Below are 71,895 nucleotides of genomic sequence, written 5' to 3'. Positions count from 1 at the left end.
ATACTGTCACAAACCTCATATGGACACAATTTATTAAGTTTCATTGATGATGTTGGAGATGACACTTCCAGAGGTCTTTCTCAGCTCTTACTGGCCCCTTTCAGCTCCAGTAGGCATGTCTCCTTTCTTCCAGTCACTGTGTGCTGTTCCTTGTGGTCATTTTGGCTTAGCCTGCAGGTATGAGAGGTAGACCTGGAAAGATGGAAAGTGACAAATCAGGACGGGAATAGCCATCTTTGTAAACAAACTGCAGGTGGAAGGTCTGCAAGCAATCCATTCCCCCCTTCCCGTTCCCTCCCTCAAAAAAATAAAACATAAACCCAGAATAAGAGACACAGGATATGAAACTTAGGGAACACATATAAATGCAATCAGATTCGTACTTGTTAAAAGCTTCTATTAAATTTTCTGCAATTTAATTTAATTTATTGAATTTATATACCGCCCTTTCCCGTAGGACTCAGGGCGGTTTACAGGGTATATAAAACATCAATACAAAAATTAAGAACAATTAAAAAAGATTAAATTAAATCCCTGAAAAAATATAAAACCCCAATTAAAACCCCAATTAAAACTCAGCCTGGGCCGGAAAGCTCGAAGAGCCAGGTCTTCAGATCTCGGCAAAATGATCGAAGGTTGGGGGCAGTCCTAAGCTCCACGGGGAGCTGGTTCCAAAGGGCAGGTGCCCCCACAGAGAAGGCCCTCCCCCTGGGTGTTATCCGCCGACATTATTTTACCGGCGGCACCCTGAGAAGGCCCTCCCTGTGGGAGCGCACAGGACGAAGGGAACTTGATGCCGGCAGCAGGTGTTCCCTCAGATATCCTGGACCCAAGCCAAATAAATAAATAAAATAAATAAATTTAGGGCTTTATAGGTAATCACCAGCACCTTGAATCTCACCCGGAGGGCAACTGGAAGCCAATGCAGTTCGCGGAGCAGAGGTGTTACATGGGAGTAACGGGAAACCCCCATCACAACTCGCACGGCTGCATTTTGCACCAGCTGAAGCCTCCGAGTGGTCCTCAAGGGCAGCCCCATGTAGAGAGCGTTGCAGTAGTCTAAACGGGAGGTCACGAGCGCATGAGTGACTGTGCGTAGGGCATCTCGGTCCAGATAGGGTCGCAACTGGCGCACCAGGCGAACCTGGGCAAAAGCCCCCCTGGTCACGGCTCCTATGTGATCTTCAAAGCTGAGCCATGAATCCAGGAGGACACCCAAGTTGCGAACCCTATCAATGGGGGGTAACACCTCACCCCCCATCATTAAAGATGGAATAGTCTGGTTAACCCGAGATGCCGGTATGCACAGCCACTCAGTCTTGGCAGGATTGAGACGAAGCCTGTTTCTCCCCATCCAGACCCGGACCGCCTCCAGGCAGCGGGACATCACGGCGAGGGCATCACTGGGTTGGTTCGGGGTCGAGAAAAAAAGTTGGGTATCATCAGCGTACTAATGATACCCCACCCCAAAACCATGAATGATCTCGCCCAGCGGCTTCATATAGATGTTGAACAGGAGGGGAGAGAGAACCGACCCCTGAGGAACTCCACAAACGAGAGGCCTTGGGGTGGATCTCTACCCTCCCGTCAACACCGACTGCGAGCGGCCCAGGAGATAGGAGGAGAACCACTGTAAAATGGTGCCTCCCACTCCCAACCCCCTGAGACGCCACAGTAGGATACCATGGTCGATGGTATCAAAAGCCGCTGAGAGATCTAATAGGACTAGGACAGAGGAACAACCCCTGTCCCGAGCCCGCCAGAGATCATTCACCAGCGTGACCAATGCCGTCTCCGTGCTGTGTCCGGGCCTGAAACCCGATTGGTACGGGTCCAGATAATCAGTTTCCTCCAGGAACAGGGGAAGCTGATGCGCCACCACACTCTCAACAACCTTCGCCAGAAAGCGAAGGTTGGAGACCGGACGATAGTTGTTTAAAACAGCCGGGTCCAGGACAGGCTTCTTGAGGAGGGATCTCACCACTGCCTCCTTCAAGGCGGCGGGGAAGATACCCTCCTTCAAGGAAGCAGTTATTACTGCCTGGAACCAGCCTCGTGTCTCCTCCCGGGCCGCAAAAACCAGCCAGGAGAGGCACAGGTCCAATAAACAGGTGGTGGAGCTCAGCCTCCCCATAATCCTGTCCACATCATCAGGGGAAACAGGATCGAACTCAGTCCAGATAACATGCTCAAGACTGTCCGATTCCTCCATGTCAGAATCTGCCCAGTCCGAGTCCAAATCGGTCCAGATCTGAGCGATTTTGTCCATCAGATGATGACTAAACTCCTCGGCCCGACCCTGTAAGAGATCCTCCCTCACCTCCTGGTTAAGAAGGGAGTGAGTCACCCTAAACAGGGCGGCCGGGCAATTATCTGCGGACGCGATGAGGGCAGCGAAATAATTTATTGCATGATTCTGCAATAAATACCTTGTCTAAGCTACCTCTCCGTTGAGACTCATTGCCTATAGGGGAGCTGAGTTCCAAAACAAGGATTATATTCAAGGGCCAACTATCTGAAAGCAGGAGAGATTGAATGTCAGGCATTCAGAAAAGGATCTACCTGAGTCGTGCTTCAGAAATTAGTGGTCAGGCAATGTGCAGGTTCTTTATATACATGTTTGTAGCCCCCTCCCTTTTTTTTGAAGAACATTAGAAATGTGTCTAGAAAACAGGACTAGATCTCTTGGGAGATCTTTAGACTTGTATTACATAGACCTGTATTATATAGGAGATGTGGTTAAACCAGTAAAGAGTTGCATTCTGTTATCTGTGTGCTGCTGATTTGGTACTAAATAAATACAGCTTTCCTGCTTCTGACAAGGAGCCCTGACTGAGCACCCTTACAGCCATTAAGGACTTTTGCCTTGAGCTAGACAAATGACAGGCCTCTGACTGGAATTCAGATATCAGTCGTATGCTTGATGGTTCTTTCTGAACCTAAGTATTCTTTTTTCATTTCATACCCACAAACACACACACACACACACTGTTTTAGTGTTGTATGCTGCCCATAGTAACTGTGGAGCTAGGTAACATTATAAATTTGATCTATACTGTAGCTTACTATACTGTACTGTACTATACTGGTAGTCCTCGACTTACAACTACAGTTGAGCCCAAAATTTCTGTTGCTAAGCAAAGCAGATGTTAAGTGAATTTTGCCCCATTTTACGACCTTTCTTGCTTGTTAAGTGAATCACTGCAGTTGATAAGTTAATAACATTGTTGTTAAGTGAATCTGGTTTTCCCATTGACTTTGCTTGTCAGAAGGTGGCAAAAAGTGACCGTATGATCCCAGGACACTGCAACCGTCATAAATATGAGTCAGTTGCCAAGCATCTGACTTTTGATCACATGACCATGGGGATGCTGCAACGGTCATAAGTGTGAAAAATGGTCATAAGTCACTTTGTTCAGTGCTGTTGTAAGTTCGAATGGTCACAATTGTAAGTTGAGCACCATCTGTGTACTGTGCTGTGCTGTGCTATGCTATGCTATGCTATGCTATGCTATGCTATGCTATGCTATGCTATGCTATGCTATGCTATGCTATGCTATGCTATGCTATGCTATACTATACTATACTATACTATACTATACTATACTATACTATACTATACTATACTATACTATACTATACTATACTATAAGAGCCTTGGTGGAGCAGTGGGCTAATGCCTTCTGCCTTGGTGGAGCAGTGGGCTAATGCCTTCTTAAGTAACACCAGCTGCCGGCAATTAGTGCAGGTTCGAGTCCCACCAGGCTCAAGGTTGACTCAGCCTTCCATCCTTCCAAGGTAGGTAAAATGAGGACCCAGATTGTTGGGGGCAATAAGCTGACTTTGTAATAATGCTGCTTGGGGGCCCCCCGAAAGCCCTAATAAGCAGGCATATACATAGAATGAAGGCTATTGGTAAGCACATTGATTTGTGCTTAGATTGTAAGCCGCCCTGAGTCTTCGGACAAACGCTGGCTCTTCGGCTTTGAAACGGAGATGAGCACCGGCCCCTAGAGTCGGAAACGACTAGCACGCATGTGCGGGGGAACCTTTACCATATATATATATATGTGTGTGTGTGTGTGTGTGTGTGTGTGTGTGTGTGTATACACACACACACACACACACACACACACACACACATACACACACACACACACACACACACACACACACATATATATATATATATATATATACACACACACACATATACACACACACACACACACACACATATATATATATATATATATAATACTATACTATACTATACTATTCTATACTATACTATACTATTCTATACTATACTATACTATACTATACTATACTATACTATACTATACTATACTATACTATACTATACTATACTATACTATACTATACTATACTATAGAAATAATAGAAATAATTTTCCTTATGCTATCCCCATAAATTTAGGCTCCAGATGAGACAGGTTTTGGACCTGATCTAGGTAGCTTTTTTTTTTCTTATGATGGAGTACCCTGAGGAGAATTACCTATTTTCTTCTCATTTTTCTTGAAAATTAACCCGTTTTCTCAGAAAACTGATCTTAGATTCTGTTTTCAACAGAGCCAGGCATGATAAAGTTGCTTTAACAGGGGAGAAGGAAAGACTGCCATTTTTTTAAAAGACTGGCAAAGATGGGTGGGGAGCTAAGTGGAACTTTCCACTCTGCTGTCCCTTCGGAAGGTTAAATACCATGAAGGCATGAGAGATTGGGGCTCTTAGCCAGAGCCAAGCATTCTCAGGAGCTTAGCACTAACAGCAGTTGCCAACCAGAAGTTCAGATTACCACTCATAGTTGTTTGCGGATACTAATATTTTTGCCATATATATGCCTATGAAACACACACACACACGCCTACATATAATTTGCTCTGGTACCTAAAATTCAAAGGTGGCTATCTATATATTGATCCCTGGCATGAAGCCTAATTAACTATTCATCATGGCACAGCAATGGAGTTCTGGTTTATGATCTGGAACAACTTTTGTTAAAAGGTTTCCATAGCCACAGAGCTAAGTCACAGAGCAAGCCGTTCTGTTGAACAAAACAGTTCCAACCAACACACATCCTTCTTCACAGGATGATTGCAAGAATTTGAACACCTACCTTTGTTGACCCTCAGCAGAGAATAGGTGTGGCATTAATTTACCAATGAAGAATCTAATATTAAAATAGATATCCAAAGAGCCCGAGTACAACTTCTCTTTGGTCAGGTATTTCTAACTTGCACTTCAGGTAGCAGGCCCCATAATACCTGAGATGCTTCCAGAGATAATATGTATTTAATCAACTTGATTCATGTCTGTGCTCTATGCAAGATACCAATCCCCATGCTGCTCAGATGAATAGCTGGTGCAAGAGACTCATCAATGACACTAAATCCCTGTGCTAACTGGCATCTCTTTCATGACAAATTTCATCCCTCATATGCCCAATGAGAGCCACAAACATATCAATGGAAATGGGCAACAGTGAGCAGCCTGGAAGCGTGATGAACCATGCTTTAAAATTCAGCTCTGGATTATGCAATTAATTAGAAAAGGTTAAGCAAATGAGAATAGGTGAGTTGAAAGAGGCGGTGGGAGAGCCTTTGGTCCAAAGACAAGAACTGGATGCCAAGAAGGGAAGGCTTCCAGCCTAACAGTGAGGACAATTAACCGGTGGAACAGCTTGCCTTCAGAAATCGTGGGCACTCCATCACTGGAGATTTTTAAGAAAAGAGTGGACAGTCATTTGTATGAAATGGTATAGGTTCTCCTGCTTGAGCAGGGGGCTGGACTAGAAGACCTCCAAGGTCCCTTCCAGCTCTATTCTATTCTATTCTATTCTATTCTATTCTATTCTATTCTATTCTATTCTATTCTATTCTATTCTATTCTATTCTATTCTATTCTATTCTATTCTATTCTATTCTATTCTGTGGTGTGATTCTGAGAAACCATGTAACCTCAGTTTCCTCTCTTTTTGTTAATCTCTGTTATGGACTTGTCTCTCTCCTAAGATATTCTTCCCTTTAAAAAGCTGTAGTGCAACAACTCTGAGGCTTATGTCAGTTCTGTCTTTCAGATCACTCCCTTGTGAAAATCTGGTAGCAGAAGAATTGAAGTACGTTTCTATCTGTGGAGACCACTCAACAAGAGACAAGAAGGCTGAGACATTCCCAGGTTGCTTGTTATCCAGCATTCCTTAGAAGATAGGACAGCCAGAACATTGTCTTCGAAGCTGAAGTTGAACCATATTTTGATAACAAACCAAACATGTTCTCAGATTTAAACAATGTTTGTCATGGATGGCAAATAGTTTCTGGATCTTTATGATGGGCCAGACAACATGGCAAATCTCGAGGTTGAAGAACCAGGTGTGTTGATTGTAGCAGTTGATTGTGAAAGCGAAATGTCTCTGTGTTAGTAATTTGACAACCACATTCTTTTTCCAGTAACTGTCATCCAGGGCTACCCCTTGCTACAGCAGCTGGCTGGCACAGAGGGTGGGATGGGGGGGAGGGAGGAGCTATATTTTAACTCATACAGTACAGGAAAAGACATCATGTTGGACCTCTCTGGGGGAAGCGAGCAGAAGAGACAAGAGTTATGTCTGGTTTGAATTTAGGAGTTAGGAGACAGTGTATGGGAAGAGTTCTCACAAATGCAAAAATGGACTACTCACAAAGTTTGCAAACCAATCAAAATAATAATTCAAAAGAAAATGCCAGTTTTATTGTGGCTTCCAGTAAACTGACTCAGCTCATAAAGTAAGCACATCATGAGTTTCGTCAGACTAGATCATATTCTGAAGAAATGCAAAACACGGATGTGGAAGTGCTGTGAACACTGTATTTCATTTTACTTCCTAAAACTATGGGATCTGTGATTGCAAACCACGACTTCCAGTCATTGCAAAGAAAGATTGAGTTCATCCACATTTTCTCTTCAAACATCTCACTGCTCACCTGGGTTATCTGAGCGTTCTGCTCCAGTTCCCATTTAAATCCTGTTTCTACCTTTTAGTTCAGGGGTAATAGCTTAAATCCCAAACTGTTACCCTTTGGGGCCAAATGTGACTATTCATCCTTGCCAGTGAATCTTCTTGTTTCTTTTTTTTTTTTTTAAAATGGACAATTGTGGCAGGATATGAATCATGATCTATCAACTGATAACAAATGGTTTTGTTATTTGATATAATACAATTTGGAAAAGCAGTTTTGGCTGTGGGATATACCCATTCAATAAATCTCCAGCGTGGGCCCCCGCCCCCAGAAAAAATGGCACCCCATTTTTGAAGGATTCAGACTTGAGGACTACCAAGCTGGTTTCTGTTGGGTCAAAGTATGAAAGATGGAAAGCAAAGGGAACTGAATCCTAAACACAGCAGTTCTAAACCAAAGGTACACAGTCCAGCTTTCCTGCCTCTCAGCATGTCAAAGTCCCACGTAGAACTTTCAATCTCCCAGACAGCTTTATCGATGGGCTGTAATGCAAGTGGCTGTGGCTGTGGCCTGACTTCACCTCTGCAGGCCGAAAAGATAAGCCTTCCCTTTTCCTTTGCAACCGACGATGTGCACCTGACAAAGCAGGTTTTTTTTTATCTTCTTCTTCTTCCCAGGCTGTGAAGCAAACAGGCCCTTGGTACAGCATTAAAATGAGCCTTACAGGGAATGAATAGTCTTGCCTTTCTTTGCTCTCTTGCAGTACATACAGTATGGAAACTGTGAGATAAGGCTGTGTGGAAATATGGGGTGGAACTGAGATAAGCCTGCATCATGCAGGGTTGGGGGAATAAAATTGGGGTGGCTAGGTCTTTTCAGTTACACCATCAAACCTAAAAATATTTGGTCCCAAATATGAGCTTAGAGGGGGAGTGGAGTTGAATGAATGTCAGAAACGCATAGCCTTCAACAGAATGATCAACTTGCAGTCTAAGACATCATGAATACAAGAAGTTGGAGAAGGGTGAATTGCCTGCCCAATTTTGTAATATTCAAAGCTTTCTCCTATTTTGGAACTGTTTACAAATCTGCTTTGTTGCAGACAGATCCTTGGAGTGGAATTTTCCCATTCTGTCTCCAAAGTTGCCTTCAGGCTGCTGACAGTTGATACTCATTTGCTTGGAACTCAGTGTCTCATGAATTATCAACCAGCAGCTAGGAATCTAACCTGCCATTTATAGTGACATGTAGCACAGAGGCTGGTGCTGGGAATAGGATTAGAGACCTGTCATCCAGAAAGATGCCAGGCCTAGAATACGGATATGGGTTTTGATTATATATTCCTCTGACATTCTCCCTCTAGCTCCACGTATTCTCTTGGCACAAGGTATGGGCAATGATGTGGTTGCAGCTACATGAGCTGAAATGAGCTCCCTCCCGAATATGCAATAGGAATTATTGGTGCCAAAAATGCCTGAAGAGAGAGATGGTAGCCCTTCATCCATTCTGCTGAGATATTGAATAATGGAACTAAACAGTAATAAGTGCTTGTGCTGTTTTAGCCATTCCTACCATCTTTAGCCAAACACTCATTAATGCTGAAGTGCTTCGTGAAATCATAAAGCAAACGAAATTCAAAAGCATTCTCTTCTCCTTCCCACTTCCCAGTTTCAGAAACTCTGGAGGGCACGGTCCTTTTCAGCTCCAGAATTGTTTCCCAAAGTACACAGCAATTATCCTACAGGAGCTGTTCCCAGTCAGAACCCAGGATAACCATCCCTGGTGCTGGTACTGGTAGGATGCTGGTTCCATGATTCATGCTCCGTCCCTCCTTTCTAACAGCTTGTGTCAGTCTTAGAGACAATTTGTGCCACCTGGATTCTTTTGTGATAAAAGCTAGACTTTATTTAAGCAATCACATTCTGTACTCCCACCCACAGACTCATGGTGCTTGATTCTGAAAACTAAGATGCAGTTGTTATATAATTGGCATTCTGAATACATAGGAACTGAGAGAAAAAAACCAACCTCAGGACAAGAAACAAAAAAGAACAGCAATCTTGTATTTGCAAGAATCCTCCATGATGTCATTTGCCAATCCTACTTGGATGGAAATGAATTTGACTCTCCACTCATCCCTTCTGTTTTGATATATACACTGCTGTACTTTATATAGTTTCAAAAAAGATACTGAATTACATCCTGAAGGTATAGAATTCCATCAAACCTGCTGTTTTCTGACATCCTTCCTTGTGGGCAGCACTTTTTGACAAACTGCATTGATTAAAAGAAGACAAGAGCTGGGGGCTGTGCATCATCCAGAGGCCCAGCAGTCTCCACCACTCCCATCTGGAAGCCACTGAACTGACATGCAACGTCCAATTTTCATGACAAGCATCAAAAAAGAGTTGGTGACTTCCAGCCTTTGGACACTGTATTTGGGGAACTCTGACATGAAGAACTGAGTTAATTATGAGGAAGAAATCAGGGCCTAGACTTTCAGATGAAAGATATTTCAAAATGGCATCTGAGTGGACTTGAGTTAGTCCCTTGCCTCGAGCAAAACTCACATCACCCACCAGTTCCAAATGAAGAGGAAAGGTTAGTTGTGCAAATGTAAAAAAAAACCTAAAAGAGGATGCACTTTGTGGAAAAATACATCTATTTTGCACAGATAGATTTTACAGGCGTAACACAGAATAGACTGGCTGTAAAGACATGTAATTTTAAATGTGGCTATTGCTACATTAAGGCTATTTCCCAAATAACTCTGGGAAACTCTCCCATACTCCATTGCAGAATTTATTCAACTGGGTCCAGGCTAAAATAATTGCACTTGGTGCTAATGAAATCTGTGGGACTTAACAAACTTTAGCAAATCAATATTCCATTAACCTGGAGTAAAATTAAATGAACGGTTTCCATTGATGAAACTGTTTCTCATCATTGGAATTGGGAGTGGATTAATTATTTGCATTGTGGCTCTCCCACCCACCAGCAAAAATATGAAGGAAGAAAACCTTATTCATGAACGGTTTCACTTGTACACCCTAAGTTTGCACAGAATGAGAACCAGCAGAGGCAAATACATACAAGATGTTCAGAATGACATATTTGGGGAATGGGGGGTGTTCCTCCACTGGTATTTTTTTAAAAAAGCCAATTTGATAGTAATGAATGGAACATTTGAAAACCTTAATATATCAATTAACAGAAAACTAGTCACACAATATCCTTTGCAGCAAGCTGATTTTCATTTAGATCCTATTATTTACAGCAGAGTTTCCCAATCTTTCCAGCTTTGCAGATCAGTGGGGGGGGGGAGGGAAGAGGGGATTGTTCTGGGCGAGTGGGCAGCAAGTGTGCACGCATGTGCAGGTCCATTTGTGTGAGCGGTGTGCACGCACACCTGCCACTCATACAAATGGAGCACATGTGCACTTCCGTGGCCCAGTTGCAAACAGCTCATGCCCCATTAGTGGGCCATGGCCCGGGGATTGGGGACACCTGATTTAGAGTCTCAACACTGTAAGGTATTTTTTGCCTGTATGAGATTGCCTGATTTATCTCACCTAAAATCCAGCCCTTTTCATTGAAACCAATTCCATCCATACAGAGTCATAACATTTTGAGCAACAAAGTGTTGGGATTGCAATCAAATGACAGCAATGGATGTATGAAATGGTTTGCCTAATCTGAATTTGCATGATTTTCATGGCTAATGCAAGCCCAAGTGGGAAAGTTTTATGAAAATAGAGGGAAATAATGAGGCAAAATAATATCTTGTTCTGAGGTGTCACCAGGCTGTTTTGTATTTGTCATCCACTCTGCCTAATCTTACTTGATTTTATAGATACTGCTAGAGAACAGGTAAGAATTCCCCTTCCATCCACATCAGAAGCTAATATTGCATAATTAATTAAGCCATTACAGATAATGGCAGTGGAATGTATGGGCCCACCCACAAACCTATGGCTAAATTCTATTCAGTATTTTTTTCATGTGGCATTTATTGAAAATATGTATTTCTCTCCCCTAATGACCTCTTTTTAATAAAAGATTTCATAAGGTAGCTAACAAAAAACCCTCAATAACTGAAACTATATTCAATGTCTTAAATGTTAACACATCTTTCCACCAAATTATTTCTATTAAATTATTATAAAGTGATATTACCAATAAACAAGAAACATGAAAAAAAATGTAAATAATAGTATAATTCCGGCTGTATGGGAGGGATTTTTTCAGAGATGTTTTTCTCTGCAATTCCGATTTTGATATGGCACATTTTCAAACTCACCCTTTCTTTTACCAGTTTCTCCCTGCAGATCAAATTTGGTTCCAGAGTCCCAAAACACTTTGCACAATTGCTTTTTAACATTTCATTGCACTGAACAGGAAAAGAGCCGTAATTATACCTGATAGATTTTCACTGTTCACAGCAGAATCACAGCTATTGACCTATATTGTTTCTCACAATAGGCAAGCAGTAGTTAAAACTAGAAAATGCAGAGTACCAGTTACAGCCATTCCCTACGACAGTGATGGCGAACCTTTTAGAGACTGAGTGCCCAAACTGCAACGCAAAACCCACTTATCGCTGGATGCCAGGTGGGCGTAGCCTACTAGGTGGGTGGGGCTGTGGCGGTCATGGAAGATTGGGTGGGTGTGGTCACCTCAATGTCGCTTGTGGGGAGGGACACCTGTGGGGGGTGGCTGGTTGAAGAGAGACAGTTGCCACCTTCAAGGCATGGCACAGGTGTCCACAGGGAGGGCTCTGAGTGCCACCTCTGGCACCCGTGCCATAGGTTCGCCACCACTACCCTACGAGATAGCCTCCAGAGCATTGAAGGCAATGGGAGTTACAATCCACCGCATCAAGAAAAAAAAGTGAACTCAGCTTCTATTTGTATTTTATATTTCAAACAATATAAATGGTTTATATAGTTTTTAAATATAGTTTTTAAACCATATGAACCATACTTATAATGGTTCAAAAATATTTTTTAGTCAGTAAGAGATTGGACAGCCTCTACATGGTTGCCCATCTTCCAAGACTGGCAAGCTGAGGATGCTGCTTTACCATGATTTCAGTTTTGATCTGTCGAGGCACTTTTAAAAGGGGTGATGTGTACCCAGTGAATGGAATTCTATGGAGTGGTTGCAAAATTTTCACTTTTAAAAATCAATATGGATGATTTCGTTCAGAAAATTCATCGTACCCTTAATTTTTCACCAAATAATAAAGCAACAGTACCTTGAGCTTATGGATGCCATTATGGGCAATTTCGTAGACCGAATTCAGATGAGACAGGATGACTAGTTTTGGGGAATTGCATGGTGAGGAGAGTAAGTTTCCTATACATGCAGAAGTCCTTTGCAAGGAGGTAGTGTTAAGTTTCCAACAGACCTAAGTAGTGTCACTTAGCTGAGCAAAGCAAACCTCCAAAATATTAACCAAGAAGGAAAAGCATGAAACAGAATTATTAGCAAGATGAAAGACTGTGGACATAGGCAGAAAGATCAAGACTATGGGCCTAGGCAGAAACACTGATGAAAGTGACACCAGGTTCTAACATCTACCTGCATCATACAAAGCTCCAATGCTCGGATTTTAACAAGGATGTGAGACATCCCACATATCACATCCCACTTGCTGGTGAGGTGGGAAAAAAGTGTCAAATTTGTTTTACTGTATTTTTTGTGACCGTGTAGACCATGTACTAAGAATACATTAGCACTGTGTTTCGAAAATAACTTATTTTATGAGGACCTCAATTTAAACTTAAAGTGTGTGTAACGTAATAGTAACATCCAGGATATTTTAATAAATGACCAACAGATTAGAAAGAGGACATCATCATTTGCAATGAACAAAAATATTTTATTGATACATATACACACAGGAATAACGGAGGTATCTGGATAATCAAATATGGAATGTTTACGAGAGTTAAAATAAATAATAAAGATACCCAGATGTGTCAGTGCTAAATCTAGCACCACTAAATGGAAATGCCCTCTTTTGAACAGCTCTGACTCTGATGGGGCTATCCCAACACAGATTGCACAGGCTGCTACCACAAGAAAGTGGTCAGTATTTCTGGAATACAAAGAGTCATTATAGTGCTTTCTACAGTTTTGCATTCTAAATGTTTATCCGCTACTTTCGTCCCTTATTTCTTTAATAATAAGTATTAAGTTTTGAAGTCCAAAAACATAACCCGTATCTTGGCCCTCGTGCACCACGCTATCTTCTCCGTAATACCGGCATGTAGTGTGGGCAAAGTCTATCATTCGAACATCAACGGAACAAACTGTAGGCTTGTAGGCATATGCACGTGCTGATTCATCTGATGATTCTTCTGAAAGACCTTCAATGTCTTCTGGGTCCGAGTCCACCACAACATCTTGTAATTCCTTCCCATCGTAAATAATCAGCAAAGAGCTGGAGTAAAAGCGGTAGGATTCCTGCTTCTCTAAGACTGATTTTAATTCAGTTAGTTTCTTTAGAACAGGTTCAAAGAGTTCTCGTCGCAAATATATGCCATTATGAAAAAACTGGTAAAGTGCTTCTTTAAATCCTTGAACTGAAAGTTTTCTCCCATGATATTTATTCATAAACATTAAGTGGCCAGAACTTGGCTGATAAACCTGTAGAAAGAAAAAAGAAGGATCTATTAGCACTAAATACAAAGGTAGCACTGAAATAAAATGGTATTAACTGATTATATGATTATTATTAACTGATTATTAACTGATTAACTGACTATATGCTCTGCAGCCAAAGATGGAGAAGCTCTATACAGTCAGTAAAAACAAGACCAGGAGCTGACTGTGGCTCAGACCATGAGCTTCTTGTTGCAAAGTTTAGGCTTAAATTAAAGAAAGTAGGGAAAAGCGCTAGGCCACTCAGGTATGAATTAAATCATATCCCTGTTGAATATACAGTTGAGGTGACAAATAGATTTAAGGAATTGGATCTGATAGACAGAGTGCCTGAAGAACTATGGACAGAGGTTCGCAACATTGTACAACAGGTAGCAACCAAAACCATCCCAAAGAAAAAGAAATGCAAGAAAGCAAAATGGCTGTCTGAGGAAGCTTTGCAAATAGCTGAGGAAAGGAGGGAAGCAAAAGGCAAGGGAGAAAAAGAAAGATATGCCCAATTAAATGCAGAATTCCAAAGAATAGCTAGAAGAGATAAGAATGCCTTCTTAAATGAACAATGAAGAAATAGAAGAAAACATTAGAATAGGGAGGACCAGAGAGCTTTTCAAGAAAATTGGAGAGATGAAAGGAACGTTTCATGCAAAAATGGGCATGATAAAGGACCAAAATGGCAGGGACCTAACAGAGGCAGAAGAGATTAAGAAGAGGTGGCAAAATTACACAGAACTATACAAGAATGAGCTTAACGTCCCTGATAATCACAATGAGGTGGTCACTGACCTCGAGCCAGACATCCTAGAATGTGAAGTGGGCCTTAGAAAAGCTGAGCAACAACAAAGCTAGTGGAGGTGACAGTATTCCAGCTGAGCTATTCAAAATCTTAAAAGATGATGCAGTAAAATTGCTACACTCAATTTGCCAGCAAATTTGGAAAACTCAACAGTGGCCACAGGATTGAAAAGGTCAGTTTACATTCCAATTCCAAAGAAAGGCAGTGCCAAAGAATGTTCAAACTATCGCACCATTGACTCATTTCTCATGCTAGTAAAGTTATGCTTAAAATTCTACAAGCTAGACTCCAGCAGTATGTGGATTGAGAACTACCAGAAGTACAGGCAGGATTTCGAAGAGGCAGAGGAACTAGAGATCAAATTGCTAACATACGCTGGATCATGGAGAAAGCTAGAGAGTTCCAGAAAAACATCTACTTCTGCTTCATTGACTATGCTAAAGCCTTTGATTTTGTGGATCATAACAAACTCTGGCAAGTCCTTAAAGAGATGGGCATACCAGACCATCTTATTTGTCTCTTGAGAAATCTATATGCGGGCCAAGAAGCAACAGTGAGAACTGGACACGGAACCACTGATTGGTTCAAAATTGGGAAAGGAGTCCGGCAAGACTGTATACTGTCACCTTGCCTATTTAACTTATATGCAGAGCACATCATGAGAAAGGCAGGGCTAGATGAATCAAAAGTTGGAATTAAGATTGCCGGAAGAAACATCAACAACCTAAGATATGCAGATGATACCACTCTAATGGCAGAAAATGAAGAAGAACTAAAGAGCCTCTTGTTGCGGGTGAAGAAGGAGAGTGCAAAACTTGGGTTGAAACTTAACATTAAGAAAACCAAGATCATGGCATCTGGCCCTCTCAATTCCTGGGAAATAGATGGGGAAGAAATGGAAGTAGTGACAGATTTTATTTTCCTGGGCTCCAAGATCACTGCAGATGGGGACTGTAGCCAAGAAAATAAAAGACGCTTGCTCCTGGGGAGGAAAGCCATGGCAAATCTAGACAGCACACTAAAAAGCAGAGACATCACCCAGGCTATGGTCTTCCCAGTTGCAATGTATGGCAGTGAAAGCTGGACCATAAGAAAGGCTGAGCGCCAAAGAATTGAAGCCTTTGAACTATGGTGCTGGAGAAGACTCCTGCGAGTTCCTTGGACTGCAAGGCGATCAAACCGGTCAGTCCTAGAGGAGATCAACCCTGACTGCTCTTTAGAAGGCCAGATCCTGAAGCTAAAACTCAAATACTTTGGCCACCTAATGAGAAGGAAGGACTCACTGGAGAAGAGCCTAATGCTGGGAAAGATTGAGGGCAATAGAAGAAGGGGACGACAGAGAATGAGGTGGCTGGATGGAGTCACTGAAGCAGTAGGCGTGAGCTTAAATGGACTCCAGAAGATGGTGGAGGACAGGAAGGCCTGGAGGAACGTTGTCCATAGGGTCACGAAGGGTCGGACACGACTTCGCAACTAACAACAACTGATTTGCAAGCTACTCTACGACAGCTGAAGCAAAGTGGAGATTATCCCACCTGCTACCAATTCTCCAATGCATTATTTCTTCCCCTGCAAAGTATTTTTTCAGATTTACACTGTTTAAAAATAAGAGATATAACTAAATATTTTAAGTAGGATTATAAATGTTTGCCCACTGTTTTGAAAATCAAGTCCTAACATGCATGTCACTCCATAACTCAGCCCATAAATACAAGTATCAAGCCTGTGCTTGTTAACTGTGTTGGCAAAGTTACTGGCACTTAAGTACTACTGTTTAGCATATTCAGTGGCCTATCCTCGAAGGAGAAAAATAGTATTTAAAATTATAATCACATGGTGGCCCATATCACACCTAAAATAATACACATAACAAATCTGTAGTTTGAAAGAACTGACCAGAATGCAACATTTTCTACTATTTTATTAGTGAATCCAGACTAGCCAGCACTTGTAGATCAAAACATAACTCATATCTTGACCTCATGCATCATACTGTAATCATGCAGTGTAATTTCATACAATATGGACAAAAACTAATGTTCCTCAAACAAAACACGTAGTGAACTAAGGGTGAAGATCCTTGCTGCTGAGTGCTACTCTGATTATTTATCTTGAGTAATGAAATGTCTGCAAAAGAACAACCAAGCTCCGAGAGCACCAAGGACCCCTCATTTCTACCCTGAACTACAAATATTCTCCTGTATTGAACTAAGGGTTTTCACAGTAGTGTAAAATTGAAATGGATTTATTTTTATTTATTTTTCACATTTCAAAACTGCCCATCTCTCTCACAGAACGCTGGGTGGTGCACAAATACAAATAAGTAGATATTGGTTTCATATGTGGTCACTTTTAATTGCAAGCTGATCACACCAAGTATGAATTGTTCCTCCGTTTAAAACTTACCTGCATACCACACACACGAACTCCTATAACTGCTGAAGTACTTTGCTGGCATTTCCGGATCTGATTAGCCTTTTTTTCTTCAGATGCATCATCTCCGTGCTGCCGGGTCCCCATCTTGAGATCCAACACACACGGCACCTCATATCGTGAGGTTAGGTTTTCCAGTAAAATAAATTCTATTTAGTTAAGGAAAAATAATATAAGTAGTAACTTGTTTACACTTGAAATAAAAATAAATCCTGTAAACCAGTATTCTCAACCTGTGGTCCATGGACCCCTGAGGGGCAGCAAAGGGTATTTAAAGCGGGTCCATGGTGAAGAAAAGGTTGAGAACCTCTGCTATAAACAATAACAGGGATTATCAATGAGTGGAATCTAACATGTTTGATGGGACTTTCTCCTCCACTCCTGGCCACTCTTGTTCCCTCAAAATCAGTTTTGGAGGTTTGGGTGACCATCTCTGCCAGGGGACAGATGGGATCGTCTCTCTGGGTAATTTGTCATTAGAACTAACCCACGGGGTTTGACTGAAATGATTTATTGTTGTGCACCACATAGAGTCCAGTCCCTCAGTGAAATGGGCGGCTATCTAAATTTTATTAGTAAATAAACAAACTAAAATATCTGCCTTCAACTGAAGATAAGCATGTTTATTACATTACGTTACAGAACTACCATTTTAAACTGAACTGGCTGCACATAAGCCATTTACAGCCTGGTAAATTTTTAAATTGTACAAAAAAAGTCCAGTGAAATGACAAATATTATGAGAACACAACTGTTCAACAACTGTTCTCAAATATTTGAAAAAACCCGAACAGACACTTCAACCAACCCCCCTCACACACAATCAAGATGTGATCAATTTACACTAAGTGGGGTTTAAGAATGAAATGAGAAGCTGTTTCCCAAAAATATAAAATGGAGTAAACTCGATAGGAAATAGCATTATTTAAGAAATATGTGCTTGTATCTTAAAACTATGCATAAAAAGGCAAATTGATCTTTGTACTGACAAAACCCAAAGCAAAACTGAGGTGAAGTTCTGGGATGACAAGCAGTCAATGCCTCTGCTGGTGCTGAGTCAGTTCATAATCTAGATTTGAACTCTAGCATATTCTTAATTTTAAAATGAACTGATATAAATACAGACAACTGTCTTGGAATGCCTTTTGATCTGATACAGCTCCTTCTTTATTGCAGAAACCCACATAATAATCAGTCCTGTCCTCAAACAAGAGAGGACACAAGCTAATCACAAGAAGCGGCAAAGGCAATTGACTTGCAAGGATATGCTAGGGAATAACTCCTAAGAAATATTATAACAGCCGGAATGCTCAATAGCAGAAATAATCCTTTAACACTGGAGCAATGCATCAGACTTCCAGAGTTTGGAATGTATGTTTGCTTTAAGTAATTTAATATTTCCTAGGTTGGTTTTTTTTCCAGTCTTTGCACAAATAGTATAAGTAGTATAAAAGTATACAAGTAGTATAAAACACACAAAGGATACTATATTGATTTCGATGTTTTGCATTTTCCTTCATTTGCTGGAGTTGCTGCTGATGGCACTTCATACTCCAAGGATTATGGTGCTTAAACTGTGAACTGACATTCCCCTTTTTCTCAACACTATAATACAATACTTCTGATTTCTTAAGCAATTCAAATTCTTCCTCTAATTTGTGACTGAAACATAAAAGCAAACAATGTTTGTGGTCAAATGCAAGTATCAAATACTTTCAAATATAAACTAACTGTGAATTGAATAAGGTGCCAACTTTCACATTTTCTTCATATTTATAAATGAGTGATGACACTCATTGGTATTATTTAAACAATTTGCTCAAACTCTCTCAATCAAGATTTTAGCTTTTTTTTCAAAGAGCACTTGCATCTTATCAAGGATGGTTAAGACACAAAAGTTCACACTGTAAAATATATTTTATAGCTTTTAAATGAGAATATGCTTTTCTGAGCATCAGACTAATGTGATAAAACCCAAATTTAACCCCTTATATAGTCATCTGATTAAGGGACGCGGTGGCTCAGTGGGTTAGGACGCTGAGCTTGTCAATCGGAAGGTCGGCAGTTTGGCGGGTCGAATCCCGAGTGCCGCGTAACAGAGTGAGCGCCTGTTACTCGTCCCAGCTTCTGCCCACCTAGCAGTTCAAAAGCACGTAAAAATGCAAGTAGAAAAATAGGGACCACTCCGGTGGGAAGGTAACAGCGTTCCGTGCGCCTTTGGCGTCTAGTCATGCCGGCCACATGACCACGGAGACGTCCTCGGACAAACGCTGGCTCTTCGGCTATGAAACGGAGATGAGCACCGGCCCCTAGAGTCGGAAACGACTAGCACGCATGTGCGGGGGAACCTTTACCTTTACCTTTTATAGTCATCTGATACTGCAAAAATTGTTAGAGCATTTTGTTACTTCAAAATTTAAAGTATATTTAATGATATAAATTGGCATAAAATTCTACTAATTTCAATGAGCTCATTCCAAGCAAGTACTTAGTATGCTCCGATCCTGCACAAAATTCCTCGATATAAAACATAGGTTTATGCTCCAAATTAAATACAGGTGAAACTGCTGGAGGTCTTTTACAATCAAGAAGGTTTAAGTATATATTTTCAAAAATGAGGAAGCAAAACATTCAGTCAATTACCTTTTCATTTTTTCTTCTTTTCTATGCTGCCTGACCCATTCTTTAGTTAACTTTTCATTTTCTAGCAAAACAGTCTTTTTATTACTCCACCGCAGCAATTTACTTTTTGGTTCACAGTCAGAATTATCTATACTTTCCAAGTTATCATGATCTCCATTTAATGGATAGGCTATTAGACACAAGTTTCCATCTTCATCCTCTTCAAAGCTTACAGATACCACACCTTAAGAAGAAACATGAGATACTCAATTAAGAATGGGAGAAGTAAAAACAAAAACATCACAACACAACATAATTTTGCACTAAGAATATAGCAACTTTGGTTTTTCTCTTACCCCAAATCCTTAGTTTTTTATCTTGCCACAGGCCAAAACTCATCTGTCAACCTAACAAATATCAAAACATCTAGACAAAGTTGACACCTCACAGAGAAGACAGTTTATCATGAAGACAACACATTAATGATACAGGAGGTTCTTCTCTTTCTTGTGAGCACAGTAAGAATCAAATAATAACAGGAGACATTTTCAATTATTGAAAATTTTTATTATGTTTTAAAAATCTGTCTTATCTGACCCTAGGAGAGATGTAAAACATTGCATATTTACATCTTGCAGGGGGATATGCCCTGCAGAGAAACACCAAAGGCTTTAAGTTTTGCTCCATAGCAAATCTAAAAGCATTCATCCAAAACACAGGCTTTTGGGAATATTCTTAATAGATTCCAGAGAAAAGGAAAAGCTTGCAAGAGTAGAGCAAAACAAGAACAACATCACACATTACAACAGACAACTAATTCAAAGGCTTCCACTCAGAATCACCACGTTTAATTTACAATGGTTTATTTTTCCTCTGGGGAATAGATTTTATTGGTTTCAGTTACGTAGCATCTCATAAATGAAATAACAAAATGAAGTACAAAACAAATTTAACTCAAGATACATCAAAACATGGTGAACCTTGAAAGCATTTTTGCCTCCTCATCTCAAAGTCTCTAGAGCACTGTGTTACTTTTGAGAGGACAGTTCTGATAGGAATGCAGCCCCATGCCATATAGAAAAGTTACGGCAGAAGTTGTAACAACTGGCTGAATGGGATATTTTTTCCTCAGTTCTCTCTCTTTATCCTGAAATCAATCAATCTGCACATTCTTGCCGCTCATCACTAGAGTTCGTGGCGAGAGGCTGGCACTTCTGAGCAGGGCAGGCAGCTGTGGGGCCTACAGGAGCAAGGGTAGGGAGTGCAGAAGCTCTGACTGACAGTCCTGCTGCCCATAGGAGAAAGAGCTACAGGAAAGGGGGGAAGCCAGCTAGAAAATGGCCTTTGGCTTTATCCTGGAAAAAACAACAGAAATGGACCAAATAATGCTCCCCCCCCTTAATCCCTCCCGTACATCTCCACAAGAGAAAAACCACACCTGCTAGTACAATTTATTACATTTAATCAATATCATAAAGCACACATTCAACTATTAATTCTGAAAGTTCATAATCATAAACATTCAAATGTTCAGTAAGCATGAATACCATTACAGAAATACAGCTAAAAAGCATTTTATCTTAGTCTTTGTTCCAAATAATGTAGAACAATTGGGGAAAGGGTGGTTTATTAAATGAATAAATAGGATACAGTATCAAAACTTCAGAATTTCAAATTCAAGTTACTGATAATTAAATTTCCGTCTTGGTCAACTAATACAATGGTAAAAAGAACTGGAATATCCACTTCCACATACCATCAACCTTTACGGCCTCATCAACAGTACTTCACCTTTTGCCTACCTATTGGCCACAGTATTTTTTTTCCATTTCCTTAAGGGTAAAAACAAGCTGATTATGTTTAACAGTAATTTTTAGTTACTCTGACAACTTGTTTATATAGCACGATCGTAATGTAAGCATTAGAGATCATTTGAAAATCCTTGTTAAGCTTCCACTAGGCAGCATGCCTTATACAGTTTATTTAATACAAGTTTTTTTAAAAAAAAAAACATATGGTTTAAAAATCAGGAAAGAAAAAAAAATTACTAAAAACACTTACAAGCTGTTATCAATATACTTACCTACCTGTGCCTAAGGGCGATTTATAGGCTATCAGCAGCAGTGTTGTTCTACTCTAATGCTGTTAGTCAGCCCAAAGACCCACTGGCAAGCATCTCCACCCTGCATCTCCACAGCCTGGCTCAGACAACATCAAAATATATGAAAAGAAACCCCCTAAAATCTCTTATGCAAAAGAGATTTTAAGGACAAAAAGAACATTGGACTTTAGTAAGTGGATTAAACCCAGCCCCCTTCTAAAGGTGGCAACATACCTTCATACTGAGGAGTGAATTTACGCATTTCGGCGGGGAGAGTCTCATAGAACTGATGTTCTCTCTGAATAAGGGGCTTACAGATGGTCTCGTCATTAAACCGGAGGACACAGGAGTGACCCCCGACCTGGTGAACAAAAGGCTCCAGGAGGACGCCTTTGGAATAATGCTCCACTTCCATAGCTCCAAATGCCGGACTCATCCTTGTAGGACATTAGACAGACCCAATGGGACGGTGGTGAAGGCAACTCTCACAGAACTGTTCCTCCAGAGAGTATTTTTTCCAGGTTAGTAAGTCTCTAGAAAGAAAAAAGAAAAAAAAATCCCTGTGTCTTTGTTCTATTTTGTCTGGAACACCAAAGCTAAAGATTCTTTCGTTGCATCCAGAAAAGAAGCAGAAGCGAAACTCTCGGCACAAAAGCTGAAACTGAAAACAGACAACCGGATCTGAGCACTTAGACAAACAGGAGTGAGGTCATGCAAAAGTCTGCACACCACGCCCCACATGGTATTTAGCCAATGAGCATCGGCAGAGAAGCACTAGGTGTGTCTCTTGCAAAGCAGGGAGAACGTCAGCAGAAAGAGGGGAGGAAAAGCGTTACTCACACTTCTTTCAGTGGTCATTGTTTGCTTTCAGCCAAGTTTCTTATCGCACAGGGCAAAAGGAGATGCATTACCCTTTTCTACTTTTCCCAGTATCACAATACCGATAATGAGCTAAAAAGCATTGTAGCCTGGAGTTTCCATTTAATTTTTTTCCCTTTATCATCTAATACATGCACACAGACATTCACATACTATTTAAAATAAAATTATTGACTGTAGCCCTTCTAAAGCAACTCTTACCAAAAAACCAAAAATATTGCTTAAATAATAGTTTCCCTTTAATTCCTGGATTTTTTGAAGTGGACATCAGAGAGAAATACAGCACAGAACAAGAAGTAACAGATGGAAACTTATCAAGGAGAGATCCAACCTACAACTAGGAAGAAGTCTCTTGAGTGCAAGAGCAATTCATCTGTGGAATGGCTTCCCTCCAGAAGTCGTGGGTGCTCCATCGTTGGAGATTTTTAAGAAGAGATTGGACAGCTATTTGTCCAGAATAGTACATGGTCTCCTGCTTGGGCTGGGGGTTGGACTGGAAGACCTCCAAGGTCCCTTCCAACTCCGTTATTTTGTTATTCTTGCTAAAAACCTCTTAAGGCTATCAACTTTAAATTCAAAAGTAAGTTGAAAAACTACTTCAACCATTCCAAAGATACTCTATGAAAGCACAGAGATCACATTTAAAAAAAGATTTCCTCATTTTTATGACTTTTGAAAACTTGCCATGTAATTTTACAAATATTTTTATCATTAACAAAAATGTCCCAAAAGCATAAAAATGCTTTTAAGTTTAACCTAGTAAGAATTTATGTACATGTAAGGAAATAATATTTAAAATTTTAAATAGTACAGTTAAAAATTCAAAGACCCACTACATTATTCAACGTATTATCTTTGAAGAAATAAAAAATATTGTTTCTTAGCAGTAAATATAAGGACCTTTATACAAATTAAGCTACTGATTTTATCATTTAATTTCTCTATCTAAAAACAACTTGGTGCTAATTGCAGAGTGCTAAAAAGCATTACATGAATAATAATTCAGTTAATTCTAAGAGACCACAAAGTGTTCTAGGTCACAAACCTATTTTTAGACATACTTAAATATAAGATCACAATGTACAGAGCATATTAAGTCAAAAACAAATCTCACAGAATTAAGTTATGTTTATTTCCCAAGAAGTCCACACAGGATTGCAACTATCCTGTAACTAATGCCAAGACATTACAAAAACCATTCATTATTTTGTTTATCAATAGGTATATTTATAGAAGCATAGGGAGGGTGAGGAAGTGAGGCTTTCAATATTGCATAACAGAATCTGTGTATATCAACTTAGCAGATCATTATGATACCAGCATTAGAAACTCTATTAAGCAAAATATATTATTTAAATTTACTGAAATAAATGAAATGGAAGAATGCCTACTGTAGCATAACATTCATCTAAAAGGTAAGCAGTAAGCATTTTTAATATTTATTCTTCTAGCTTGTTACTAGGGCTAAAAGTTCTCAATTATTGCATCAAGCTCATTTCTGTAACAAAGAGGTGTCCAGAAGGTGGCACTGTTATTATTCTTCTGTCAAGAAAAAGTACTTATTTTTTAAGATGCAAGAGCTATGTGGGAAATCAAACACATCCTTGTAGAAGGTAATGGGAAACCATTTCCATATTAATACCAAGAAAAAAGCAGGGACTTATCCATTAGGTCACTAGAACTGAAGTTTGAAATGAAGACTTGACTTTATTTATGTCTAATCAGCTGGAGCATAAACCTGGTGGGCCTTATTTTCAAATAAGCAAAGATCTGTTGTTGTTTTTAAAAAAACCTGATTTACATTTAAAAGTTACCAAGTTATATTCAAACAATTTTGCTCTAACACCGTAAAACACACTTTGACAGAAAGAGAACATTACACCCAGTAAAAATACCAAAATCGTATCCAGAACTCATGTTCTTCAGAGAAAAGCATACAAGAATAAAAAAGCATACTACTCTCGTCTCACAATCATCCCTTGTGAACTAATTATAACTTGTTTTCTTTCAGCATACCAAACAACGTCCATGGGGAATTTTGATATCTGTGAATTTACAAACCTGAAGCCTCTTATGTATTAGCCAGGGCATGATTCAACAGATCTGCATCTAAACACACATAATCATTAAAGTTCTGTCTTATGCTAGGTAAGCAAAATATTATCCATTTTTGTCAGAACAGTTGAAACAAAATATTTTGTAATACTCTAGTTAAGTTTAAGATAGAACCTTGAAAATGTTACATCTCCTTCATGACTGAAAAATGTTCATAAGGACAATATGACTTAAAGCAGGGGTCCCTAACCCCCAGTCCATGAACCGGTACCGGTCCATGGCATGCCAGCAACTGGTCCGCACAAACAAGCAAAGCCCCATCCATGGGATGCAGGCACCACAAAAAAGCACACCTGCTCCGGTCCATGGAAAATCCTCTCTCCGTGGAACCGGTCCCTGGTGCCCAAAAGGTTGGGGACCTCTTACTTAAAGAACATAAAACAGACTTGCTGGGATGACTCTTCTGAACTGGAATATAGGAACTGGAGGATATAATTTGTTCAAAGCATACAGAAACAATAGGAAGAGAGCTGTTGCACTAATGTTACAATTGTCCATCACTGCTCAAGAATCCAAGTGAATCAATTTGGCAATTTTGCAAAGAACATCTGGGATAAAATAAGTGGAGAGCAAATAAAAATACTATTGTTGAGATCTACTCTCATCTGCCTAATCCAAGAAAATATATGGACTATGTTTCGAAAAAGCAAAATGCACGTCTTTTAAAGAGGCATGAAACATACTTTGGGTGTTGGATATTGATAAGCTCATCCTGTGAGGTGTGATGATGGGGCATTGCAACTGTTCCATTGTTGTGGCTGTTTTGGTTGTTCTTATAAGTTTTATTACGTCTGTTTTTACTGCTATAAACCATTCAGAGTTGCATTTTTGTGAATTTGGCAGTCATGTAAATCCTGTAACTAAATAAGTAACTTTTATATTGTTCTTTCTTTTTTAGAGGTATAACCTTCTCCAGATTTCAAGGGAAACTAGAGCTAAGAATAGTCAAACATGTATTTAAATTTTGTAGGATTTTAATAAATTCAGAACAACTGAACTATTAAAACATCAATACATCTCAATATGACAATAATATATTTTTTATTCCAAATAAGATTTTTTATTTTATCACCAGATTTAACTCTAAGGTGAAATAATTTTAATTCCAATGTCCTTTTTTATATGACATTTCTCCACCCACCCACCTCTCAAGAACTAGAGCAATCAAAGTGATTAAAAGGAAAAGCTCTAAGTCTCTAACATAAGAAGCATCTGTAACTATCCATAGCAAGATCAACTGCTAGAAAACATCTTGTTTATTCTTAACCTCCCAATGGAATAATAGAGAAGCTTTGGCTATAAAGAATTGCCATGATTTAGATCTTGGTTGATTTAGCACGTTTGTCTCTTCCTGATTAGAAAACCCTAGTTCAACGTTTAGCTAAAGAGGCTAAAAGTCCATTTATCAGCATTAGATAGCATATACGAATAGAGACTTTTCAAGATGTTAAATTCCCAGAAGTAAACAACAGGGGAAGAAATAAGCCTGATTTTTAAAAAACTAAATCCAAATAAATCTGTCCAGAATTAACAAGATAAAATGGGTGGCCTGTGAATATATATTAAAAAAACCAGTTACTGCATCCTTCTACAAAATTTTACCGTGGAGATAAATATGCAAATTACTTCAATTTTTTAAAAAAATATTGTTAAACATATATGAAATTAAGTGCCAAGATTTATCAAATAAATTATATGGGAACATGATTATATAAACCTGAAATTAACAAGAAAGCTAGTTTGGTCTAGTGGTTGGTCTACCATTCCAGACTGGTCTCTTAGCAGCCATATTTGTCTTTTTTGTTGTTGTTGTTTGCTTGTGGCCTGCAGCCCACCCAACTATTTAATATATAAGAATGCCTCTACAGGCTAAGTAAAATCCAAACACATTCGATACTTAAGGGTAGGGTTTTGTCTTCATTTTTTGTTTCCATTTTTTATCATTATAAGGATGTCACTAAAATAGGTGATGCAGAAAGTCCCAACTAAAGTGTCAGTGGGTCCTATAGACCAGAGGTCCTCAACCTTTTAGGCACCAGGGACCGGTTCCATGGAGAGACTTTTTCACCGACCGGAGGGGGTGTGGTTTTGTGTGTTGCCTGCATCCTACGGATGGGGCTTTGCTTGTTTCTGCGGCCCAGCTGCTGGCATGCCGCGGCCCAGTACCGGTCCATGGACCGGGGGTTGGGGACTCTTCACTAAGTATTCAGAAATCCCTCATTTAGATTGTTTTAAAATTCTTTCTATGAGTGTTGAAATCTTTACTACACCCATTTACTTCAGGAAAACTGCAATAAATTATGTGATACTACAGTTACAGCAAAACAGATCCAGATGATATATTAGTGCAATGTTTGTCTCTGTGTCAGCTGTGCCCTTTTCTGGATTGTAAGGCCTTGCACTCAAGACACTCATGCCCTGGTCATCTCTCATCAGGATTAGTGCAATGAGCTCTACATGTGAGCTACCTTTGAAGAATATTTGGAAGCTACAATTGGTCCAGAATGGAGAGGCATTGATAGTTCTATCGCTCCCTAGGGTGGCATATGTAACACCACCGTTATATGAGCTGTTATGCCAACAGGTCCAATTCAAGGTGGTGGTTATCACCTTTAAAGCCCTTTATGATACAGTATGAGGAATTATTTTGACCTACAGGACTGGCATGTCCCATTCATTCTGGCCGAAGGAACCTATTGCGGGGCCCCATCACACAAGGAATTTTGGCTGAAGGAGTCTAAAAGAAAAGTGTTTTCTGCCACAGTCTTTAAAACATCTTGCCCTGGAGGCAAGATCCATCCCTATCCTTTCTGGTCTTAAGAAATAGGCTTAAAACCTGGCTCTGCCACTGGATGTGGGGACCCAGTGGAAAAGCTATAAGCTGGAGGTAATTTTATTTTATTTTTTTAATCCCATTTATATCCCACCCTTCTCCGAAGACTCAGGGCGGCTTACAAGCTTAGCAATAGCCTTCATTCTATGTATATGCCTGCTTATTAGGGCTTTCACCCCACCCCCCCAAAGCGGCATTTTACAAAGTCAGCTTATTGCCCCCAACTATCTGGGTCCTCATTTTACCTACCTCGGAAGGATGGAAGGCTGAGTCAACCTTGAGCCTGGTGGGACTCGAACCTGCACTAATTGCAGGCAGCTGGTGTTACTTAAGGAGGCATTAGCCCACTGCTCCACCAAGGCTCTTTTTAATTGGTGCAGTAACAGAAAAGGCACCAACCTGCTCTGCTCTGAGGCCATGATTTTTTTTCTTTGTATTTTATCCTTTGCAATTTTACTTTTTATATTTCTAATTTTTATTACATTGTAAGTCACCCGGTCACTTTGGAAAGTGAGGTGAGCGGCATATAGATTTAATTACATGTAGTATTAGTAGATATACACACAATACTACATAGACAATGTTATCATAGACATATATTAAGTTTAGGTAACAATGATGCCATTGTGTGTAGGCTTTTGTCCTTCTTAAGATAATCATCTCATTAACCACAAGCCTTTTTTATATTTGCAAATCTATGCATCTATCAGCAGTCCATTCAGTTGCTGCTACATGCAAGGATAGCCAACATTATATTAATGCTAATCTTTTGAACTACAATAAAAGGAAAAAAGTAAGACAGACTTCAATATTTCAAATAAGTTATAAATGTCAATGATGACAGTATTAACCTGATGTTCAGCAAGTATACAGCAACCTGATGTAAGAAAAGCAGTGTGAAAAACCCTGTACAAGAGCCATTTTAGCAGTTAAAATTTGAGCATATAAACAGTGCTTGTCAGTTCAACATGAAGTTTATCAGGTAAGCTGAATTAGTGAAGTGAAAGTATTGATATCACTAACTAAAGCTATCGGATCATACATTTTAGTTACTTTCTTCCAATGATTTTCATTTACCAAAAAATCTGAACTTCATTCAGTTTAGAATGTGAAACACTTATATACTGTAATACATATTTTTAAATATGTGGAATCAACCATCCATTCTTTTTCTTACAGGCCTATTATGGCATCTATCAGATTCTAAGGGCTCATCTTCATGTCCTTCTAAGCGAAATATAAAGATGCCTTGCTATTGCACATCCTCATGATTTCACCTTCAAATGACACCTGGCCCAGCATGGAGGCAGCTTAAATTTGCATCTAACTTCAAAAGACCATGTGAAAATCCTCCTTGGGGAAAAACAGGAGTGATACTTGTCCCATTTCTGTTAGCACTTCACCGTGCCACAAAAACCAACAATCACTGCTTTGCAATAAATTTCTAGAACAGAACCAGTTGAAAATAGGCTCCTTGTGGATGGCTGAAAAGGCCAATAAGAATAGAATCAATTTTCCTATTGCATAAGTGTTAGCTGCCTGCATTTAATGTTGATCTAAGACTTATTTTCTGGGACAAGTGACATATAAGAAAGACTTTCACTTGCAGACTTCATTATTTGTGGAAATGGCATAAGAACATAACCCAGGGTTACTAAATTGACTCATATAATATACTGACTATAAATAGAACACATGGACTGGATTTGCACAATACATTAAGACTAAAATCTAATGGTCAGATTTGCAGTTCACTATGCATGAAATCATAAAATATGCCAATTTACAGAGGTTTCTATAAAGCAGAAAAATTGTTGTTTTGAACTCAAAACCAACAGGAAATTCGGGTTGTCTTGCACTTATTTTAAGTCAGCAACAATTCAATAGAAGCATTCTCTCCTCTCCCAACTTAACATAACCCCCTAACCAATCCTTTTCCTTTCTTTCTAAATAGCCAATGTTTAGATATCCTACAGACCTGCCTGCCACAATCCCAAGGCCTTCCTGTGATGGTGCAGTGGTTAGAATGCAGTATTACAGGCTAATTCTGCCTATGGCCAGCAGTTCTATTCTCACCAGTAGTTCAATTCTCACCCACTAAAGGTTGACTCAGCCTTCTATCCTTCTGAGGTCGGTGAAATGAGGACTCAGATATGAGGACTCAATATGCTGAGATTATAAACCACTCAGAGTGCTATTGCTATATGAGTCATGCCTTTGATCCAGAAAGCACCATTCATTCATTTCAACAAAACTTCAAATTCTTAGCTTGCATCACACATATGCTAAAATACTTCTAGAGCAGTGGTTCTCAACCTTTTCTTCACCATGGACACCCTTTAAATACTTTTTGTGGCCATGGACAATGGCCATGGACCATTAAGACTTAACTCAACATTTAAATCATAACATTTCTTCAAGCCTTCGTGGACTCCATGATGACATAGTGTCCCCTCAGAATCCGTGGACCACAGGTTGAGAACCACTGTTCTAGAGCATAGTCCTGCAATCTGGTACCCTCCATATTTTTGGAACTACCTCTCCCACAATTCCAAGCAAGCATGTTCATTCATGAAAAACTGTGTCATGATATAATGGTGAATTGTGCTCACTCCCGTAAAATAACGTGGTGAATAATGCTGGAAATAAAAAGTTCTCCTTAGAAGAGGGTTGTTGGCAGGTCTATATGCACAGATTAGCATTATCTGTGGATCTAAGATGCAAATAAAATTATTTGATACAAAGGTAATTTATTGCATATCCGAATATATTATCACATTCTTTACCACAGTTGAACATTTAGATCCACTGCGATTTACAATTAAAGCTTGCTACTGCAGCTTTATCTTGTTTGAACAAAATCTTGACACATCTTTTTTATCAATACCAGTTATTTCTGTGATTCCAGCACTAAGAACATATCAGCTGCAATACCTTCTAAGCTTATCTATAATGGCTAGCCTAAGTCATGTTTTTTTCCTGTACACTGAATAGGTCAAATCAATAAAGCAGATTCTCTCAACATTGTGGAAGGCTCAGTTGCTTTTCAGTTCCATTAATTCTTTGCAACTGATAAATGCAGCAATACTGTACCTGTTTGTTACATCATTATCTAGCCACCTGCTCTTTGCAAGAGTTCAGATTAAACCAACAGATGATTGTGCAGTCTCTATTTGACCACTTCTACTAAAAGGGTAATTAGCTCTTTTAGTAAACCACATGGAATGTTTTGCATTTTTCAATCATATTTTAGCCTAGCATACAGTAGAATCCCTGTGTTTATTTTATGGTGCACACTGATCTAATAAAGTTAAACAGTATTCATTAATATTTGGATAGGGACCATTGTAAAATCCCATTAAAGGAAAGAAAAGAAAAAAGACAACTCAGGAAAAAGACAATGGAAAACCATTTCTGAATTGTTGCTAAGAAAATGACATGGTTTTGTCCAAGGAGTTGAGCTCAAATCAAGTTTTTTTTACCTTTATATTATGTAAACACAGCCAATATTAAGCTAAGACAGGAAATGTAAGTTATCATGTTTCTACACTGATCACATCTTTGATTCCCTGAATGTACTGCAGTTCCCATACATTATTTTTATTTATTCAACCTGTAATTAAATCCATGTACTTTTTATTATTTGTTAGATAGATTTATGTCCTTTCTTTTCACCAGGACTTAAAGTAGCATACATTCCATTTTTTCCTAAAACAATCTCCATGAAAGGCAACATATTCTACATTTATTGAGAGATAATAACTTGCCTGTAAGTCACAAAGTAAATTTCTGTGCCCAAGAGTGTTCCTGAATCTAGGTTCCCTGGTTCTACTCCACCTCAACTATACATGGTAGTTATTTTTGCACTATTGATTACCACACTGAGGTATCATATAAGTACTAAGTTGACAAAAACAATTGAGTAGTTGTAGTAATAATATATTAATCTTGCATGTCACTCAAGTCTCAATTATTCTGTAACGTACTGGTATTTGGTGAAGTTTAGCAAGAGCAAACATTTTTATTCATGAGAAGAAATCTTTCAAAGTGGCTATGGTTTCTTTTATTATTCCATGTATACAGTTCATTTCAATGTGTCTGCACTGTTTTGTCGCTATGTATTGCTTTGAGCTCCTTGTTCTGAAAAAAGGAGCACATGTGCACTGTTATTAAGTGATTGCCAAGAATCCAGCATTTAGTCTGTGCATCAAAACTACTGTTCTGTGGAATAGATCTTTTTTAGCTTGGTGCCTTCTACAGCACATTTTGAAGAGAGTTTGAACTTTATTGAGCTGGTCCCAAATACATAGCTGAAGAGGCTTCTATTATTTATAATACGCTGTATTACTTATATGATATGCATCCCAATATATAGTTCAGAAGAACCTATAAAAAGCAGACTCAGTTTTAAAACATCAGAGTAGAAATACAGAACACCATTAATGTCAGCAGTGCATAACAAAACAACCTAATACCAAAAAAAAGGCCAGGTATGTGTTTTTATTTAAATGCAAAGTAATATATTTTCAGCATTTTATTTTACGAGTCCATCAATGGAGAAGTCCATTTAAAGTTACACACCTCAGGGAAAAAGCTTTGCACGAAACACATTCAAAGCGTTTCAAAACTGGCAATGCAAAAATGTAAACACAACAGAAGGAAGTGAATATGTGAAGAGAGAAAGGCAAATGTGCATCTTTTAAAATTCCCCAGGAACAATGAGTCATATTATTTCCTGTTGCAACAGAAGCTTTGAAACTCGTCGTCCACATTCAAGTTTTAATTAACCCATCTTCTTCTGACGCGCTGCTCCAGTGCACCGATTTTTATCCTCCTGGCTGGACCTTCTAGCTATGCCAGGGGTCGGCAACCTCGGCTCTTTTATGACTCGTGGACTTCAACTCCCAGAATTCCTGAGCCAGCATAGCTGGCTCAGGAATTCTGGGAGTTGAAGTCCACGAGTCATAAAAGAGCCGAGGTTGCCTACCCCTGAGCTATACCAAAAGGCTAATTTTCGAACTAAAGAAGGAGGATGCTTCTTTTTGCCGGCCGTTATTTTGAAACACGCACCCCCCCTACACACACACACACACACACACACACACACACACACACAATCTCCTCTGTTTGCTAAATGCCTTCGACGCACCTTGCACCCCACTCCTGAGCCACCCTAGGAACGGAGTTGCAATGCCAATTCTACCGGCTGGGCCATTCGAAAGAAGCCGGCGAGAAAGCCCACACGGATCCCAAACGTACACGGGCGGGCAGCCGGCTGGACACAGGCAAAATTGCTTTCTTATTGCAACATCCCAGACTCACCCTTGAAACTTCGCTCGAGATAGGACAGCGTTTGTATGCCCTACAACCCTGGGATCCCTTCCACCAACCTCGAAATCGAAAAGCTCACCCGGGCCGCCCCCACACCTTGGAAGTAGGACGCGGGGAGCAAGAAGGAGCCAGTTTCGACTGCGTTCCCTCAGTAAAAAAAGGGGTGAAAAGGGTGCCCCAAACCGCTGCCAGTTATTTTAAGACGTACGAAAAGGCAGCGCGTCTGGGCACCGGATACGATGCGGCTCTTTCGGCTTTGCCACCTTACCGAGCACGCTCAGAGGGGAAAAAAAACACACAAAAAACAAATAAAGCTTCCTCATTACCTTCCAACCGGCTCCAAACCAACAGCCACCTCAACTCTTTTGTTCCTCACAGGCCAAAATGGCGATGCGGAGCGGGACGGCCCTTCCCCCGCGGATAGAGGGTAAGCCCCGCCCCGCCCGTCGCCATTGGCTCAGGGGGAGTCAGCCTCTGCTGGTTGGAGGCGAAGGTACCAGACTCTGTTACTAGGGGAGCCGAGGCGGGCGGCCGGGCATCGTGCGCCGCGTGATGATGGGGAAGGGGAGGGTTAGAAGAGGAGAGAAGAGGACTTGGGGAGACCAGCAGAGTGTGGGGGGAGGGGCCGTACAAGAGTGGCGGGCGACTGGTAGCAACCACAAGCGGAGGGAGGGGAGAGCGGGAGGATGTTTCCTAAAGGAATTGTAGCCCCCTGGAAGCCACCGGGAGGCTAGGCTTACTTCGAGTCCTTCAGCTGTTGCCAATGCTATTTTTCATCAACATATCTCATACCCAGCCTTAAGCAATGTCTCATCTTTGTTTTCATTCAGAAAAGCCTGGGTTCAAACAAATTTGTCGGTTTCCTGTTCTTTCCTGGAATAAAAATAATGAAAGCAATAAAATGCAATTTTCTATATATGTTAGAGCCCGGAATTCATTGAAGTGGTTAATGGGAGAAGAAATTTCTACACTTAGGGCATCCCAATACAGGTGCCAAATGGAGAAGGTGCTTGATCTCTACTTGCCTGCACATTGTCCCTTGTCTATGAGCTCAGAAAGCCTGTGCATTTTTCTTATCCAGATTGCAGTGCTGTGTCAGGGCACCTGATTGGTTGTTAAATTTCCATTCCCCTCAAACATCACAGATCACAGGCAAAGCTACCCCCAACTGGAATGAAGACCAATTTTAGAGGTTTTCTCTTATTATGCAATCAGCCCCATGGCCTTAGCTAAGTCATGCTGTCAGTTGCAATGGTGCAAAACTACTCGTTGCTTGACAACAGTGCCAAACCTACAGAACTTCCTCTGCAGATACACACTTTCCAATATGACTTCCTGATGGGACCATATCTGCAGGTTGTAATGGTCATTCTTGCTGGACAGTGATATATACCTATTAGCTCCTGAAATCCCTCAGTGCTCTGAATTCCATACACAACAAGGCTTCCTCACTGCAATGTGCTGCCAGCCCAGAGAAAGTCTGATTCTGTGATTCTAAGTAGAGGTTATGGTATAGCTTCAAGATCGTGCTGGCCAGTAGATCCTTTTCCTCCTCTTCAGTCTCTAGGTTTCTTACCTGAGAGGCTGCAGATCCATACACAGTAATTCAAGGGGGACTTCAATTGACTCTTTTGCAAACATCATGGCAACCATCCCGTGCCCATTAGCCCCCAAGGTTTCCAACCAGAAGAAAGTTGTGGGTGACTGTGATCAGCCATGTTGGAAGGACTGCCAAGCTATGGGTATTGACCCATGTGCCCTTCATAGCATAATATCCTCCTGCTGCTGCATGCCACAGGCTGCTGTTTCCCTTTGCAAGGCACTTGGAAAGTGTTGAACCACAGGAAGGAAGAGCGGGCTGTTCATCAGACAGCAATTTTGTGCAGGGGGTGGAAGATCCTTCTTCACCTTTCTACTGGCCCTCAATCATATCTGGTTTGATATCATACAACCATTTCTTATCTGGGTTGTACCACCATGCAAAAATGCAGATTGGCTTCTCTACCAGCACAGAGTGATCTTTCATAAGTCCAGCTATGGACTGCCAGGATACAGTCATCAGCAAAAGGCAAATAGCCAACTATAATCCATAACCACATCTTATATGGAACCTCCATTTTATTTAGTTAGTGGTCATTTGCAAGGCATTAGGAAAACGTGCATGTTGTATTATCAAATGTACAAATTGTCCTTTGCTGTTTTTGAATAAATGTTAGGGGACTAATATGAACATTATGCAGGAACTGAAACTATTCCAAGTGTTGTGGTCCATGTATATGCAACTGCCGAGGAACTAGAAGCAGAAGAAATTACAGAAGCAGTCAAGAATCCAAAAACAAAGTGTTCCCACTAGACTCATTATACTCCAGCACACTGAAGATAAACTACATAAAGCTTTCAGTTCCAAGCAGACAAGGGCCGAGGAGACACTGGAAAAAAGGACATGTCATGAACTATGATGTATAGGTGGAAACAGAAATTCTTACAAAGAGATCCTTTTTAGACAGTGAAGTTTTCCATGTGTTTGGGTATTTTTAAAGGACTTATAATGGACCTTGAACTGTTTTGTAAAATAATCAAATTGAGGCACCAGTATAGACCTATATACTTGGTGTTTAGGTATTCAGATATTTTAGATTTTAGTGCAAAGCATAGAGTCTTATGTCTTATGTCTCTGTCCTATGTTAAATTATTCAAATTCATAAGCTAGTATTGTTGAATTTCTAAAATGCAGTCACATCTTATTGGAATCAATGAATCATATTAGTATGCGTGCTAGGGACTGCAGCTGGCATATGGCATTTGGAAATACAGCGAATGTTTAAAACCTGAATTATGAAAGAGTTGATCATTTTTCAGATTAGATTTTAGAAGCAAGATTGCCTTCTTGCAAGCCAGGTTTTGAGCTGTAAGGGACAGAGGGACCCAAAGTTGCATTCCTGAGGCAATCATTACCCCAACTTACACAGATGTAATTAGCAAAGTGTCTCCTGCCTGTCATGCATGAATATGCAGGCAAGCTCTTCTACTCACAGAGAACTGTACAGTACATAGAGGAATGTTTCAGTCCAGGCCATCATGTGACACCACCCCCCTGACAGATCGCAGCAAGGATATGGTGGGGGAGAACCCTGGCTTGAGGGGAAGAAAGAACATGATGTTTCCCCCTTTCATGACTGTCTAGTCTTGCATTGGCAGGGAGTGTGTAGGAAGAATGCTACAGTTTGCATGTCTTCAGGCTGAGTGCTCCACCTCCTTGGCACTCTGTTTACCCAGCATAGAACCCAGATTTTAAGCAGAGTAGTAGCAATAGCACTTAGACCCGGGGTCTTGGCCCTTTTATGACTTGTGGACTTCAACTCCCAGAATTCCTCAGCCAGTGTGCCTGGCTGAGGAATTCTGGGAGCTGAAGTCCACAAGCTATAAAAGGGCCAAGTTTGAAGACCCCTGACTTAGACTTATATATCACTTCACAGTGGTTTACAGCCCTCTCTAAATGGTTTACAGAGTCAGCATATGGCCCCCAACAATCTGGGTCCTTGTTTTACCAACCTTGGAAGGATAGAAGGCTGATTCAAATTTGAGCCAGTTAGGATCAAAGGAATCAAACTCCTGGCAGTGTGAGGAGAGTTAGCCTGCAATACTGCATTCTAACCACTGCACCACCACAGCTCTCAAGCAGTTTTCTCTCTTCTCCATGTTGTCCCACCATGACATTTTGCTGGAAACTTATTAAGTATTATAAAAATGGTGGACTCTGGAATGAGCAAGGGGGCACAGAGAAATATAGCAGAGCAGTGGAACAGCCAGGATGACTAACCATGGAAACCTAAGGGAACAATGAGGCAGCAGAGAGCCTTCATGGGAGATGAAAAGGGCAATGACATATTCTAGAGGGGGAAAAATCAATGCTATTGTAAAAGCTCCTACTTCTGAGAATTCTACATTAACTATATTAATTCTATATTAACTGGGTGAGAGGGAAGTCACATTTTACCAAGCCACAGAACAACTGTGGGATATGAGTTGCTAGTATTGATGAAATGATGGAAATGAGGAAGATATGTGCTTATATAGTACCTTCAAGCAGTTGACAGAATATATATATATATTTTAAAAAAATAAAAGGTTGAAAAAGTTTCTCCTCCTTCAGATCTTCATACAGGAAAGCCCTGAATGGGCAGAGAGGAGGGTGGCTCTGGCACAAGGGGAAAACAGTGTCAAAGGTCCCAGCTGCTTCTGCACAGAATGAGTCACACCCAGCAATTAGTCCAATGTGAACCAACGCACTCCATGGTGAGTGTACATTCCAGCAAAAGATGTAAAAAAATGGAAAACTTTGGTAGAGGATTTACTGACCTGAAGCAGTTTCTGATGCACTTTTCCTATTCTGTAGGTGCTGTGTGGCTTTGTTGTGAATGTCTGAAATATTGGGATTTCACCAAACTCACATAGCAAGTTTTCTTAAACAGGCTGCCCCAAAACAAAAGCGGGGGGGCGCTTAGGAGGGGGGGACTTCAGTCAATTAACCAGCTCATTCTTGTTTTCCTCAATTCTGTAAAAAAAAAAAAGCAGAGGGATGAATATGTTTACCCCAACATCACTGCTAGTTACTTTAGCCAGCATGGGGGATGAAAGGGCACCTCATGCAATGTTGAAATAAGTTAATAATGTAAATGACATTATTTTCTAGGTATAGAAAGGTAATAAATTTCCTTTTCTTTAAAAATGACCGTCAATTTTTTAGAGGAGTTCTGGTGTCCAGAGTCAGGCCTGAAACTCTGAAGCCTCAAATTAAAGTGAGCCCTTCTGTTTTCAAGAAGATGCTATGGCAGCAGCCCAGGGCCGGGGTGGGGGGGGGAGTGGGGGTTGGGAGGAGGGAAGGACCACCACTCAAGCTAGGAATTGAATCCTACTGTGTCTTTAAACTGCCACAGAGTTATTCTATCTTTTTCTGTAAAAATCATACAAAATTCTATTCATTTATAAGTTGTTCCTTATTGTTGAGAGAGGTGCTAGTAAGTTGAGCATACCTTAAGATGGAAAGTTCCTACTCATTACTATTTAAAAGGCTTGGTGCATTACTTCAATCTTTTTTATTTCTTTTTTTTTTGACCAGCATTTTTAATTTGCCAGTAAGAAAAAAAGAGAAATTGGTGATTGGCTTCTGAATGAATACTGGAGAATTCCAGTGAAAACTGCATGACTGCAAAATAAAACGCTTATCAGGAAGCCTCCTGAACAGAAAAAGATGCAGGAATATTTTTTGGCCAGCCACATGGCCTCCAGTTTTTTGTCTATAGCCTATTTCCAGTTCCTACAGGACTACTGAATCTTGTCTCTGGTGTGCTTAAATCTAGCATTCCCATGAACAGAATTTTGCTCACACTGGAGAAATGGAAAAGGAAGCTCTTTTTTTTTTCAATTACTCCTAATTTTACCCCCTGGAACCATGTGAGAAAACAACAAAAATTGCTTCCAGATGGAACCTCTACTAAATTGCAGTATTTTATGTTAACAGACAATATCCTTGTATCCATGGCCAAGTTCATGAGCATCTGACAACAGCAGTAGTGGAGGAGAATGTGCATCATGATGTGATGATGTCATCACAAAATTTAATATGTGATTGCGTCAATCACTGAATTCCTTCATGATGTGCTTCATCACTTGATGTTATCCTGGCTTTTATGGACACTGCTATAAACCACAGTTTGCAGGTCACAATAGTTGCAGCCATATAGCATTCTAAGCCAGAAACAACAATGTACTTTCAGCCAATATGTTCCCTAGGCCCTGATCTTTTTCAATTACCGGTATTTGTAATCTGTTTTTTTAAAAAACCTTCTCAAATTCAGCTGCAACTCAGCAGCTGAAAGAAATATTTTCAAAACAGAGCTCACTAGTGGCTATATTAATATAGAGTGATTACATACTAATAATATCCTTAATTCTTGTATAATTAAAATATCCCTGCCATTTAACTTAGTGCAGCATTAATTAATTTTTCATTATCCTGGACTTTTATATGGATTATATAAGCTCATTCGCCAATCCTTTCTGCCTAAGGTCCTTACTGGTTTAAGGAAGGTGCTCATTTTGACATACGCAGACATGGATGAATCTAAAGGTCATCGTTTCTTTACTTTTTAATTTTACATTTCTCATGTTAACAATAGCAGGCATTAATATATCATTGGCCTTAGCAACAGCTGTTATTTGTGGATAGTCAAAGACATCCATGGAAGGGGAGGGGTGGTGGTAAAAAAAAATACATGAAAGATGGTGTCTACAACCATGCCATCAAACATTTTTAAAAAGTGTGTTTGTGAGGAATGACTTTAATCCTGTCGCTACCATTTCTCTTTTTCACTTCTCTGGGATGCTTGTGGGGGCAGCCATATAATACTGCTGCCCAACCATTGTCAAATTTGTATTTTCCCTGCAGTTTTTCTATCTTTTCTTAAAGTACATAATTCCCTTTTTCCTAGCCCTAAAAGATTGGAAGAGAAATTCAGCCTCTGTACATTTCAGTTCCTTCATGCTTGTCTTTGTCTTTTTTTTTAAAGGGCAGGTTTTGACATGATGAGTGACCAGTCAGGGAGGTTAACTTTACCTCTCGTTTATGTTGGCCCTGTATTATTAGTCCTGTATTGCTAAGCGCAGCTTTTAATATACAGTCTGCAAAGCGCAGCTTTTAATATACAGTCTTTATGTCTCTTGGTGTAATTGTGCAGAAGAGTATATCCAAGTGATGTCATTTTTTCCAGTTTTCTCCTTCTCCTGTTTTCCGTCTATTTCCATTTTTTGTCTTTCCTTTGAAAAGCACTTATGAAGGACTAGCAAGGTTGAAGCTCTGTCAAATGTTGATAGGAAAAAAAAAATAAGAATCTAACTATAAACCTTTTTCAGATATTTGTCTGACTTGAAAAACATTCAAAACTCAGCCTGGAGCTTCTTTCTCTCCCCATCCAATATATGCTCAAGTCCAAAGAGCTGGGTCGGTGGGCTGCACATGGGGTACCAGCAATAAACCAAAATAGGTCTAATCTAGAAATGGTCAAAGCAACCACCTTTTTATTCCAGATGGTTTTATTTCTATAATTAATTCTCTTTCTTTTAACTTTTCAGCAGCTGATGTTTGCATGGTCTCTGGAATAATATGAATATATTGCCTTTTGTTAAAATGTGCTTGGTTTATTTCTTTAAAAGTTCTTTTAATGCTCTATTATTTAAGTTTTTGTGGACACTTTTTTTCTCACCCATCACCTTTCTCTATAACCACTGTCACTTTGGGCAACGGGTGGTATGTACGAAGGTGTTAAATATGCCCTCTTTCCTGAAACCATCTGACTATGTGCCAGGTCAATGGAGCTGTCATGAACAGCAGCTGCAAATATTACAGATCTGCTTGCCAAGTGGCAGGAATTTTGACAATTAACATAATTACCATATTCCACCCAATTAATCATGTTCATGGAATTACTAGCTTTGTGAGCTAATTTTAAACATCTCCAAAGTCAGCAGGCTAAAATGGGCTGAAGCAAAGAAATTTCCTTTCTCCCTTGTGGCACATTTAAGAATTCTATCTGATCAGCAACAATATTCCAACATCTTGAAGTATTTGCAAAGAACTGCTTCATGAGTCAAGCGTGAGATGGCACTATATAGCATGTTTCCAAATTTTGATACAAGATGGCCAGGGGAAAGCAATTTTCTTTAAAAAAAACAATAAAAAAGACAGTCATAGATGCAAGTCGAAGCTCTGCTATTTTTTTCTTCTGTGTAGTACAAATAAGAGACTGCAAAGTGGGGCAGAGCTTCAGTCATATGGACACGGCCATAATCTTGACCTCCCCCATAGATGCTGGAAAAACTGCAAATGTTTTCCCAAGAAAAATTTAAAATAAGATGGCTGACTTTTCAACAATAAATAAGATGTCAAAAGAAAGAATACTCTGTCACCACCTAAATCAGGCATGTCAAACTGCCAGCCCACCGGATGCATCATGCCGAAACCGCGCCCACCCCATTGCCAGCAATGGGGGAAAAGTCGAGATACGTCATGCGACATCACGTGACGTCACGAGTTTGACATGCCTGCCCTAAATAAAAGACAAAAGGGGTTAGGGCTGTGTAACAAAGACTGAGCCATTCCCTTTAGAAATCTAAGAAAAGTACTAAGATTGTTTCAGATGTCAAATAAGAGATGGGGGGTTTGGGCTGTTTAACAGTCCCCAGAGTCAGAATGTTTGTGTAGCTTATTAATCAACAAAAGACCTTCTGACTTCATAAGATCTGAAATCTGGAATCTCATTACTCAGACTTTAATCCAGGTCATTCCATAATGTTTTGTGATTGTACAAATAATGTACTCTTTATAGTTCAATCTGAAGACTTTCAACCTTCAACTTTCAACAGATACATTGTGAATGCTGATGAAGGTCCATCACTTGTACTAGAGATCAATTGAGATGATGCAACAATTGATAGTTTCCCAGAAAATATACAGAATAAAGAGGTTAAAAGAGTAGTAGCTTAGCTTACAGAAAGTTATTGATACCATGATCACATCTTTAAAAAATTGAGGCTTTCCAGGCCGTCTGGTATAAGCAGAGCATTCTGGTACATGAAAAATCAAATTGTTTGGCTAATTTGAGCTCTAAACGATAGTGGATGGGTTGGTCATGGCCATGTTGTACTACAGTTGGAATGATTATGCTATATGAGACAGATTAAAGCAGTGTTTCTCAAAATGGAAATGAGGTGCAGTCATAGAGGCAATGGGGACGAAATGAAAAGGATACATTGTTAGTGTAGCCTTTATCTAATTCTGTAAATCAAAGAACCTGAGACAAATTTTTCTAGTATCTCCCCATCCTCTCAAGACAGCGCTTCTGTTTCATGGGTCATCCACATCAAGATACTGACAATGATGAAGTCACTGAAATAGGCCATATCACGGTTAGTGCTTAGCTTTTGCTTTTTCCCTTTCTTTTCTATTCCCCTTCTACATTCCATGCCTTTTAGAGGTCACTGAGAGAATTCAGGTTTTCTTTTAAAACTTTTGGAAGAAGAGATTGCTGTTTTTGTTTTTATTTGGAAACATTTTGTACTATGGCATGCCTCAGGATTCATCTAGTTGTTGTTGGCATTCAACCATATGACTGTACTATTTACAGAAATAATGATTACAGCTATGACTATGGTCCAGAAGCTACTTGAGAAAAAATAGCTCTGAGATTGAAGCATGCATGCATTTGAGCCAAGCTCCTGGCTTCCTGACAGATGAAAATCTTTGCTCTTCCCATTTGCCAGTTCAAAAAAAAAAATTAGCCTAACTCTACAAAGTATTCAAATGAATCTGTCTGTTGATCTAATTATTTCCAGCAAGAATCTCTGATATTCACAGCCACCACCTCCAGCTCTCATCTGTCATGGACCAAAATTTATAGTTTAAAGACTATTTTAAGATCTTCCTATTCTGGTAGACATTTTTTGTAGAAAAGAGGTGAAGGCAGGGAGATGAAGCTGATTATTGATCCTTGTTGACTGTATGATTTTGGTTTGATTTGTGCACATTTCCTTTTTCTTTCTTATTTTGTATTAAAAATATAATCATTTGGTAGTGTGTGGTATTCAGTTTCTTTCCTTTTGTCCTTTTTGCAAATATTAGTGCATGTGTTGAAGAAATTATGTCTTTTAAAACAAATGAATTTTAAGAAGCCATCAGAGCTATGTTGGTCCATGAGGAAAAAAATCCAAAGTCCAGTGGCGTAGCGTGGGTTGTCAGCACCCGGGGCAATTTGCACCCCCTAACCCGGTGACGTCATGGCACCGCCGAAAAGACGCGCCCCGCAGCGGCATAGACTTTCCAAGAAGAGTCGCGCGCATGCGGGATGCTTCCGGGTCCCTCTCGAGGGCGGCTGGGCGGGGCTCCGACCTGCAAGAGCCGCTGCATTCAAGCTCGCACGTGAGCCCCGCTAAATAAAGCCACGCATGCGCACGAAGCTAGGCCAGCCGGCCGGCGGGTCCGTCTTCGCTCGGCCAAGACTGCCAGGGCGCCTGCGGGGCGCTTGCGGTTGGCCTGAGCCTGGGCGGAGAGTTGGGTGCTTCTATTTATTTTATTCAGTTTATGTGGCCGCCCATCTCACCTGCCGGACTCGTTTCGCTTTGCAAGAAAGAGCAGCTCGAGAGCGGAGCCAAGCCGACTCTGTGCAGCCCTTGGGGCTCCCTGAGCAGCTCAGTGCGAGCGCGCCCCCCCCAGATGTTGCGCCCGGTGCGGCCGGCCCCCCCTGCACCCCCCACGCTACGCCACTGCCAAAGTCTATAGTTAGGTGATACTTTTATTAGCAAAAAACAAAATAACACAAAACATGTGTAAACTGTCATATCCTCTAGCAGGAGCACCTGTGCAGGGGAGGAGTTACCAAAACTAAAGGCAGGATGGAGATACAAAAAAAAATGATACAGGAAGAAGGAAGACATTTTCTTTTTTGAATGTTTAAACCATTTAATCTATAATTTGAAGAAGGACTGGCAGATTGCTGGTAATTAAACAAAGTATTTGAGGATGGTCTATTAGAAATCTTAGTATGAGATTTAGTGCACTCAGTTTCAATCACTGTATTAAGTGTCGAAGTTGTTGTCCAAAACAAATATCATATTAACAATGACCACTGTTGGATACACTATGCTGTAATAGTAATAGTATAATAAAAATAGTCCTAGATTCCTGATCTAGGAATGGGTACGAGTGGCACACACAACTGTGCAAAGGCCCTTCTAGCCACAACTGCTCTTCAGCAGGAGTTGTGAATCCAGGAACACCACCAGATTGTGCACCAGATTTGTCTCAGGCAACACAACCCCATCCAGGACCAAAGATGGCATAGTCTTTGGCAGGCCAGGGTTCAGCTGAAGCCTGTTGTTCCTCATATAGACCCTCATAGGATCCAGGCATTAGGATAAGATGTTCACAGCACTGTTTAATTCATTGGGGGAGAGATGTATAAATAGTTAGCATATTTATCATACTTCACCCCATGGTGACAGATAAACTCACCCAGCAGCCTCTTATAGGTGTTAAATAGGAGAGGAGAGGGCACGAAACTCTGCAGCACCCCACCTACTGAGGGCAGGACCTCTCTTCCCCAATCACCACCAATTGGTATTGTCCCTGGGGGAGGGTGGGACGGGAGGCGAATCAGCACAATACTATTCCACCCATCCTCAATCCCTTGAGCTGATCCAGAAGACCGCCATGATTAATGGTATTGAAAGCTGGTGAGAGGTCAAGTAGGTAAGGATAGATGCACGATCCCCAGCCCTCCCTTGCCACAGGTCATTGAAAAGGGCAACCAATGCCATTTCTCTCTCATACATAGGCTTGAATCCAAACTGAAAGGGATCCAGATAATCCACTTCTTCCAAGACCCTCTGATGCTGCTATGCTCGACTCTCAAGCTACCTGCTCGACCAACTTCTCCCAAGAGGGGAGGTTAGATACTGGCCAAAAATTATCCAGTATGGTGGGGCCCTTCTTGTGGACAGGGTGAACCAAATTTCATTAAATTCACTTTGAAAATGATCAGATCTTATCCCATAGACATATGCTTTGACTTTTTTTTTGAAGACTCTTTCTTTTCTACTTCAAATTATGCATAACAATATGTGCTATAAATATTCTGTTATTATCCTTGAACCTGAAGATCTTACTTTACTGAGTCAAAACTGAAATGGAATGAGGGCATGCATTCACTCACATTCTGCATAAGCTCTTAGTCCCAGTTTATAATGCTGTCTCTACAAAACTATAAATTAAGTAATCATCCCAAAGTGTTCATTTTGTTGCCTTCAACAATTAGTGGAAGGTGAGCACTAAGTTACAGCTCTTTGAAGCCCTGATTGGAAGATAGGTGATTATCTTGCTCTCCCATATGGCTTAGAATAATGATCACATTATTGTAGTCATATTACATTTCTTCAGACCTTACTGCTTTCCCCCCCCCCCTCCTGCTCATCTTAATTAGCAAGGTGAGATTTAGTTCCAGCTTATTTATTTTATTTATTTATTTTAATTCCATTTATATCCCGCCCTTCTCCGAAGACTCAGGGCGGCTTGCTGGTGATTTGCTTTGATCTCGCATGCTTACTGATGATCAGTTTATCTACTGCTGTAGCTGGAATGAAGAAGATGAGTCAGCCCTTGGTCCAGAGATTGCCATGCTTTCCAGTTTGTCCACCATCCTCTTGTGTTTTGTGTTCTTTTCCCAAACAGCTACTCTCTTTCTCCAAGAACAGTTGGGCTGATTTTTCAAGACAGCCATGCCAGGTTTGATCACACAGGGTAATTATAGCATGATACCGCACTAATAGAATAATCTTTCAGCATCATAAATATGACCCCTATGTCTTCCTTGGGGATTATCGGTATATGAAGTATGTTACTTCTCCTGTAATGTTAGAACTGGTTTATGGCTATGGTTAGCAGAATGTAATGGTGTCAAAATGCTAATGATGTCAGTCTGTCTGTATATATGCCTGCCTATCTAAGGGGTGTATTATATTCTCACTTACCTACTCTGGGGCCTTTCCATCCATCGCTAAGCTCACAGAAGACTACTCTGGCAAGATATTAGTCTCCCATATTGTTAGCCTACCTTTATTGCCTCTGCAATATTCTGACATATTGATACGTGAAGCACTTATGGGTGACAACACAAATGGTGGCTGGATTCTGTCACCTCTAGGTTCCTATGCCCCTGCTTCTGTTGTGTATCCCATTCTGTTCTGATGTAAAATTAAAGATCTTGTAATTTATGATATATCACTTTCTTGTTTGTATGTACTCTGAGAGCTTATGTTTGTAGGTACATTGTATGTTTGTATGTATACTGAGAGCTTATGCACTGGAGACAAATTCCTTCTGTGTCCAATCACACTTGGCCAATAAAGTATTGTTCTGTTCTATTCTATTCTATTCTATTCTATTCTATTCTATTCTATTCTATTCTATTCTATTCTATTCTATTCTATTCTATTCTATTCTATTCTATTCTATTCTATTCTATTCTATTCTATTCTATTCTATTCTATTCTATTCCAAAATGCACATCAATGCCATGATTGGTACTGAGTCACAAATAGCATTCTTATTTAGGATTTCTTTCCCCTTCCTTTTTTTCCTTCACAGAGGCAACAAATGGTGATTTGCTAGCTAAGCAATCTAGCCCTGCTACTCCATTCTGAAGATCACTGCTGTATCCAGGTATTTAGGAAGACAATAGAATAGTACTAGACTAAGCTGACTGGAAACCAGAGAAGAGTCCAAAACAGCCTATAACTTCCAGTGATCCCACCTACTATCTGTCACTTGACTTCACCTCCAGCATAATAGGTGGCAAAGTATAACCAACTGCACATACCTTGCTACTGTCAGTTAAGGAGGAAACATTATTATAATATCATTGCAGTTAAGGATGACTTTAGGATGTCTCCCTCACTGGCTGTGAAGATGATGGCAGCACTGCCATGGGGGACTCAGCAGGAAAAAAAAAGAAGCTTGTGCTATGGTTAAATACAAGTAGAGAGGAATAACCTATGTGTCTTTAGCAAGTATAATCCTCAAACCAGTTGAACTACAATTTACAGCACCCTTGTTCATTAGGGTGATTAGAGTTGCACATCATAACATCTGGCAAATGATCCTTCCTCAGCCTCACGTTTGCAATGTGTGGCAGATAATATTTATCGGCTTCTCAGAGTTTTTGTAAGGATGAGTATACAGTAAAGCACATTAAGTGCTTGAATCATTGAAAGGATTATAATAACAATGCTTTGTATTTGTAAATGCTTGACTACTTCCCTTTGTATAATTGTGTTGCTGCTTTAAAGTACTCTTTAAGGCCTGTCTTCAAGGCATTTTTATTCAGCAAAATTAATGGTTAATGAACTCCCACTTAAGAGTTGCTTTGCTAATGGTATGCCACTTTTGTGCTTATATTATTTGTGTTATTTTATACTTCTAAATTGTTTTTGTGTGTGTTTTAGTAAGCCACTTGGATATAAATAAATGTGATAATGTCCTATGGATCTACAATTGGCAGTGTTCTGTACCAGCCTGCTACCGGCCCTGCAGAAAAGGCAGGGACAACCCCTTTTACAAGAAGGCAAGAGGCTGGAACTAAGCCTGCCAAATTTATGGATACAAAAGCAAACAGAACAAGACACGAACCATGAAACAGGAGCTATTCAAGCGGTTGCCTTCAGCAAACCAGCCCTCCCACGCATTCCCCTTTTATACAGTTCAGGGTGTGGCTTCTCTCTGCCTCCTTCCGAGGTGCCCCATTGCCTTCCTCTGTTTACTCCTGATTGACTGCCTCCTACGTCGGGCGTCCTTGAACAGGGCCAGCTGTGGGTCATCTTCATCCACGCTGTCAGGCTCACACAGCTGGGTCTGCGTCGTGACCAGGTGGGAGGGACCTGACTGAGAGCTCTCATCAGCAAGCTCTCCAACCCCCTCAGCAAGCTCTTCAACACCCCCCTCCTCCTCTGAGTTGTCCGACCCAACTGCCGAACCCACAGGCTGACCCTGAATCACAACAGGCAGCCACTACAAAACACAAATATCTCTTTTCTCAATGCTTAGCTATTTTAAGTGCATTCAGAAACTTTTCTGAGTTGCTCTGGATCATATCACTTTGCTAAATTGTTACGTCAAAGAGCTACAAAAATCTTCTGATATCTTAGCACACAGTTGCTTGAAAGTGGGATTCCCTCGGCCTGTGCATCTTAAACAGCCTTGTAATAAAAGCAATACTTGTTTGTAGCATGCAAATTACTTTCGCTAGCCTGCTAAACTCAGGTAACCTGAAATTTCATTCTGAAGGCAGGGGACAAGAGGTCCAATATAGAAACATTAGCTATGTTCACATGAAACATTGAACCACGAATAGCTAACTTCTTTTCATTCTGCCATTTTCCTAGAATCTAACTTGCACAGTTTGGTTTGAATTTAGTATCTTGTAAGGCAAGCCTTTGCTCAGTTGAGTGCAGCTGGTGAGCGCATAGATGCCACCATAAAGTTTGCTTGGCAGCAGTGTAGATGTGGTTTACCCTGCCCTCTTCCACTGACTTTCTAATCTAGACCTGATATTTTTGATGTTCTCCCCTCTAAGTTTTAACCAGGTCAAATCCTATTAGCATATTTAGATAATCAAAGATCAACTATGTGGTGCCGCACAGATGAATTTTTCAGTTTATTCAGAAAATTGGGAGGGGTTGGGAGGGGTTTTGTTTTGTTTTGTTAAAGATAAAATGTACTGTAAAACTTTTCAATAAAAAAAGAAAATTAGTTTGAACAAACCATGATACAGTTAAACTGGATCATGCATTAAGTCTGTAGTCATGAATTATAGCTTTTTTAAAAAATTATTTATATCCTGCCTTTATTATGTTCACAAATAACTCAAGGCAGTAAACATATTCAACTAACCTTCCTTCTCCTATTTTCTCTACAACAGCAACCCTATGAGGTGGGTTGGCTGGCAGAGAATGACTGGCCCAAGGCCACCTAGCTAACTTTCATGGTTAAGGCGAGACTTGAATACTGGTACACTGTCTCTTGTTGTCTAGCCTAGACTCCTAATTTTTTTTTTAATTCCTTTTTCTATCCCGCCCTTCTCCGAAGACTCAGGGCGGCTTACAAGCTTAGCAGTAGCCTTCATTCTATGTATATGCCTGCTTATTAGGGCTTTTACACACACACACCCAAGCGGCATTATTACAAAGTCAGCTTAATTGCCCCCAACAATCTGGGTCCTCATTTTACCTACCTCGGAAGGATGGAAGGCTGAGTCAACCTTGAGCCTGGTGGGACTCGAACCTGCACTAATTGCAGGCAGCTGGTGTTACTTAAGGAGGCATTAGCCCACTGCTCCACCAAGGCTCCTAATCTTAATGTTGTGTGAACTCAGCAAACTGTGGTTTATTCAACAAAACAAACATAAATTTTAATAAAAGACAAAAGCAAGTTGATTAAGCCTGTGCACATGTCAAAAATGATTAAATGCTTCAAACCTTGAACATAGCATCTCTCTGCTTTTAGTAAAAGTAGTCTGGGTTTTTTCCCCAAGATTTCTATGGAAACCAGGAAAAAATGCCACTTTGGCTCTGCACAAGCTTGAAAGGTCTCTTTGGCAAAGCCCACAGACATGTTGCAAAACTATGGGGTTTTTTTGACAGTTTTATTTACTGGAATTAACTCTGTTTTAGAATTCCTTTAAGCAGGAGAGGGAAGTGCAGCTGCTGTTCCCAATGAGCTGGAGCAAGGGAAATCAACAGGTGTTGAATTTGTACATTTTGAGCTTAAGGCTATAATTAATGGATGATCATTACCTAACTTTAAGCTCATTTTAATTTGGCCTAATCATATCTAGCAAAACTCTAATTAATATGTAATGTGCAATTTAAGAAGCATTTGTTTTGCAAATTACAAACTGGAAAAGATACAGCACCTTGAAATATACACTCTGTGTGATATCAATTATGCAAAAATGAGATGGCTCGGCAAACTGATAATAAGTAATGGAATTTTGGTTTATCTTCCCATTCAGCTGGGAGGGCGAGCATTTTCTATGTGCCCTGTGGCAGCTCCTCTAAGAGAATACGCTTCAAACCCCTGATCCCATGTGAGGGTGTTAGGGATTCCTTTTTATTTTATTATTTCTATTATTGATTTTATTAGTGTTAAGTACATTTTTTAAATTGAATTTTATATGAATATAGTTGTGGGGTCTGGCTTGAAAAATTTTTCTAAAAAATTTTAATCTCTTATTTCATTTTCAGCACTTGGTGTGATGGAATGTGTAGATGACCTTGGGGGACAAGGGAAAGAGATGCTGCCAAGGAAACAGTCAGACAAGAGAAGGACAGAAATTCCCAAGAACGTAATGCTTTTGGAGTTAATGGTTTCTTTCCGAGAAACTTAGGAAGGACCCACCCTAATTGTTCAGACAGTTAAAAGTAGTGGTGGGAAGTTTTGCCTTCAGACCTGCAAATATTTGTTAATGTAGTCTTAAAATAAAGGAGATTTAGCTCATCTAGTCATGTTTTCCTGTCTAGTTTACACAGGAAGGCTGATACCTACTGAGTCTTAAAGTATAATAATAATAATAATAATAATAATAATAATAATAATAATAATAATAATAATAATAATAATAATAATAATAATAATAAGTTGGAAGGGACCTTGGAGGTCATCTAGTCCAACCCCCTGCTCAGGCAGGAAACCCTATACCATTTCAGACAAATGGCTGGCCAGTCTCTTCTTAAAAACTTCCAGTGTTGGAGCATTCACCACTCCTGGAGCCAGGTTGTTCCACTGGTTAGTTGTTCTAACTGTCAGGAAGTTTCTCCTTAGTTCTAGGTTGCTTCTCTCCTTGACTAGTTTCCATCCGTTGCTTCTTGTCCTGCTTTCAGGTGCTTTGGAGAATAGCTTGACTCCCTCTTTTTTGTGGCAGCCCCTGAGATATTGGAACACTGCTATCATGTCACCCCTCGTCCTTCTCTTCATTAAACTACACATACCCAATTCCAGCAACCGTTCCCTATATGTTTTAGCCTCCAGTCCCCCAATCATCTTTGTTGCTCTTCTCTGTAGGACCAAGGGGGATTTTATTGGGATATTGCTTAAGGCATCAGTTGGCTTTAAAATGGCCCTGGTTGAGAATATAGGTACTCTTCAACTTGTGACCAGCCATTTAATAACTGTTCAAAGTTACAAGAGTATCAGGTGCAAGACATCAGGAAGAAGGGTTGTTCCAATGAGTACACATTTATTTCATGCTACTCTTTCAACAAGCTACTAGCAGTCCAGGCAAATTGGTGGTAGATAAGGGTCAACAGAATTCAAGGAGGGCTGGACTTAGATTTCCTGTGGGCATAAAAGGACTCCAAACTGATGATACACTTGACATCCCCCCCCTCGGGCTCAGCTTGGTCATCTCCTTTCGTCGCGATCTCAAGACGTTTTTGTTTGTACAAGCCGGCCTAGCCTGATGGGGGATTGGTGGGTTTTTTTTTTTATTCTTGTATTCTTAATATTATCTTTGGGGTTTTATAATTGTAATATATTAATTGTTTTAAAATCGGGCAATTATTTAATTTCCTTTTAATATTTGTAACTCTGTATTTTATTCTTGCCCTGTGAACCGCCCTGAGTCCTCAGGGAGAAGGGCGGTATAGAAATATTATTAAATTAAATTAAATTAAAATCTCCTACAGAGGGTTTTGGAAAGGGTGTTTTCTAGCCATGTAAAGCATGACCCTGCCCTGCCTGACACCTGCATTCACATGATTGTGGTCTGGGTGTTTGACAACTTTTTGCCCTTACAATCAGTTGCCAAGCATCCTGCAATTATGTGATCACTATTTGCAATCTTCCCTGCCAGCTTCCCCAAAAAGTCAATTGGGAAGACAGCAGGGAGTGTTGCAAACTGCTGAAAGGGCTCCCTCTCATCTCATGCTGGCTGAAAAAGCTGTTTGCCAGGGACAATCTCAACTCCCTCTCCCCCCAGGCTGAGTTTCTAGTCAAATGAAGGATTTCCCCTCCCCTTTGTCCACTGGGGGGGATATTCTTCATTGGGTTGTAGGAACAGAGTTAAATTCCTTCAGGATATTAACTTTGTTTCTGCAGTCCAACAAAGGATTTTCCCCTGGTGGATGAAGGGAAAGGGAAATCCTTCATTGGGCTACAATGTCAGTTTTGACTCCTAGCAACTGCATAGACAAATCCATGCAGTTTTCAGTCTTTGCTGAGTAACTTCTCACTGGATGATAGTATGATAGATTTTCAGTTCCCTGAATGTGTTTTAGTGACATATCAACTGGCTCAAAATCAGACTCATATGATGGACAGTGGACCTAAATATGGCATCACACTTGTCAGCTGAAACAGCTGTTCACCAAACTTAGAATGGGAAAAGCCCTTAAAGTTATTCAATTATACCATTTTAACTCTATAAATGCTAACCAGAAATGCAATCTCTATGTGTACTTTATTGCTCCTCATACATAAAATGAGGCCATTGTGAATCTTCATTTCTTTAAGGAAAAAAGATGTTGAGCTTGTCGATCAGAAGGTCGGCAGTTTGGTGGGTCGAATCCCGAATGCCGTGTAACAGAGTGAGCACCTGTTACTCGTCCCAGCTTCTGCCAACCTAGCAGTTTGAAAGCAAGTAAAAATGCAAGTAGAAAAATAGGGACCACTACGGTGGGAAGGTAACAGTGTTCCGTGCACCTTTGGCATCTAGTCATGCCGGCCACATGACCACGGAGACGTCCTCGGATAAGCGCTGGCTCTTCAGCTTTGAAACGGAGATGAGCACCGGCCCCTGGAGTTGGAAACGACTAGCACGCATGTGCGGGGGAACCTTTACCTTTTTAACCTTTACCCAGTTAAATATATATCTTAATATGCAGCTGATATGGAACTGGTGATTCCCATTTACTTTCAGATGCATTGTGATAAAGGGATTGTCACTCCTTTGAAGGACCCAAATTTCCACTTTATTTCTACTGATTAACACATTTTTAAAATGTAAACTATATTTAATTCAAAACATAGTTTTGTAGCAAATTACAAAATTCTTTGCCTTTTTAAAAGACAAAGAATTTGTAATAAAAAATTAAACCATACATTATATATGAAATAGATCCACATGAAGATCAATAATGCCCATGAAAATGTTCAGTCGACCCACAATAAAAACAAACCAGGATGTTTATTTAGACAAAGCCAGATATAACATTTTAAAATAGCAGAGCTAATTTGGAAATACCCCCGGGTGTCCAGCCCAATTGTAAGTTTCTCTCCATGGATGAGAGCCAATCACTCTTTTTTAGTCCTAGGAAACAGCCAATGGCACCACTTGCAAAAAACCTTGCCAGGAAAACTGCAAGGATTTGTCCAGTCAGTTACTTGGAATCAGAACTGACTCAGAGGGGGTGGGGTGGGGGCTGAGGGTGGGGGCTGAGGCCTCTCTTTAGAATTCTAATGTTATATTATTATTGAACAGTTGGAGCTGGTCAGATGACCCCAAATAAGTTCTTTTTACTTATAACATTTCAGTGTAGTATTTCTGGGAGCTGCACTATCTCAGTTGGTACTACCTGTAGCACTTTTCTCTCCTGTTCTGAAAAAAGGCAGTTAATGAACAGAATTGTGCTGGTATTTTAGATCTTTAATGATGGCAGTAGCATCTTGTCAAGTTCTCTATTGACAGCATTGGTGATGTTATGATATTATATTACACATTCTTTCCTACTTCACACTATCTGGTGAAGTGGTGCCAGCAGAGAAATATAAAGCATGATGCTATGAGTCCCAGTCCCCAAGAAAACTGCAGTTGAGTGCCTGAATGACTACAGACCTATTGCATTAACATCTGTAGTCATGAAATGCTTCGAAAGATTGGTTCTCCAACATCTTAGGACATGCCTCCCACTGGACTTTGATAAACATCAATTTGCCTACAGGGGAAATAGGTCGACAGACGATGCCATAGCTACTGCTTTACACTCTGTAGCAAGTCATCTCGAGAAGCCTGGAAGTTACGTCAGGATGCTTTTTGTTGACTACAGCTCGGCTTTCAACACCATTTTGCCGAGCATTCTCATCGAGAAGCTGACTGACTTGAAATTCTCCCCCGCCATCTGCGATTGGATTCAAGACTTTCTTAGGGATCGGTTACAAACAGTGAGGGTCGGCTCTGCTTTGTCCACCCCGCTGAAGCTTTGCACCAGCACGCCACAGGGCTGTGTGCTTAGCCCCTACCTGTACTCTTTATACACTTATGATTGTGTATCATCTGACCCATCCACTGCGATAATCAAGTTCGCAGATGATACAACTGTGGTGGGTCTTATTACAGGTGGGGATGAGACAGCATATAGGGCGGAGGTACAAAAACTATCCATATGGTGTAGTAACAACAACTTGCACCTAAACATCGGCAAGACGAAAGAGATGGTGTTAGACTTCCAGAGAAAAAAGGAGGAACCTGCCCCACTTCACATCGGAGAGAACTGTGTAGAGAGAGTTTCCTCCTTTAAATTTCTGGGAATCTACCTCTGTGAAGATCTGACCTGGAAAGTTAACACAACTCAGGTGGCTAGAAAGGCCCAACAGAGGCTTCACTTTCTTAGGGTCTTGCGGAAGAACAGGGTAGAACAACAGCTAATGACCCTCTTTTACCGGTCTACTATAGAGAGCGTCCTCTCGTATGGTATTGTGGTTTGGTATGCTGGTCTGACAGCCACGGATAGGAAAGTATTACAGAGGGTAGTGAGCACAGCACAAGACATTGTGGGCTGTTCCCTGACACCACTGGATGACATCGCCAGGGCTCGTTGCCTTGGAAGAGTGAGGAAGATTCTCAGGGATGACTCACACCCTGGACGGTATCTCTTTACTCTCCTACCATCCGGTAGGAGATATAGGAATATAGCCAGCCGTACCAACAGGCTGAAAAATAGCTTTTATCCGTGGGCTGTTAGGCTTTTAAATGGGACATAATCTTATGCAGAATTGACTTGGGAGGCCGGTGTGTGGTGTAGTTGGTTCACATAGTGTGGTGGGATGGTGGGTTTGTTGTCACTGTGTGTTGGGGGGAGAGAGCACGGGGGGAGGCTCAGCTAATCTCAATGTACACATGTTGTACTTTGACAATAAAGGTTTATTTTATTTATTTATTTATTTATTTATTTATTTATTTATTTATTTATTTATTTATTTATTTATTTATTTATTTATATAGGTTTGCCTAACTGTTGGACATATGGGGAGGGGAATCTAACTCAATCCAAAGCTATAGGTAGATAAAAATGCCAAATCCAATGTATATATCTGGCTGAATGTGCAACCAAGCATAACTACCTTGACATGGTTGGGAGGCTTGCATGCTCTTAGGAAAATGAGAACTATGCCAGAGGTTCACCCATGCTGGATAGATCTCACCAGAGGAGCCAGACCATCTCCCCCATAAATAATATGGTGAGATATAACTTACAGATCCCTATATTGGATCGGTTGTCATCCAATAAACAAGGATTCCACTAGATATTGAAGTTACTGAATATCTGGTGACAAGTGGGCTACAGCACTCAGAAGTATTGGCCCCTGCAGAACTACTAGAAGAAAAATTGCATACCTATTGTTAATATACAATAACTGAAAACAAAGAAATAAATATTTCCTATTATAAATCAAGTCCAGTGAGAAAAGAAGATATCTAAAAAGAATGCACCAGTTCTGGAAAGAACATCATCCAGTATCAGAAATAACAGAATACAGGCTAGTAGATCAATTTTGATTAATAATACAAAACAAAGTATTCATAAAAGTAGAATAAGAATGGTGAAGGCATACTCAGAGGAAAGAAATTGGAAGTTTTGCCAGAAAGAGTTCCAATAATAGAGAAGGAATTGGTAGTAGAAGAAGCCAGTATTGCCTTTTTTCTACCTTCTCTTCAGAAAGAATGAAGTCCTCTAACTGAAAAATAAGACAAATTGAAATGATGACTGACTGAGCATCTAAAACAGCAAAAAAACAAAAAAGAATAAGATTGTTTGTGTTAAAGTTAATTACCAAAAAGTACAAGTATTAAAAGATGCCACTATTGTAATAAAATCTGGTCAGCAAACATTGCAGTGCCTGGAGACAGCAGAATACAAGAGAAAGAATTGGAGAAAATCACAAAATATATAGACCTGCAAATAAAAGTAGGATTATTGTGGCAAAAGAAAGCAAAGTTAGTATCAACAGTAATAGGCACCTTGGATACAATTCCAAAACATTTGGAACACCATTTGAATACTGTTGGCATTGACAAAATCATAATCAGTCAATTGCAAAAGGCAGCTTTATCTGGAACAGCTACATCCTTACATTATTAAACCACAGTATCTGCCTATGGAGGAGGACTGTATAGGTCAAGGGTAGGCAACCTTGGCTCTTTTATGACTCGTGGACTTCAACTCCCAGAATTCCTGAGCCAGCGAGTCATAAAAGAGCCAAGGTTGCCTACCCCTGGTATAGGTCACAGGTCGGTAACCTGCAGCTCTGGAGCCGCATGCGGCTCTTTCAGCCTTCTCCCTGCAGCTCCCAGTCGTCCTCTGCCATTTGCAGAGAGAGAGACAGAGAGAGAGGCACTTGTGCTTCCCTTCTCTCTCTCTCTCTCTCTCACTCTCTCTCTCTCTCTCTCTCTCTCTCTCTCTCTCTCTCTCTCTCTTTCTTTCTTTTTAATTAAACTCTTCAATCAAGCTTTTCCCCTCATGCGCGCACGCGCACGAGTTTTGCGGCTCCCAGTGTTTTGTTTTCTCTGGGAAACGGGTCCAAGTGGCTCTTTGAGTGTTTAAGGTTGCCAATCCCTGGTATAGGTAGACAAAAATGCCAAAATCAGTCTACACATCTGACTGATTATGTGACCAACTAATAGAATAATAGATTATATCGCACATTTTCATCCTGGGAAAAGCAATAGAATAGCTTTAACCAATTTAAGAGAGAGTTAATAAGCATATTCACATTACTTACAATATAGGTCATCCACCAAGAAGAATGGAACTTTCTTTGCTTGTGTGAAATAAAAGTGATTAAAGATACTGCATATTGGTTTCTGTGAAATGATGCAACTACTCAGAGGAATGCTACAGTAGTGGGAATGAAAGCTGTCTCTGTTAAGAAAATATGTTTTCTTGGGCATTTGAGTTGTTAGATCAATCTATAGATCTCTCTATCCTTCAGTTTTCTTTCTGCATTCTGTTCTCTGTGCAGTGATATGTGATATATCACCAGACAGATGACCTTAACTGGCAAACAGTCATGTGCTGCAAAAATAGGAACAGATGATCAAACAAAAGTAAACTGCTAAGCAAAGAAGGACTTCACAAATTTCCCATAATAACAGCAGAGCTCTACATATAAAGTCACTACTGGGCAAGGAACAATAATAAATATCACTTGATCACCAGTGAAATGGGAAGTCCATGTACTGGCTAGAATGAGGAAATCAAAAACATTGTTTAAGGAAAATACAATGAATAAGGAAGTTTCTTCTTAAAAACAAATGTTTCCTAGCTGAAATTCAGCACATCGATATATATTGATTAAGCTTTTATTTTCTCTAATGTTAATCCTGGTCAATCTTGACAGGGAATAGTTTTACTTTGCTTCTGATACAGACCTAGATCCTAAGGGGCAAGTAAACCACATCCTATGGATATGAATGCACATGACATCTCTTTCCAGTAAGGATTGTTGATTAACTTTCAAAGTTGTAGTTAAACATGCATTTGTGTCTGATAATTATGTATGTGTATATAACTTTACTTGATATTTGTGTATTCGTATCTAAAGAAATGACTATTAGAAGGACTCCGACTGGGCAGTATCTGACGAGGGTGAAACGACGGGTCTGGCCGACATTATTTGGGAGGAGTTTGACCCTGTGACTCCGGATGAAGTGGACAGGATCATGGGTAGATTAAGTGCCGCCACGTGTTTGTTGGATCCGTGTTCCTCCTGGCTGGTTTATGCGGCTCGGGAGGTCACACAAGGCTGGCTCCAGGCAGTGATTAATGCTTCTTTGAGTGAGGGGTGCTTCCCCACCGCTTTGAAGGAGGTGGTGGTGAGGCCCCTCCTCAAGAAACCTGCCTTGGACCCAGCTATTTTGAATAATTTTTGTCCTGTCTCCAACCTTCGCTTTCTTGCGAAGGTTGTTGAGAGCATGGTGGCACGGCAGCTCCCGTTGGTCCTGGAGGAAACTGAGTATCTGGATCGGTACCAATCAGGTTTCAGGCCTGGGTACAGCACGGAAACGGCATTGGTCGCACTGGTGGATGATCTCTGGCAGGCCCGGGATAGGGGTTATTCCTCTGTCCTGGTCCTATTAGATCTCTCAGCGGCTTTTGATACCATTGACCATGGTATCCTGCTGCGACGTCTTGGGGGGTTGGGAGTGGGAGCCACCATTTTATGGTGGTTCTCCTCCTACCTCTCGGGCCATTCACAGATGGTGTTGGCAGGAGGGCAGAGGTCAACTCCGAGGCCCCTCGATTGTGGGGTGCCCTAGGGGTCGGTCCTCTCTCCCCTCCTGTTCAACATCTATATGAAGCCACTGGGTGAGATCATCCATGGTTTCGGGGTAAGGTATCATCAATATGCTGATGATACCCAGCTTTTCATCTCTACCCCCGAACCAACCTAGAGATGCCCTTGACGTGATGTCCCATTGCCTGGAAGCAGTACGAATCTGGATGGGGAAGAACAGGCTCCAACTCACCCCGGCCAAGACCGAGTGGCTTTACGTTCCAGCATCTCGTGTAGTCCAGGATGTTCCATCTTTGGTTATGGGGGAAGAGGTGTTACCTCCAGTTGATAGGGCACGCAACTTAGGCATCCTCCTGGATGCACGACTCAGTTTAGAAGATCATATAGGAGTCGTGGCCAGGGGGGCATTTGCCCAGGTTCGCCTGGTGCGCCAGTTGTGTCCCTATCTGGACCGAGATGCTTTACGTACAGTCACTCATGCGCTCGTTACCTCCCGTGTTGATTACTGCAATGCTCTCTACATGGGGCTGCCCTTGAAGACCACCCGGAGACTTCAGCTGGTGCAGAATGCGGCTGCACGGGTTGTGATGGGAGCATCCCGATACTCCCATATTACACCGCTCCTGCGTGAGCTGCATTGGTTACTGGTTGCTCTCCGGGTGAGATTTAAGGTGCTGGTTCTTACCTTTACAGCCCTACATGGCTGAGGCCCGGGATACTTGCAGGACCGTCTGCTGCCGGGAACAACTTCCCATCGCCCTGTGCGCTCACACAGAGAGGGTGCCGTCGGCCAGACAATGTCGGCTGGCGACCCCCAGAGGGAGGGCCTTCTCTGTGGGGGCACCTGCCCTGTGGAATCAGCTTCCCCTGAAGCTCCGGATGACCCCAGACCTCCGGTCCTTTCGTCATGACCTTAAGACATTTATTTTCCAACAGGCCGACCTGGACTGATGATAATGGGGTTTTTAATCTGGTTTTAAGGTTTTATTAATTGGGGCTATAGATATAGTTTAATTTTAATTTTAATATTTGTATTCTCTTGTATTTTATTGTTGTTAGCCGCCCTGAGTACTTTGGGAGATAGGGCAGCATATAAGTCCCATTAAATAAATAAATAAATAAATAAATAAATAAATAAATAAATAAGTAGGAAAGGACAGGTCTGTGGGTTAAATCCAAATTAAATCATACAGTGTGTAGTCAGCCCAGTGAAGTCAATGAGGTGTTGGTCATGAATTAAATATATTCAGTGGACCTGCTCATTATATGAACATTCTGGATCAGCATTAGTCTACTAAAAGAAAACTATATCCAAAAATATAAACTCCAAAGATAATCACACAGATCCAGAAATATCTACAATGAGCAATACCCTTCATAAAGCACAAGCAAAAGCCTCAAAACTAAATACAAGCTTTTGAGTTCCATATAAGTCATCATCAAGAGATAAGAGATAGGAGAAGTAGCAAAGTTCTTAAATTAGGCCAAGTATTGATAGAATACCAGTCTGAAATGGCCTACAAAGAGCTGTGGTGGCACAGTGGTTAAAAAGCAGTACTGCAGGCTACTTTTGCTGACTGCTGGCTGCCGGCAGTTCAGCAGTTCGATTCTCACTAGCTCAAGGTTTGACTCTGCCTTCCATCCTTCCAAGGTCGATAAAATGAAGACCCAGATTGTTGGGGGCAATAGACTGACTCTGTAAACCACTTAAAGAGGGTTGTAAAGCACTGTGAAGCAGTATATATAAGTCTAAGTGCTATTGCTATTAGCTAATAAAATTCTGCTACCTGGGTGTAGAATCATAAAGCTTTTTCAAAGGAACGTCCCAATTTGCTCATATTATCTGATCATTCTGTCATTGCACCTTTTGTTGTTCTCTCCAAATGAAAAGCAGGTCTGTAGGGATTCAGGAAGAAGTTTTTCCTGCTAGGGATTGAATCTTCTGTTAAGAAAATTCACCCATGAACTACCTGGCATGGGAATTCTGTGCTAAATAAGTGATTTGACTCCTTGCCATCCCATAATCAACTGTTTACTGTCTTTTGAAAGGAACCAGATGACTTCAAGGAGCAGAAAGAAATGTTTTGATAAAATGTTCTGTTTCTTGTCATCATCACCTGAGGTCACTGCAGGATGTTAGCTGCCATAGCTCAGCAAATGTCCTGTCTGCATGCTTGAAAATCCAGTCACTCATTAACAGATGGCTCCATTCCTCCTGTTTGGATAATTCTGGGGATGACTGTAAACGATACCATTTCCTAGTGGAGTGAGAAAGTGTAGCCTCCTCTGAGGACTTCAGGAAGGCACGAGGGAAAGTCACCAGTCAGAAAAGGTTTCCAATTCCTCTCCAGTTGCTAAAGCCCACTTATAACTGCTTGTAGTCCCTAGGTCTCTTTTCTAGGATTGTCTCCTATTGATTTGAATCCTATGCCTATTTTAAGGAACACTCCATTATAAAAATATCTGGTGCATTTTTTAAACCTAGGCAGAATGAGAAGACAAATTCCACTTCTTTTCGGGAGCCATTTATTAGATTTTATTTTCAATTTCCTTTTTTTTTTTGTAGATTTCACCTTTATTTCCCACTCCACTTTTTTTAAAAAAAAATTATCAGAAAGGATTGGAAAATGAAGTTGTATTTCCCTTGTATCCCAGTGTAACATGCAAGAATTCTCTTTTAGATTAGTATGATTATATTTAAGAATCTTGTTGTCATCATTAGGATTATATTTACATAAATATATAATAAAAACTATAAACAATTTTTATATTTATATAATAAATTGCAAGCACTTTTCAATGCCCCAAGTTTTCCAGATCAGGGGGCTGAAGCTGTAGTTCCCCACTGGATGGTGAGTTTCAAGAATCTGGCAAAGGGAACTCTAGAAAAAAACAGAGTGGATCTTTGGGTCCATTTCTGGTAGGAGTTTTTTTGTGTAGATTTGAGGTGGTTTAAGGGTGGAATGAGAGCAGTATGAAGTAAGCATGTTTAACCTGAATATCAGATCCGGTCATTTCAGCAGCATGATCTGCAGGTGCTTTGGTGTATGTAGGAATAAACATTATACAGGTAGTCCTTGACTGTTGACTACAATTGTGCCCAAAATTTCTGTTGCTAAGTGAGACATTTGTTAAGTGAGCTTTGCCCCATTTTATGACCTTTCTTGCCAATCACTGCACTTGTTAAGTTAGTCACACGGTTGTTAAGTGGATCTGGCTTCCTCACTGACTTTGCTTGTCAGGAGATCTCAAATGTGGATCACATGAATCCCCCGGGACACTGCCACTATCATAAATATGAGTCACTTGCCAAGCATCTGAATTTTGTTCACATGACCATGAGGATGCTGCAATGGTTGTAAGTGTGAAAAAGTCATAAGTCACTTTCTTCAGTGCTGTTGTAACTTTGAACGGCCACTGACCCAACTGTTGTAAGTATACTTATATATATATACTCTGTTACTCTGTAAAGTCTTTTGTCTGATTCCATGTGTGTGACAGGTGAAGGAGAGTGTTGTCTTAACAGCACTCTACTTCGGTGTGGTTCTGAGGGTTTATGAATATATCTTCCCTATGCAGTATCTAGTATATGATGAAAGAATTGGGTGTTGTTGTTAGCTGCGAAGTCATGTCCAACCCATCGCGACCCCATGGACAGGCCTTCCTGTCCTCTATCATCTTCTGGAGTCCATTTAAGCTCATGCCTACTGCTTCAGTGACTCCATCCAGCCCCCTCATTCTCTGTCATCCCCTTCTTCTATTGCCCTCAACCTTTCCCAGCATTAGGCTCTTCTCCAGTGAGTCTTTCCTTCTCATTAGGTGGCCAAAGTATTTGAGTTTCAACTTCAGGATCTGGCCTTCTAAAGATCAGTCAGGGTTGATCTCCTCTAGGACTGACCTTACATTTCAGCAATTGGCCCAGAGTATCTAAGAAACAAGCTTTAAAATATACTGGAAGAAGTATTACAGATAGGCAAGGATTAGTCTTTCTGTTTCCACTTCAAGGAGGGCAGTGCTTCTGGGAAAGGCAGGGTTAGTAGCATTTAACAGAGGAATAACAAACGAGCACTTGCCCTTTTTTTAATTAAATCCATCTAGCAAAATTGTGGGGCAAGCTTTGGGAACATACCTCGAGATTGCTTTTCCTGCTTGGTCAGCAGGCATCCCCAAATCTAGACTATTCCCGATATCATTATGATCATTAACTCAGCAGCTTTGTTGCTCTGTGGCCAAGGTTAAACTGAGAAGAGCATAAAAGTTACGTGAGAAACTATATCATGTCAGCAAAGACTGGGCAAGGCAGCTGGCATGCACATGTGTTTTTATAGCTAGACCCAGCAGGTAAAAAGGGCTATATGGTGCTGCATTTCTCCATCATCAAGGGGAATTCAAGAGGCTTAACTCATTCATATTTATAAAGCATATGTTGTTCCTCATGGGAGAAGCTTAAGAGATGACATTATTAATATTATCATAACCATCATCATCACAATTTATATGACCACCCATCTAGCTGCAATGGCTCTGAGTAGTGAACAGTAATAAAGCAAAAATAACAACCCAAAATAATTAAAAACAGTTACAATAACAATAAAGACACCTTGTGTCACAGTTGGAAAAAAATCCCTTTCATCTATATACTATTAAAATTCTCATGTCCAAAACGTTTAACTGGGAGAAACTGTGCATCATAGGGCAAAACGTTTTCAACCAAGATATCTCAAAGGGGCTAATAACAGAATGCTGGGACCCATTACTGCTGAGAGAATGAAAATTGGGGAAGTTGTAGCTGCTTTAGCACTAAGGGGCTGCTGATGCTTCAGCACTGCTGCTGCATTGCCACAATCTCATGATCCTCATTTTCAACTTTCTCAGCCATTTATTTCTACAATCCCTCACTCCCTTCCCCAATTAACAGCAGTCACGTGCCTGCCAGCTGGGAAGGGGAGGGGAAGGGAGGGAAGAGAAGGGGAGGTAAGGAGAAGGAGAAGGGGAAGGGAGGGGAGGGGAGGGAAAGGAAGGGAAGGGAAGGGAAGGGGAAAAAAATTCCAGTGCTTACTGCCAGCTTCCCACCAGGAAACTCAGTGGGAAAGCTGGCAGGAAATTGGAAGTCACTCCTGCTCCCACAGATTTTTTGCCTGCCGGTAGTCATTTTGTTTCTCTGTTTAGGTAAGAAAATATTTTTAAAACAACGGTCAGGAGTTGTCTAGCTTTATAGAGATAGCAACAGCCAACTAATAAGCTCACCTATTCACACGACCCCAGGGCTTGAGGAAAAAGTCACATTTTCAGTGCCTTGCGGAAGGCCAACAGGATTGGCGTTCATCCACATTTTGGGGGAGGATGCTGCTCCACAGGACAGGTGTAATGACAGAGAAGGCACAGAGGATAGGAAGCTTATTATTAATGAATAACCTCCCTGTCCTCTGCATTGCTGAATAATACTATCCCACAGTTTAAAGTATTGTTCAGCATGGTAATCTACAGGGTGGACAACAATTAAAAAATGAAATAATGTGATATGATGCCAGTCATGTCTATGACTGTGGTGTGGTGCAGTGGTTAGAATGCAGTACTGCCAGCTACTTCTGCTGACTGCCGGCTGCCAATAGTTCGACAGTTCGATCCTGACCAGTTCAAGGTTGACCCAGCCTTCCATCCTTCCGAGGTCAGTAAAATGAGGACCCAGATTGTTGGGAGCAATATGCTGGCTCTGTAAACCACTTAGAGAGGGCTGTAAAGCACTGTGAAGCAGTATATAAGTCTAAGTGCTATTGCTATTTTACATTTCTCTAGATCACTTTTCCAAAGCAATATAGATGGCTGTAGTATTGGCTTTTCCACAAACTGAGATTTATTATGGGTAATAATGATTGTTCCATTATCAACAGACTATGACTTAAACTGCTTCAGCAGTTGCTTTGATGTTAGCAACCTTTGCAATCCTACAGATAAAAAAAAGCTTAGTGAGGGTAAAGAGTAACTTTCTCTTAATTTGCAACTGCACTTATTTAGGGCACCTACTGCTGAAACATCGTAATGAAGGAGATCGGCCAAAGTTCAATAAACAACATGTTGTTTTGTAGTGCAGGTCAAGAAAGCTCAGGTCCTTGAAAATGTTTCAAAGCTTGTTGTGTTCGTTGAAATTGCTCCTCTCATTTCAACTTGGGTAATAATTTATTTTCCTTCTTGAATAATCTAAGCAGTAGAAATTTAGTAAAGCAAATGATTATTTTAGAAGTAATAAAGCTATTTTGGACAGTTCATAGGAATCTAAAATAATTAATATTATTTGGGCTTTCTGAAGGAGATCTCTCTCTCTCTCTCTCTCTCTCTCTCTCTCTCTCTCTCTCTCTCTCTCTCTCTCTCTCTCTCTCTCTCTCTCTCTCTCTCTCTCTCTCTCTCCCTATCCCTATCCCTATCCCTATCTCTATCTCTATCTCTAATCTAATCTTGCCTTTCTTATTCTCAGGAGTCTTCTTCAACACCAAAGTTTTAAAAAGTAAATACTCTTATCCTACGTCTTCAAAGTAACTTTAAGGCATTGTAATCAAGACAATTAATACCAGTAGTATTTACAGTAAACAAGAGAAAGACCCTAGATTCCTGCATTTTTTAACCCAGGAAAAGAAAAAGTTTTATTTGGACAAATGGCAGAAGATGGTTAGGCCACCCTCCTCTTTTGTTTACACTTCCCTGATTTCAATCATCAAAATTGTGAGAGATGGTTCCTATGGTGTGAGGGACTACAGTAAGGGAGCAATTTCCCAGGAAGGAAGGAGCACATTCCAGAAAGGGGGCAGGCAGAGACAAGAAGCAAACCAGTCCAGAGTTGGATAGGAAATAGAGAAAGTTCAGATAGTCACTCCCTAGAATCTCCAAGGGTACATCCATTAGGCTAAGAATAGAAAGGTTTAATCTGGCAAGATCCTGTCTATTATGTGTAAACAAATAAAGAACTGTACTTTGGCTGAATTGTTGCATGTCATTCTTGAGCTTAGTCTGACAAGAACTGTTTTATTTAAATTTTAAAAGAACTAATAATCACTGCATGTGGAGTTTTGCAAACATTACCACACAAAATGAGAAGATAAGCAGACGAGGGAACAGTTATTTTTAGCCTAGCCTTCTCCCTGACTTGTTTCTGTGGAGAAATGATTAATGGTGAGGTCTTCCTGCACACTCCTGGTTTTCCGGAAGAATCTAAAAACTTGGCCTGAGGCCCCAGCATGTGTTGAGGGAGGCTGATAGGGTAGAGAAGCTTCTCACCCCCTAGGTCACCCATCATCTTGATTTTTTAACTTTCAATTTGGTTGTGTAATTTTTCTAATTTTAATCATTTTTGGCACCTTTAAACTTTTTATTACGGTATATTGTATTGGTGAGATGAGTGGCCTAGAAATAAATAAAACAAATAGAACAAATAAATAAATAAATAAAATTCCTGGGAAAGCCTTCTCTCACATGAGCTTCTGACATCTAAATTGCAGAGTATAGTAGCTAAGATCAAGGTTCAACCTTATCAGCAACAAAAAGGGGTTTAAATACCTGGAAATCTGACTACCAAGTGTGGGAACATGGTATCACCTTTGATATGAGCAGTAGTCCAGCTTCATCTTGTGTTAACATCAAACGATGGTGTACTCCAATAAATGCAAGTGGGCCCAGCCTTAGCCAATTATGGTATGAGTCAGGGGATGTGCTTTTATGGAAATTCAGGTGACATTTGCTAGGCATTTCCAGGGGACATACCAACAGTTTCACAACAAGATTATCTCTGTTCGGTGAGTCACTAAAAAAGAACAGAACCCAAACTGGCTTGAAACTATGGTTCTCCTACAATGTCACTTCCTGGAAATATTAACACCTCAACAGAACACACACACACACACACACACACACACACACACACACAAATTGGCTCCGATATTTGAGGCAAGCCAGATTACTAAGTAAAAACATTCAGACAGATATCTCTCTCTTTTTCTCACTGCCTTTCTCACTAGATGAAACTGGCAGTTACAAAATAAGTTTACACAGGACAAAATATTTCTTTGGATTATGAAACAATAAACTATTGTCAGTTAAAACACATTTCTACAAAACATTCCAACAATGTTAATCAGTTTTAAAGATTGCCCTGAATAAGAAATTATTTAGAATCTGTCAAACATTTTTTCTGCTGAAAGTGTTGCTCTCTTGGATACAATTGGTTGGGGTGGGTGAGGCTGAAGCAGGGGGTGGGTCTGAGGAAAGCCAGGAATCCACTTAACTGAGACAGACTCCTTTTCTTCTTTCTAACTCCTAGAATCTGGAAAGAAAAGGTTTATTTTACAATTTTATAAAATGCCCAACTAAACAGATTCTGGGTAAGTTACAACATATAATTTTGTAAGAAAACAATGATGAAATGCCATGAGACAAAAAGTTTACAAAGGTAAAGAATTTCAAAGTGTGAGGGCAGGCATAAAGCAATGTGCCTCTGACATCTTTATAACTCTGTCTGTGGATCATCATCATCTATATTCTACTAAAACTCTTGACATGACCTTCAACTGGGCAAGATGATATATCATAGGAAAACAATTTTTGAACCAATATATCTCAAATGGATTATGTTACAGAATGTGTCCAAAATTCAAGACCCATGACTGCCAAGGGAATTAAATTTGGGGAGGTTATGACTGTTTCATTGCTACTGGCTGCTGCTGTGCTGCTGTTGCTGTCATGTGATCTTTATTTTCAAAGTTCCATGACAGTTTCCCAGCCAGTCTCGTAATCCCTCATTCTTTCCCACACCCAACAGTAGCCACTTACCTGACTACAGAGAAGGGAAGGGAAGGGAAGGGAAGGGAAGGGAAGGGAAGGGAAGGGAAGGGAAGGGAAGGGAAGGGAAGGGAAGGGAAGGGAAGAAAATAAATGACAGAGGGAGGGTAGGAAGGGGGAGGGGAGAAGGAGACAAGGAGTCAGGGAAGGAAGGAGGGAGGGATAGAGGTAGAAAAGAAGGTTTCTGATGTTCCCTGCAAGCTTCCCACAATGAAACTCAATTGGGAAGTTGACAGGTAATCAGACGTCATTCCCACAGCTTTTTTACCCATCCATGGTCATTCTATTACTCTGTTTAGGTAGGGAAATAACTCTAATATGATGGGCCAATGGGGCACAGGTTGTATAGTAACTCTCTAATCAGAATGGGATCACGTTTTAAATTGGGAGAGAAGAAAGATCAGATCTGAATACAGCCCAGATCAGGTCAGGTCAGGGCTATGATGGAAAACATTTCTCAATTCATCCCTATGGAAGAGGCTATCAGGAACACACTTGGGATACACTTGACTGCTCCGATTTGATCCCCATCCTTCATCATCTCTTAATATGATGAGATGTCCAACAGTCCATTGAAGAGTTGAGGAGGGGACATACTATGGCAAAAGAGACACTCCAGCCCAGGGAACAGGAGAAGCACAAGAAAGAGACTCAGAGCAACTTTGCCTTAATTGGTGCAAGAATTGCACTGACAGGCTTTCAAGAACTTGCTCTATTACCCATTAGCAATGAAGACCTTTCTTAAAATCCAAATGGTTCTTGTTTCCTGAACTTTGCAGCTTTGCAGTGTCTGGTGCTTTTCATGAGATCCAGGGAAGAGTGAATGCAGCCCACCTGAGCTTCCCAATGCACACATGCGCATAAACACACACAGTTATGATATGAGGGGTGAGCAGAAACATCTCTGTTCATTCAGGGGATTTCTGGTAAAGCCATGATTTGAATGTTGCCCTATGTTTTTTCTCCTTTTTGCAATCTTATTTGAGCAACCATTTTCAAGCATGCGAGAGGCTGCAAAAAAGAATTAGTTTCTTCTTGTTTTTAAAAAAAATGTATTGCTCACTTGCCACTTTTCCTTTGTCCTTACATGCAGTATTTGTTATCTGTTGCACCGCCTTTGAGAACTGACAGTTTTACAAAATAGCTTTTCTCAGTACTTTTTTTGTAAGAAAAAAATTGCCAGAACTCACATCTTGTTAATCTTTTATTTACCTTTCACAATCACTGTGCACACACCCCCACACATCAGTTTGTAACAAAACATAAAAGTCATTCCCCACAGTAAGCACTCAGCGCGCAATAATAATAATAATAATAATAATAATAATAATAATAATAATAATAATAATAATAATAATAATAATAATAATAATTATTATTATTATTATTATTATTATTATTATTATTATTATTATTATTATTATTATTATTATTATTATTATTATTATTTTATTTGTATACCGCCCTTCTCCCGAAGGACTCAGGGTAGTGAACAGGGCAATACATGTTAAAAGACAAGAATACAAAAATTAAAAGAGATTAAACAAGATGCCCAAAAACTATAACAATAAGTTAAAATACATAAAAAGCAATAAAACCCAAACCCATCACCCATCAGGCCAGGCCGGCTTGTTCGAACAGGTAGGTCTTTAGATCACGCCGGAAGGAGAGAAGGTCGGGCGCCATCCGGAGCTCAACCGGAAGATGGTTCCATAAATCCGGCGCACCCACAGAGAACGCCCTCCCCCTGGGGGCCACCAGTCAACATTCTTTGACCGGTGGCACCCTGAGGAGGCCCTCTCTGTGGGAGCGCACTGGGCGGAGGGAAGTTGATGCCGGCCGCAGGTGCTCCCTGAGGTATTCCGGACCCATGCCATGAAGGGCTTTGTAGGTCATTACCAGCACCTTGAATCTCACCCGGAAGACAACTGGGAGCCAATGCAGCTTGCGGAGCAGGGGTGTAACATGGGAGTATCGGGAAACTCCCAACACGACTCTCCCGGCTGCATTCTGTACCAGTTGGAGCCTCCGAGTGGTCCTCAAGGGCAGCCCCATGTAGAGAGTGTTGCAGTAGTCCAAACGAGAGGTCACGAGCGCATGAGTGACCGTACACAAGGCATCCCGGTCCAGATAGGGCCGCAACTGGTGCACCAGGCGAACCTGGGTGAAAGCCCCCCTAGTCACGGCCACTATATGGTCTTCCAGAGTAAGCCGTGAATCTAGGAGGACTCCCAAGTTGCAAGCCCTATCAACGGGGGGTAAGGACTCACCCCCCATAGAAAGAGATGGAATATTCTGAATATCCCGAGATGCTGGTACGCACAGCCACTCAGTCTTTTCAGGGTTGAGTCGAAGCCTGTTCCTCCCCATCCAGACCCGAACCGCCTCCAGGCAATGGGACATCACGTCGAGGGCATCACTGGGGTGGTTTGGGGTCGAAATGAAAAGCTGGGTATCATCAGCATACTGATGATACCCAACTCCAAAACCACGAATGATCTCACCCAGCGGCTTCATATAGATGTTGAACAGGAGAGGCGAGAGGACCGACCCCTGAGGAACTCCACAAGCGAGAGGCCTCGAGGTCGACCTCTGTCCCACTGCCAACACCGACTGCGAACGTCCCAGGAGCTAGGAGGAGAACCACTGAAGAACTGTGCCTCCCACTCCCAATCCCCTGAGACACCGCAGCAGGATACCATGGTCGATGGTATCGAAAGCCGCTGAGAGGTCTAATAGGACTAGGACAGAGGAATATCCCCTGTCCCGAGCCCTCCAGAGATCATTCACCAGAGCGACCAATGCTGTCTCCGTGCTGTACCCGGGCCTGAAGCCCGATTGGTACGGGTCTAGATAATCCGCAATCACACGACCAATCACAAGCCGAGCATTGCCCCAAGCCGAGCAGTTGGATGAAGTACGCATGCATTGGACTTGACACACAAGCAGCCCGCATGCTTCATTTTAATGATTTTGCCGCCGACCTGCTACACTCAACAGGGTGATTCAAGTCCATGTGAACCAAACATCAAATTTTCAAAAGTTACTTTTAAAACTTGGAAAATCTGTCAAAAAAAGGTGCCGGAACTCTGTTCCGTTGAGTTCTATGACAAAAAAAGCCCTGGCTTTTCTAAATCTTTCCTAATACACAGAGACGGTTTTCTAGCATGGTTTCCTGTGCAGCCACAGTGGTTGATGGGTGGGGAGAAGATAGATCTTGGGAAATAGTGGCCGAATGTCAGCAATTTTAGAAACCAAAGGGCTGCAGAATAGTAGAGAATTTCTCACTCAGGTTTTTTTAATGGTTGCTCTCTTGTTTTGGATCCCAAACAGTAACTAGAAAGCTATAATCTTGGCACTGTGTAATTATTGCTATTTTTATAACCTGGATCGTTCTGTCAATATCTTCCATTTGGTTCTGGGCATACACTTCTTTTGGTTACATAATCAACATGGACCAAAACCCTGAAGTATAATATAAGAGAGGGGAAAGGTGTCACTGGAAACACACACACACACACACACACACACACACAGAGAGAGAGAGAGAGAGAGAGAGAGAGGGGGGGGGAGAGGGAGAGAGGGAGAGAGAGAGAGAGAGAGCCAACATCATAAGCCATTGCTTTCCTCTGTCAGTTTCTGGAGATGAAGAGCTGTTCATAGAGAGCCATTTCTTTAAACCTTTGGAGCAGGGGTTGGATACCTCTGGCCAAAGACAGCCTCTACTAGGCCACCTTATCAAATCCTCCATCCCTCCCCATGTTCTGTCCACTTGCCAGCCCCCAAATCCTGCTTTTTTTGCTCCCAACATTTTGTGTAGTGTAGATGATGCCCCCATTGGGGAAAGACTTAGAGTTAGAGAGGTCTTAAACTGAGAACTTAAAGATCTTCACAAGCTCTCACTCCCAATACTTCCATAGTCTATGGAAACAGCTGAGCAGTGCAGGAAGTGGAAGGCAAAGGGAATTGGGGGCCAATTATCAAGATGGGGAAAAAGAGGCCTGGATTCCTGTAAAAAACCAGCTTAATGCGTTATCAACTTTAAAGTAAACCACTAGTCCTAATCAATCCTGTTATCTTAGTGGCATGATAAAGTACACATGGCTAGGCCAACCCCTAGTCAATGCTAGGACAGTTAAGGGTTTTGGTGTACAGGCAGTCCTCAGCTTAAACCACAACTGAGTCCAAAATGTCCATGGGTAAGCAAAATAGTTGTTAATTGAGTCTCGCCCCATGTTACGACCATTCTTCCCACAGTTGATAAGTGAATCACTGCAGTTGTTAAGTTAGTAACATAGTTGTTAAGTGAATCTGGCTTCCCCATTGACTTTGTTTGTCAGAAGGTCGCAACAGCGATCTTCGATGACCTTCATGTGATCACATGACTTCCAAGACACAACCATCCTAAATACATGCCAGTTACCAAGTATCCAAATTTTGATCATGTGACAGGGGGATGCTGCAATGGTCATAAGTGTGAAAAATGGTCATAAGTCACTTTTTTCAGTGCGGTTGGTTGTAAGTTGAGGATTACTGTTTGATCCACGTGTTGAATCAGTTTATGAATTCAAATCAAAGTCAGAATGATTCAGATACACAAGTATATTTTTGTACTGATCTCTATTAATTTCAGTAAAATGATGCTTAATGCATCAACGAGCACCCTCACTGGTGCAAAGCTAAACATAGAAATATATGACTATAACAGCTGGGATAAGGCTGAAGCTGAATAAGAAATCTTAATCAGAACTATATTTAAGAATTAAACCCATGAAAGAAAATAAGTAACTTGCTACTTCAATCCAAGCAGTAATAATGATAAGCTAAGAAGCCAACCATGGGACTGTCAACTCATGTAATGCTCAAGAACAAAGCAGGAGAGGCCAGGCATGTGTAATCAGGAGGAAAAAAAGCCTATCATTTTACATAAATAAAAGGAGTCTTGGGAGATGATGAGAGGAAAAGGAAAAAGAAATTAAAGTGTTATCAAAAAAAATAATAATGAAGCAATATACACAGAACAGCTGTTGCAACTTCAGAGAAGGCTTTTAAATAGAGAGATACATGACGCCTACTCATACTCTGGAATTATTATTAGCTTTTATTGTGGTGGGAGTGTTGATAGCACTCTGTTGTAGCTTTCCCCAATGATGCTCTAGATATGCAAACATCCCTATTACCTGGTCAGCATAAGTAACAACTGTGGAGGGGCATAGTAATTTG

The 71,895-nt window shown here is 40.6% G+C and overlaps 1 protein-coding gene across 2 annotated transcripts; it reads right to left on the bottom strand.

Moving 5' to 3' along the window:
* Positions 1 to 12,816: 12,816 nt before the first annotated feature.
* On the bottom strand, positions 12,817 to 33,123 carry IP6K2 (inositol hexakisphosphate kinase 2). 2 transcript variants are annotated; one of them, XM_081318638.1, is made up of 6 exons: positions 33,059 to 33,123; positions 21,809 to 22,107; positions 19,495 to 19,717; positions 18,338 to 18,513; positions 16,825 to 17,000; positions 12,817 to 13,610 (listed from the first exon to the last, which is right to left on the bottom strand). In XM_081318638.1, exons 2-6 carry the CDS (start codon positions 22,008 to 22,010, stop codon positions 13,113 to 13,115), a joined length of 1,275 nt encoding a protein of 424 aa, XP_081174764.1. In that variant the 5' UTR covers positions 22,011 to 22,107; positions 33,059 to 33,123; the 3' UTR covers positions 12,817 to 13,112. The 2 variants fall into 2 exon arrangements, with proteins under 2 accessions (XP_081174764.1, XP_081174765.1); XM_081318639.1 differs by lacking the exon at positions 33,059 to 33,123 and having other exon boundaries at positions 21,809 to 22,250.
* Positions 33,124 to 71,895: the final 38,772 nt, after the last annotated feature.

The sequence above is a fragment of the Vipera berus genome (genome assembly GCF_964194415.1).
Source record: "Vipera berus genome assembly, chromosome: 2".
NCBI classification, from domain to species: Eukaryota; Metazoa; Chordata; class Lepidosauria; order Squamata; family Viperidae; genus Vipera; species Vipera berus.
Note: the sequence above shows the minus strand (reverse complement) of the source record. Positions and strands in the feature narration are given on the sequence as shown.

Excerpts from the sequence above, each read along its gene's own strand:
- IP6K2 (XM_081318638.1), bottom strand. The coding sequence starts at position 22,010 with ATGAGTCCGGCATTTGGAGCTATGGAAGTGGAGCATTATTCCAAAGGC. Across the intron at positions 19,718-21,808 it reads ATTCACTCCTCAGTATGAAG|GTGTGGTATCTGTAAGCTTT; the intron begins GTATGTTGCCAC and ends TTTCTTCTTAAG. Across the intron at positions 18,514-19,494 it reads AAAGAAGAAAAAATGAAAAG|TCACAAATTAGAGGAAGAAT; the intron begins GTAATTGACTGA and ends TTTATGTTTCAG.